Below are 72,089 nucleotides of genomic sequence, written 5' to 3' on the forward strand. Positions count from 1 at the left end.
CGTTTAGCAACGTCCCGCTTAACAGACAGTTGGTAGCCTGCATAACAGATAAGCTAAACTGCTAGCCATCACGCTATCGAAGTTGGTACCAGATGAGTTTTGCAATGGAACCCTCTTTGTCTGGAGAAATAAATGAATGTTTCCAGAGCTGTAGGAGCTGTATCTACTACGGTTTGTTTCTGGACAAACTGCGACAATTGTTTGATTGCCGAGGATTATAAACTTTAGGTGGCTTCCTTGATCACGCAGGTCGTCAGCCTACATAAAAAAACTAGGGAAACCGCAGAGTGGAATGTTTACATGTTCTACACAGGTGACTGGATGTTGTTTGCGCTTGTTGGATGCATCTCTGCCTTGTTGTTTGTCACTGTCCGATTGGCCGGTGTTGCCGGAGCTCCCCCATCTAATAGCTGAGTCAAAGGAGCACAGCAAGAGGAGCAAGGCATTCAACGATGGTCGCATGTCACGAGCCGTGGATACCGAAGACAGTGGTCTCCCGCAAAGCAGTCTACATTCTCTAGGAGAGGCCCGGAGAGGATAAAAACAACGATTAGTTTCGATATTCTGGAGCCTGATCTTCCTGCACCTTCGTCGCTGGGGGTGCCTGTGTCTGCAGCCTCAGTGCCTACTATTACGATTTCAAAGTCGTCATCGCCAACTTTCCATCTCTGCTCTGGATCAAGTGGGGCTTCTCTATCTGTCGGAGGCCTGCACCTGGCACCGAGAGCAACAGGCTCAAGTTATCCTGCCTTTTGCCCGTCCATAAAGGGTTCTCCGAATCCTGTGAAGCGTGGGAACGGGTGGATTTCCTCATCCTTCTCGCCAGCCGTAATCTCCGGCAATATGTACATTTAAAAAACAAGACAATTTTGCCGTCTGGTTTGCTTAAAAAAGGAATTTGAAATTATTTGTACTTTTACTTTTGATAGTTAAGTACATGTAAAACCAAATACTTTTAGACTTTTACTCAAGTAGTATTTTACTGGGTGAGTTCCACTTTTACTTGAGTCATTTTCTTTTAAGGTATCTTTACTTTAACTCAAGTATGACAATTGGGTACTTTTTCCACCACTGCTCATGGTAAGAAATGTGACCGTTCCTGGTGCAAAAACAATGTCCAATCCCGAAGCTCGAGTAAACTACATTACTAAGCCTCTCACGAATGTATTACTTCAGGACTTGGAAAACGATTTTATCGTAGTCCATGAGGGTTTTAATGACATTATGAAGGGCAGCTCTGAACAGATGAGACTGGATTTTAAAGAGCTGGTTGACTCTCTGCTAGACACTAACAAAAGACCCATCATATCTGTCCCTGTGCCCTCTCTGAATCGTGGAATTGAATGCTTTAGCAGGATTCTTTCTCTTCACAACTGGCTACGTGATTATTGCAGCTCAATGGTGTGACTTTTGTTGACAATTTTGATTCCTTTTGGAAACAAAAAACATTTTATAAGTAGGATGGGATCTACCCAAATCCACTGTGTGCAGCTCACCCTGCACTAACATAAGTAACATGAGCATATATACTTCTGCTAAGCTTTCCAGTAAAGCAATGAAAGGAAGTAAGCATCCCAGAAAAAAAGTGCTCAAAATAGCCCATGTAGCTTAAGAAACAAAGTTCATTAAATCAATAATTTGCTAGTTACATATGACATTCATATTGTGACTATCTGTGAATCTCACTTTTGATGATACAGTGGTAGCAGTACAAGGTTATTACATTTACAGAAAATATAGAAATGCCAATAGTGAAGGTGTTGCTGTTTATATTCAGAAGCACATTCCTGTAAAGATTAGAGAGGATCTCATGTTAAATACTGTTGAAGTAATATGGCTACAGGTTCATCTGCCTCACATAAAGACCATTCTGGTGGGAATCTGCTATAGACCATCAAGTGCTAACAGTCAGTATCTGGATAACGTGTGAAATGCTTAATCATTTATGTGATATCAATAGAGAGATATATTTTCTGGGTGATTTAAATATATCTATATATGCGGATGACTCAACACTATACATGTCAGCTACTACAGCGACTGAAATGACTGTAACACTTAACAAAGAGCTGCAGTTAGTTTCAGAGTGGGTGGCAAGGAATAAGTAAGTCCTAAACATTTCTAAAACTTAAAGCAATGTATCCTTCACTAAATCCTAAACCTCAACTAAATCTTGTAATAAATAATGTGGAAATTGAGCAAGTTGAGGTGACTAAACTGCTTGGAGTAACCCTGGGCTGTAAACTGTCATGGTCAAAACATATTGATACAACAGTAGCTAAGATGGGGAGAAGTCTGGCCATAAAAAAGTGCTGCTTCTTAACAACACTATCAACAAGACAGGTCCTACAGGCCCTGGTTTCTACCTTCTTAACAACACTATCAACAAGGCAGGTCCTACAGGCCCTGGTCTCTACCTTCTTAACAACACTATCAACAAGGCAGGTCCTTCAGGCCCTGGTTTCTACCTTCTTAACAACACTATCAACAAGGCAGGTCCTACAGGCCCTGGTTTCTACCTTCTTAACAACACTATCAACAAGGCAGGTCCTACAGGCCCTAGTCTCTACCTTCTTAACAACACTATCAACAAGGCAGGTCCTACAGGCCCTAGTTTCTACCTTCTTAACAACACTATCAACAAGGCAGGTCCTACAGGCTCTAGTTTCTACCTTCTTAACAACACTATCAACAAGGCAGGTCCTACAGGCCCTAGTTTCTACCTTCTTAACAACACTATCAACAAGGCAGGTCCTACAGGCCCTAGTTTCTACCTTCTTAACAACACTATCAACAAGGCAGGTCCTACAGGCCCTAGTTTCTACCTTCTTAACAACACTATCAACAAGGCAGGTCCTACAGGCCCTGGTTTCTACCTTCTTAACAACACTATCAACAAGGCAGGTCCTACAGGCCCTGGTTTCTACCTTCTTAACAACACTATCAACAAGGCAGGTTCTACAGGCCCTAGTTTCTACCTTCTTAACAACACTATCAACAAGGCAGGTCCTACAGGCCCTAGTTTCTACCTTCTTAACAACACTATCAACAAGGCAGGTCCTACAGGCCCTAGTTTTGTTGTACCTGTACTTCTGTTCAGTCGTGTGGTCAGGTGCCATTAAAAGGGACTTATCGAACACCCATGACTACCCCACAAGACATGCCACATGAGGTCTCATCACAGTCCCCAAGTCCAGAACAGACTATGGGGGGAGGCGCACAGTACTACATAGAGCCATGACTACATGGAACTCTATTCCACATCAGGTAACTGACGCAAACAGTATAATCATATTTTAAAAGCAGATAGAAAATACACCTTATGGAACAGCGGGGACTTTGAAGCAACACAAACATAGGCACAGACACATGCATACACACATGCATGCATACACACGATAACATACTCACTATACACACACATGGATTTGTTCTGTAGATATGTGGTAGTGGTGGAGTAGGGGCCTGAGGGCACACAGTGTGTTGTGAAATATGTGAATGTACTGTATAAATTGCCTTAATTTGGCCGGAGCCCAGGAAGAGTAGTTGCTGCCTTGGCACCAGCTACTGGGATCCATAATAAATACAAATAAAATACACTAAAACATCTCAGATTGGAAACACACACACACACACACACACACACACACACACACACACACACACACACACACACACACACACACACACACACACACACACACACACACACTGACCCTCTGACAAAGTCCAGAGAGAACTTCGCCAACCTGCTGCAGAGGTGTTGAGTTGACATGCCCTGCAGTGAGAAATAATAACACGAGCATGTTGTTGACATGCCCTGCAGAGAGAAATAATAACACGAGCATGTTGTTGACATGCCGTCTGACACAGTGTTGATCATCTCACCTCTATCTCCATTAAGTCAAACAGCCCAAAGCAGATCTCTAAGCTTGCAGTAACAGTTCAATTCTCCCACCTTGCTTAATGTCTTAATGTTTTTTATTATATGGAAAATAAGAAAACATGAAATGCCTAATGTCTTGTGAGAATCCCTCACCAGCTCTGTGGTGTTTCAAAGCCCTTTCTTACAGTGTGACGTGGTGAGATGTGAAAGAAGGAGGAATGGGAGTCTTCAGAGTGACTTTTGAGACTGACACCTGTCAAACACCCTCATATTGCACAGAGCTAGTCTGAATGGGAGTGTCTCTCTTTCTCCCCCCCCCCCCCCCCCCCCCCCTCTCTCTCTCTCTCAATTCAATTCAATTCAAAGGGGCTTTATTGGCATGGGAAATGATGATGTTTACGTTGCCAAAGCAAGTGAAATTGACAGGAAATAAACAAGGGAATGAAGATGTTTACGTTGCCAAAGCAAGTGAAATTGACAGGAAATAAACAAGGGAAATAAACAATAATAAACATATGAACAGTAAACATTACACTCATAATAATATTATTGTGTATGTAGAGTATTGAAGTATGAAAGAAAAAATAAATAAACAGATAAATATACTGTAGGTTGTATTTACAATGGTGTTTATGCTTCACTGTTTGCCATTTTCTTGTGGCAACAGGTCACACATCTTGCTACTGTGATGGATCACTTTGGTATCACACCCAGTAGATATGGGAGTTTATCAAGATTGGATTTGTCTTCTAATTCTTTGTGTATCTGTGTAATCTAAGGGAAATAAGTGTCTCTGATAAGGTCATACATTTGGCAGAAGGTTAGGAAGTGCAGCTCAGTTTCCACCTCATTTTGTGGGCAGTGTGCACATAACCTGTCATCTCTTGAGAGCCAGGTCTGCCAATGGCGGCCTTTCTCAATAGCAAGGCAATGCTCACTGAGTCTGTACATAGTCAAGGATTTTCTTAATTTTGGGTCAGTCACGGTGGTCAGGTATTCTGCCACTGTTTACTCTCTGTTTAGGGCCAGTCCCAGTGGTCAGGTGTTCTGCCACTGTTTACTCTCTGTGTAGGGCCAAATAGCATTCTAGTTTACTTATTTTTTTTGTTAATTCTTTTCAATGTGTCAAGAATTTATATTTTTGTTTTCTCATGATTTGTTTGGGTCTAATTGAATTGAGAATAGGGGACTACTCTCCAGGTTCATCTCTGTAGGTCATGGCTTTAAAAAAAAAAAAAATTAAACAAAAAAGTCAGTTAAGAACAAATTCTTATTTACAATGACGGCCTACACCGGCCAAACCCAGACGATGCTGGGCTAATTATACGCCGCCCCATGGGACTCCCAATCACAGCCGGGTTATGATACAGCTTTGTTATGGAAGGTTTGGGAATCACTTTGTTAGCTGGTTGTAGAATTTTCTGGATTATTAGTGGGTATCGGACAAATTCTGCTCTACATGCATTATTTGGAGATTTACGTTGTTCACTGAGGATATTTGGTGTTTGTCCCATTTTGTGATTTATTTTGTGATTTCTTGGACCTCACAATCATAAAGGGCGATGGATTCTATATCTGATTCAAGTATTTAAAGCAAGATCCTAATTGTGATGTCAAATTGATGTTCCTTTTGATGTTCCCTCTCTCTCTTTCCCTGTCACTCTCATCCCTGTCTCTCTCGCCAATCGCTCCCTCTCTCTCTCTCTCTCTCGCTCTCTCTGTCTCCCGTCACTCTAATCCCAATCTCTTCTCCCCTTCGCTCCCTCTCCCTCTTTCTTTGTTTCTTTCATTATTTCTTTCATTATTTCTTTCTTTTTCTCTCTCTCTCTCTCTCTCTCTCTCTCTCTCTCTCTCTCTCTCTCTCTCTCTCTCTCTCTCTCTCTCTCTCTCTCTCTCACCCTCTCTCTCTCTCTCTCTACTCTCTCTCTTTCTGTCTCCCTCTCTCCGTCTCACAGCCCTCTCTTTTGTCTCTGTGTTATGAAGTAGCCTATAGTCCTCATTTGGTGCCCCAGTAGTGCTGAGCTCAGCATGCTGGTTGTGTACACACTGCAGCCTCAGCACTATGAACGCAATAGAATGATAGAAAGAGGGGAAGAAGAGAGGAGGAGAGAGTGATAGAAGTGTAGAGAGAAGAGAGAGATAAAAGAGGAGAGAGTGATAAAAGAGATGAGAGTGATAGAAGAGATGAGAGTGATAGAAGAGGAAAGAGAGATGGAAGAGGAGAGAGATAGAAGAGGAGAGAGAGATGGAAGAGGAGAGAGAGATAAAAGAGGAGAGAGTGATAGAAGAGATGAGAGTGATAGAAGAGGAAAGAGAGATAGAAGAGATGAGAGTGATAGAAGAGGAGAGAGAGATAGAAGAGGAGAGAGAGATAGAAGAGGAGAGAGAGATAGAAGAGGAGATTGAGATAGAAGAGGGGAGAGTGATAGAAGAGGAGAGAGAGATAGAAGAGGAGAGAGAGATAGAAGAGGAGAGAGAGATAGAAGAGGAGAGAGAGATAGAAGAGGAGAGAGAGATAGAAGAGGAGAGAGAGATAAAAGAGGAGAGAGTGATAGAAGAGATGAGAGTGATAGAAGAGGAAAGAGAGATAGAAGAGGAGAGAGAGATAGAAGAGGATAGAGAGATAGAAGAGAAGAGAGAGATAGAAGAGGAAATAGAGATAGAAGAGGAGAGAGAGATAAAAGAGGAGAGAGTGATAGAAGAGATGAGAGTGATAGAAGAGGAGAGAGTGTGTGTGTGTGTGTGTGTGTGTGTGTGTGTGTGTGTGTGTGTGTGTGTGTGTGTGTGTGTGCGTGTGTGTGTGTAATATAGTGGGGATGGATGTGCTGTAATGTGGTGGGGATGGATAGATGTGTGTGTGGTAACGTGGTGGGGATGGATGTGTGTATGAGAGGAGTTTAGTGTCTGTGTGTAACAGGAGGAGTTCTGCTGGACATGTGGCCCTTGGTGTGACTCTTAAACCAGACACACAGCTGGGAGAGGGAGAGGGAGAGGGAGAGGGAGAGGGAGAGGGAGAGGGAGAGGGAGAGGGAGAGGGAGAGGGAGAGGGAAGGAGAGAGGGAGAGGGAAGGGAAGGGAAGGGAAGGGAAGGGAAGGGAAGGGAAGGGAGAGGGAGAGGGAGAGGGAGAGGGAAGGAGAGGGAGAGGGAGATGGAGAGGGAACTGGAGAGGGAGAGGGAGAGGGAGAGGGAGAGGGAGAGGGAGAGGGAGAGGGAGGAGAGGGAGGAGAGGGAGGAGAGGGAGAGGGAGAGGGAGAGGGAGAGGGAGAGGGAGAGGGAGAGAGGACTAAGAGACAGAGAGGTCAGTGACCATGGAGCCCAGAACATAGGAGCAGCTTACATCATCAATATCAGATCCATTTAACATTATTTTCCTTCTGTCCTCCCCTTACCGTAATGTCCAAACTACAAATTGAGACACAAACATTAAAGAAACAACTGTTGAGCTTAAACTGTTCAGTTGAGTTGGGTTATGGATTGAGCTGTTATTACAGTATAACAAATTAGGATATTGATTTGAAGAGATTTGCAATCAGTTTTATTTTATAGTGTTTGGCATGTTTTTGACCAAAATCATATTTGGAATGAATTCCATGAATTGCCATACCTGTGGATGAAAGAAAATAACAATCTGTTACTGTAAGTAACTATAAGTATTTTATCTCAGGACACAACACTGAGAGGAGTTAAAGGAGAGTGTTCCCAACCAAATCTCTTCCCCTTACCTCATTACCCTTCTCTGTACCCCCTGACCCCCCTGCCCCTAGATAATTATCCTGGGCAAAACTCAATTCCCTCCAACCCTCTCTCTCTCTCTCTCTCTCTCTCTCTCTCTCTCTCTCTCTCTCTCTCTCTCTCTCTCTCTCTCTCTCTCTCTCTCTCTCTCTCTCTCGCTCTCTCTATCTCTCTCTCTCTCAAACATGATTGGTCAACTCCCCCCTCTCATTCTCTCTCCCTGCTTAAATACTTTTAACATAAAGAGGGAGGGAGGGAGGGGTGGGGGAGGGGAATTGTGTGTGTGCACTCTGTTGTCACTGGCAGGCAGAGCTAGAAAGAGAGAGAGAGGAGGGAGAGGAGGGAGAGAGGGAGGGAGAGGGATAGTTGAGTTGTGTCCCATACATGGAGACAAAAAAGGCAGCGGTGAACACAATGTCTGCTCTCTGCTCTCTGCTCTCTGCTCTCTGCTCTCTGCCCAACAGGATTATCTAACTGCTGCGTTCAGATAGAAAGAGAATCTGCAGGCATGAATAGGTAAGAACAGCTTCTCTCTCCTCTGTCTTCAGTGTTGGAGTGTTGTGACCGCAGCGCTGTGCTGTGTTTCTACTGTAGCGTGGTAGGAGGTGGCTGCTGCCTGTCTGTGTCTGTTTGACTTGGCTCTATCTCTGTGGGTGTGAAGGAAGTACAGGAAGCGTGGACTTGTCTTTGGCCGCTGGCCACCATGTACATTCCCAAGCTCAACATCTCCTGTTCTGTCTGTCTGTCTGTCCATCTGTTTAGCCCCTGTGGGGTTCTCTGTCAATCTCTCTTTCTATAATTCTTTCTCATCGTCTGCACTATTTAATATTTCTAGAAGTGTATAAATAGCTCTGTTTATTTCAAAGCGATTTAGAAATTAGTGTACTGATAAAAGTGAATTTAGAGATGTCTGTGTGTGTCAGGAGAAGGTACATGAGTTCAACCCACTCCAGACAGAAGTCTTGTGCAGTCCATTGTTCAGGGACAGCCGTGCGCTGAGTTTACTGCATAATATTCACTTCCATATGATCAGACCGCTTTATAGAGAGTGTCACGCTTTTTATCGCATTGATGAAACATGCTAAAAATCCACATTACAGATTTAGGATATTCATGGAATGAAGTTGTTTTTAAAAAATGAGTTACCTTTAAAAATATATATATATTATCATTATCTTCCAGTTCTGTATGTAACGGAAAATTGCACATGTTCATTCTGACTTTCAGCATTAGTTTTTCAATATTCAGCCTAATACTCTTCTAGCTGGTCTGAAACAGGATGTGGAATTTATCCATTATGTTTTGTGGACCAAGTATTTTAAATATGTGCATCTTTATAGACATGAATGTTTGCCATTTTTATGTAAGATTTGTTCAATTCTCTGTGAACTGATAGTCCTGTTGGAGAGGCTATAGTTATATTAGATCAACAAATATAGAAAACGCAGCAGGATTACAATACATTTCATCTGAGTACATGATTTCCCTAGAAACGCTTGACTTATCTTCCCTGGAAAGCTGAGCAAAACAAAAATGTCATGTCCTTGTTTTGAAATTTCCTTTAATTTGTATCAAGAGTATATCTGAAAACTGGAAAATAAGTCAGTCAGAATGCTGTGGGTCAAACGTTGTTGTTGTAGGAAACATTGTTTCCCATTATTTTGACTACTTCTACTGCCTTATTGTGTTACAGTAAGTCTCATGAGAATGCAGTCTTTACAGCCCTAGCTAACACACAGAGCAACAGAGCAGTCTTTACAGCCCTAGCTAACACACAGAGCAACAGAGCAGTCTTTACAGCCCTAGCTAACACACAGAGCAACAGAGCAGTCTTTACAGCCCTAGCTAACGCACAGAGCAGCAGAGTAGTCTTTACTGCCCTAGCTAACACACAGAGCAACAGAGCATGTCTTTACAGCCCTAGCTAACACACATAGCAACAGAGCAGTCTTTACAGCCCTAGCTAACGCACAGAGCAACAGAGCAGTCTTTACAGCCCTAGCTAAAACACAGAGCAACAGAGCAGTCTTTACAGCCCTAGCTAACACACAGAGCAACATAGCATGTCTTTACAGCCCTAGCTAACACACAGAGCAACAGAGCAGTCTTTACAGCCCTAGCTAACACACAGAGCAACAGAGCAGTCTTTACAGCCCTAGCTAACACACAGAGCAACAGAGCAGTCTTTACAGCACTAGCTAACACACAGAGCAACAGAGCATGTCTTTACAGCCCTAGCTAACACACAGAGCAACAGAGCAGTCTTTACAGCCCTAACTAACACACAGAGCAACAGAGCATGTCTTTACAGCCCTAGCTAACGCACAGAGCAACATAGCAGTCTTTACAGCCCTAGCTAACGCACAAAGCATGTCTTTACAGCCCTAGCTAACACACATAGCATGTCTTTACAGCCCTAGCTAACACACAGAGCAACAGAGCAGTCTTTACAGCCCTAGCTAACACACAGAGCATGTCTTTACAGCCCTAGCTAACACACAGAGCATGTCTTTACAGCCCTAGCTAACACACAGAGCATGTCTTTACAGCCCTAGCTAACACACAGGGCAACAGAGCATGTCTTTACAGCCCTAGCTAACACACAGGGCAACAGAGCATGTCTTTACAGCCAACGCACAGAGCACTAGTCTCAGCCAACGCACAGAGCCCTGGTCTGAGCCAACGCACAGAGCACTGATCTCAGCTAACACACAGAAAGCAGTGGTCTCAGCCAACACACAGAGCACTGGTCTCAGCGAACGCACAGAAAGCAGTGGTCTCAGCCAACACACAGAGCACTGATCTCAGCTAACACACAAAAAGCAGTGGTCTCAGCTAACGCCAGAAAGCACTGGTCTCAGCTAACGCACAGAAAGCACTGGTCTCAGCTAACGCACAGAAAGCAGTGGTCTCAGCCAATGCACAGAAAGCACTGGTCTCAGCCAACACACAGAAAGCAGTGGTCTCAGCCAACACACAGAAAGCAGTGGTCTCAGCCAACACACAGAAAGCAGTGGTCTCAGCCAATGCACAGAAAGCACTGGTATCAGCCAACACACATAAAGCGGTGGTCTCAGCCAACACACAGAAAGCACTGGTCTCAGCCAACACGCAGAAAGCACTGGTCTCAGCCAACACACAGAAAGCAGTGGTCTCAGCCAACACACATAAAGCACTGGTCTCAGCCAACACACAGAAAGCACTGTTCTCAGCCAACACACAGAAAGCACTGGTCTCAGCCAACACACAGAAAGCACTGGTCTCAGCCAACACACAGAAAGCACTGGTCTCAGCCAACACACAGAAAGCAGTGTTCTTTTGGTTGTTTTGGGGAGGTAGTCAGATTTAGAAGGCCCTCTTTAAAGCCCTGCTCTCTGACCACAGCCTTACTGTGTCCATTCCTGTCTGCCTCAGGCTAATGAATATATGTGGTCAAATATATTGGCACCCTTGCACTTTACAATTGAGTGCAATGGAGCAGAATGCTCATTTTCCTATTTAAAGAAAATGGGTGAATGCCAATTCTTACCCTGTGGCCACCTGCAACGTTGACAGGTGAGATAAACGACACAGTAAATGAGAATTATTGTGTCCTACAAAATGTATTTGAATTGTGAATAACTTAGTCCAGGACACATGTGACTTGGAAATGAAAATTCAACATTTTGGTTTAGATTCTTCTTCTTCTTTGTCCTATGAAGTTGCAAATCAAACAAATGCACACATAAACAACAAAAGTATTTTCAATTTCAACTTATTTTAGAAGAAATAGTAATTTATGCAATGGTGCCAATATATTTGACAGTTTTTGTACCGCTGTGTGTGAGCGAACGTGTGTGTGACTCAGTCTGGTAGACAGTAGGTGTTAATGTGGACGTGTGTGTGACTCAGTCTGGGAGACAGTAGGTGTTAATGTGGACGTGTGTGTGACTCAGTCTGGGAGACAGTAGGTGTTAATGTGGACGTGTGTGTGACTCAGTCTGGGAGACAGTAGGTGTTAATGTGGACGTGTGTGTGACTCAGTCTGGGAGACAGTAGGTGTTAATGTGGACGTGTGTGTGACTCAGTCTGGGAGACAGCAGGTGTTAATGTGGACGTGTGTGTGACTCAGTCTGGGAGACAGTAGGTCTTAATGTGGACGTGTGTGTGACTCAGTCTGGGAGACAGTAGGTGTTAATGTGGACGTGTGTGTGACTCAGTCTGGGAGACAGCAGGTGTTAATGTGGACGTGTGTGTGACTCAGTCTGGGAGACAGTAGGTGTTAATGTGGACGTGTGTGTGACTCAGTCTGGGAGACAGCAGGTGTTAATGTGGACGTGTGTGTGACTCAGTCTGGGAGACAGTAGGTGTTAATGTGGACGTGTGTGTGTTTGTTAAACTTGTGGGCTGCTGTTTTTTCATTTATGTTGTGTGTTTAGAGTGTGTGAAATGGTTAGTTGATGCCTGTGTATTGGAGTGTGTGTGGTTAGTTGATGCCTGTGTATTGGAGTGTGAAACGGTTAGTTGATGCCTGTGTATTGGAGTGTGTGAAATGGTTAGTTGATGCCTGTGTATTGGAGTGTGTGTGGTTAGTTGATGCCTGTGTATTGGCGTGTGTTTGTGTGTACGTGTGCGTGCAAAGCAGTTCGACAGATACAACGACACAGAGTTACACATGGAGTAAAACAAACATACAGTCAATAATACAGTAGAAACAAGTCTATATGCAATGTGAGCAAATGAGGTGAGAAGGGAGGTAAAGGCAAAAAAAAGGCCATGGTGGCAAAGTAAATACAATATAGCAAGTAAAACACTGGAATGGTAGATTGTCAGTAGAATAATGTGCAAAGTAGAAATAAAAATAATGGGGGTGCAAAGGAACAAAATAAATAAATACAGTAGGGGACGAGGTAGTTGTTTATAGATGGGCTATGTACAGGTGCAGTAATCTGTGAGCTGCTCTGACAGCTGGTGCTTAAAGCTAGTGAGGGAGATAAGTGTTTCCAGTTTCAGAGATTTTTGTAGTTTGTTCCAGTTATTGGCAGCAGAGAACTGGAAGAAGAGGCGGCCAAAGGAAGAATTGGTTTTGGTGGTGACTAGAGAGATTTACCTGATGGAGTGCGTGCTACAGGTGGGTGCTGCTATGGTGACCAGCGAGCTGAGATAAGGGGGGACTTTACCTAGCAGGGTCTTGTAGATGACCTGGAGCCAGTGGGTTTGGCGACGAGTATGAAGCGAGGACCAGCCAACGAGAGCGTACAGGTCGCAGTGGTGGGTAGTATATGGGGCTTTGGTGACAAAACGGATGGCACTGTGATAGACTGCATCCAATTTATTGAGTAGGGTATTGGAGGCTATTTTGTAAATGACATCGACGAAGTCGAGGATTGGTAGGATGGTCAGTTTTACAAGGTTTGGCAGCATGAGTGAAGGATGCTTTGTAGCGAAACAGGAAGCCAATTCTAGATTTAACGTTGGATTGGAGATGTTTGATGTGAGTCTGGAAGGAGAGTTTACAGTCTAACCAGACATCTAGGTATTTGTAGTTGTCCACATATTCTAAGTCAGAACCGTCCAGAGTAGTGATGTTGGACGGGTGGGCAGGTGCAGGCAACGATTGGTTGAAGAGCATGCATTTAGTTTTAATTGTATTTAAGAGCAATTGAAGGCCACAGAAGGAGAGTTGTATGGCATTGAAGCTCACCTGGAGGGTTGTTAACACAGTGTCCAAAGAAGGGCCAGAAGTATACAGAATGGTGTCATCTGCGTAGAGGGGGATCAGATACTCACCAGCAGCAAGAGCGACATCATTGATGTTTACAGAGAAGAGAGTCGGTCCAAGAATTGAACCCTGTGGCACCCCCATAGAGACTGCCAGAGGCCCGGACAACAGGCCCTCCGATTTGACACACTGAACTCTATCAGAGAAGTAGTTGGTGAACCAGGCGAGGCAATCATTTGAGAAACCAAGGCTGTCGAGTCTGCCGATGAGGATGTGGTGATTGACAGAGTCGAAAGCTTTGGCCAGGTCAATGAATACGGCTGCACAGTATTGTTTCTTATCGATGGCGGTTATGATATTGTTTCGGACCTTGAGCGTGGCTGAGGTGCACCCATGACCAGTTCTGAAACCAGATTGCATAGCGGAGAAGGTATGGTGGGATTCAAAATGGTCAGTAATCTGTTTGTTGACTTGGCTTTCGAAGACCTTAGAAAGGCAGGGTAGGATAGATATAGGTCTGTAGCAGTTTGTTTCAAGACCGCAGCTGCTTTCCAATCTTTGGGAATCTCAGACGACACGAATGAGAGGTTATACATGTAATATACATTTGTGTGAGTGTGTGTGTTTACCTGTGGAATGATCTCAAATACTCTCCAAAGTTGAATGTTCTGGGGCTTCTAGGGCAGTTTGGATGGATGGTTGATTACGGTTTTACTGAGGAATGGGTATATTTATCATAATCGTGTTTTATAAGTTACATTTCTTAAATTGCTTGTAAATATTGTAGGTGTTTATCGATTTGGATTTGTAAATGTTGTGAATTGTATGATTGTGGGCAGGGCTTTCCCTGTTTAAATAAAACAAGGCAACAGTAAATGTGTCATCCCCGTGGATGAGCCCCCCCCCCCCCCCCCCCCCCCCCCCCCCCCGCCTTGGCCCAGTGCTGTTTGAGAGATGTCGTGTGTGACTAACATTCAAACTAACATATGGAATGACGTACACAGATCCACAGTCCCGCCTCGATAAAAACATTTTGTCCCAAGATATTGTGGATCTGTAACTGTCTCTCATCTCCTTGTACAGGGTAAGAAGAGTGTTGTAGCCTGTTAGTACTGGCAGCCCCTAACAGTGATGGACAACAGGCAGACAGATGTTAACCTGGACCTGGCTGGTTACTGCTCTCCTCTGACAGAACTACTCTCCTCCTAACTGAGACCAGCTCCACAGAATGTTGAGCCCCGTTGCCCCCTATAGTAAGTACCTACACACACCCCTATATCACAGAATGCTGAGCCCCATTGCCCCCTATAGTAAGTACCATACCCTCACCCCTATATCACAGAATGCTGAGCCCCATTGCCCCCTATAGTAAGTACCTACACACACCCCTATATCACAGAATGCTGAGCCCCATTGCCCCCTATAGTAATATACAGTAAGTACCATACACTCACCCCTATATCACAGAATGCTGAGCCCCATTGCCCCCTATAGTAAGTACCATACACCCACCCCTATATCACAGAATGGTGAGCCCCATTGCCCCCTATAGTAAGTACCATACACCCACCCCTATATCACAGAATGGTGTGCCCCATTGCCCCCTATAGTAAGTACCATACACTCACCACTATATCACAGAATGGTGAGCCCCATTGCCCCCTATAGTAAGTACCATACACTCACCACTATATCACAGAATGCTGAGCCCCATTGCCCCCTATAGTAAGTACCATACACTCACCCCTATATCACAGAATGCTGAGCCCCATTGCCCCCTATAGTAAGTACCATACACTCACCACTATATCACAGAATGCTGAACCTCATTGCCCCCTATACTAATATACAGTAAGTAGCATACACTCACCCCTATATCACAGAATGCTGAGCCCCATTGCCCCCTATAGTAATATACAGTAAGTACCATACACTCTGTATATATATATATATGTAGTGTAGTGTAGTGTACACGTTGTATCTACGTGTAGTGTAGTGTACACTGTATATATGTGTAGTGTAGTGTACACTATGTATCTACGTGTAGTGTAGTGTAGTGTACACTCTGTATATATGTGTAGTGTAGTGTACACTCTGTATCTGCATGTAATGTAGTGTACACTCTGTATCTACGTGTAATGTAGTGTAATGTACACTCTGTATCTACGTGTAGTGTAGTGTAGTGTAGTGTACACTCTGTATCTACGTGTAGTGTGGTGTAGTGTACACTCTGTATCTACGTGTAGTGTAGTGTAGTGTACACTATGTACTATGTGTAGTGTAGTGTACACTATGTATCTACGTGTAGTGTAGTGTACACTATGTATCTACGTGTAGTGTAGTGTAGGGTAGTGTAGTGTACACTGTATCTATGTGTAGTGCAGTGAACTAGAAGTGGAAGAGATGGAAAGAGGAAGAGAGGAAGGGATGGAAAGATGAAGAGAGGAAGAGATGGAAAGAGGAAGAGAGGGAGAGATGGAAAGAGGAAGAGAAGGAGAGATGGAAAGAGGATGAGAGGGAGAGAGGAGGAGAGGGAGAGATGGAAAGAGGAAGGGAGGAATAGATGGAAAGAGGAAGAGAAGGAGAGATGGAAAGAGGAAGAGAGGAAGAGATGGAAAGAGGAAGAGAGGGAGAGAGGAAGAGATGGAAAGAGGAAGAGAGGGAGAGATGGAAAGATGAAGAGAGGGAGAGAGGAAGAGATGGAAAGAGGGAGACAGGAAGAGATGGAAAGAGGAAGAGAGGGAGAGATGGAAAGAGGAAGAGAGGGAGAGAGGAAGAGATTGAAAGAGGAAGAGAGGAAGAGATGGAAAGAGGAAGAGAGGGAGAGATGGAAAGAGAAAGGGAGGGAGAGAGGATGAGAGGGAGAGAGGAAGAGATGGAAAGAGGAAGAGAGGAAGAGATGGAAAGAGGAAGAGAGGGAGAGAGGAAGAGAGGAAGAGAGGAAGAGATGGAAAGAGGAAGAGAGGGAGAGAGGAAGAGATGGAAAGAGGAAGAGAGGAAGAGATGGAAAGAGGAAAAGAGGGAGAGATGGAAAGAGGAAGAGAGGGAGAGGAAGAGAGGGAGAGAGGAAGAGATGGAAAGAGGAAAAGAGGAAGAGATGGAAAGAGGAAGAGAGGGAGAGATGGAGAGCGGACGAGAGGAAGAGATGGAAAGAGGAAAAGAGGAAGAGATGGAAAGAGGAAGAGAGGGAAAGAGGAAGAGAGGGAGAGAGGAAGAGATGGAAAGAGGAAGAGAGGAAGAGATGAAGAGAGAAAGAGATGGAAAGAGGAAGAGAGGGAGAGAGGAAGAGATGGAAAGAGGAAGACAGGGAGAGATGGAAAGAGGAAGACAGGGAGAGAGGAAGAGAGGGAGAGAAGAAGAGAGGGAGAGAGGGGGAGACGGAGAAAAAGAGGAGGTTGGAAGGTTGATGACTTTAGCGGCAGGAACCCTGTTGTTTCTAAACCCTCATTTCACAGGCAGCCACTGTTCTGGTTCAGAGTTCAGGCTACCACTGTTCTGGTTCAGAGTTCAGGCTACCACTGTTCTGGTTGAGAGTCCAGGCTACCACTGCTCTGGTTCAGAGTTCAGGCAACCACTGTTCTGGTTCAGAGTTCAGGCTACCACTGTTCTGGTTCAGAGTTCAGGCTACCACTGCTCTGGTTCAGTGTTCAGGCTACCACTGTTCTGGTTCAGAGTTCAGGCTACCACTGCTCTGGTTCAGAGTTTAGGCTACCACTGTCCTGGTTCAGAGTTCAGGCTACCACTGTCCTGGTTCAGAGTTCTGGCTACCACTGTCCTGGTTCAGAGTTCAGGCTACCACTGCTCTGGTTCAGAGTTTAGGCTACCACTGCCCTGGTTCAGAGTTCAGGCTACCACTGCCCTGGTTCAGAGTTCAGGCTACCACTGCTCTGGTTCAGAGTTTAGGCTACCACTGTCCTGGTTCAGAGTTCAGGCTACCACTGTTCTGGTTCAGAGTTCAGGCTACCACTGCTCTGGTTCAGAGTTCAGGCTACCACTGTCCTGGTTCAGAGTTCAGGCTACCACTGCTCTGGTTCAGAGTTCAGGCTACCACTGTCCTGGTTCAGAGTTCAGGCTACCACTGCTCTGGTTCAGAGTTTAGGCTACCACTGTCCTGGTTCAGAGTTCAGGCTACCACTGTTCTGGTTCAGAGTTCAGGCTACCACTGTCCTGGTTCAGAGTTCAGGCTACCACTGCTCTGGTTCAGAGTTCAGGCTACCACTGTTCTGGTTCAGAGTTCAGGCTACCACTGCTCTGGTTCAGAGTTCAGGCTACCACTGTTCTGGCTCAGAGTTCAGGCTACCACTGTTCTGGTTCAGAGTTCTGGCTACCACTGCCCTGGTTCAGAGTTCAGGCTACCACTGCTCTGGTTCAGAGTTCAGGCTACCACTGTTCTGGTTCAGAGTTCAGGCTACCACTGCTCTGGTTCAGAGTTCAGGCTACCACTGCTCTGGTTCAGAGTTCAGGCTACCACTGTTCTGGTTCAGAGTTCAGGCTACCACTGTTCTGGTTGAGAGTCCAGGCTACCACTGCTCTGGTTCAGAGTTCAGGCAACCACTGTTCTGGTTCAGAGTTCAGGCTACCACTGTTCTGGTTCAGAGTTCAGGCTACCACTGCTCTGGTTCAGAGTTCAGACTACCACTGTTCTGGTTCAGAGTTCTGGCTACCACTGCCCTGGTTCAGAGTTCAGGCTACCACTGTTCTGGTTCAGAGTTCAGGCTACCACTGCTCTGGTTCAGAGTTCAGGCTACCACTGTCCTGGTTCAGAGTTCAGGCTACCACTGTTCTGGTTCAGAGTTCAGGCTACCACTGCTCTGGTTCAGAGTTCAGGCTACCACTGCCCTGGTTCAGAGTTCAGGCTACCACTGTTCTGGTTCAGAGTTCAGGCTACCACTGTTCTGGTTCAGAGTTCAGGCTACCACTGCTCTGGTTCAGAGTTCAGGTTACCACTGCTCTGGTTCAGAGTTCAGGCTACCACTGTTCTGGTTCAGAGTTCAGGCTACCACTGCTCTGGTTCAGAGTTCAGGCTACCACTGCTCTGGTTCAGAGTTCAGGCTACCACTGTTCTGGTTCAGAGTTCAGGCTACCACTGTCCTGGTTCAGAGTTCAGGCTACCACTGTTCTGGTTCAGAGTTCAGGCTACCACTGCTCTGGTTCAGAGTTCAGGCTACCACTGTTCTGGTTCAGAGTTCAGGCTACCACTGTTCTGGTTCAGAGCTGTTGTGAACTGATAGAACTGTTGTGAACTGATAGAACTGCTGTGAACTGATAGAACTGTTGTGAACTGTTGTGAACTGTTGGAGCTGTTGTGAACTGATAGAACTGTTGTGAACTGATGGAACTGTTGTGAACTGATGGAACTGTTGTGAACTGATGGAACTGTTGTGAACTGATAGAACTGTTGTGAACTGATAGAACTGTTTTGAACTGATAGAACTGTTGTGAACTGACTTCCATCAGGCAGACCATACATACTGACCGACCAATCAACACTCTCCTCTGCTCTCTTCAGAACACGTAGACCCAAGAATGTCACAAACCACGGGCGGAATGTTTAGAATACCCTTGGATGCCAAAAAAGACTCCGGAACATTGCTTTCCTTTACAGGACTCATTCAACGCACCAAATACTGGGCTTTGTCTGAAATGGTCTCGGCTAGCTCTACCTGTACACACACACTACAGGGTTTCTTGTACTTTAGCTATAGCTTGAGGTTGTTTCATTATAATAACTGCTGTGTTGTGTACTGCTGTGTGGTGAGTGGTGTGAAGGGTTGGTAACAGATTGCTAGCGTGTCTCTTTCTGGACAGTGAGATGGTAGGAGAGTACACACAGTGGAGTTAGTCACCGTGCTGATGGTATCTGAGACCACTGACACAGAGCGAGTGGTGTCTCTCTCTCCCTACCTCTCTCTCTCTCTCACTACCTCTCTCTCTCCCTACCTCTCTCTCTCTCTCTCTCCATACCTCTCTCTCTCTCTCTCCCTACCTCTCTCTCTCTCTCCCTACCTCTCTCTCTCTCCCTACCTCTCTCTTACTCTCTCCCTACCTCTCTCTCTCTCTCTCCCTACCTCTCTCTCTCTCTCCCTACCTCTCTCTCTCTCTCTCCATACCTCTCTCTTACTCTCTCCCTACCTCTCTCTCTCTCTCTCTCCATACCTCTCTCTCTCTCTCTCTCTCTCTCTCTCTCTCCCTACCTCTCTCTCTCTCCCTACCTCTCTCTTACTCTCTCCCTACCTCTCTCTCTCTCTCTCCCTACCTCTCTCTCTCTCTCCCTACCTCTCTCTCTCTCTCTCCATACCTCTCTTTCTCTCCCTACTTCTCTCTCTCGCTCTCCCTACCTCTCTCTCTCTCTCTCTCCCTACCCCTCTCTCCATCTCTCTCTCTCCCTACCTCTCTCTCTCTCTCTCCCTCTCTCTCTCTCTCCCTACCTCTCTCTCTCCCTCTCTCTCTCTCCCTACCTCTCTCTCCATCTCTCTCTCTCCCTACCTCTCCCCATCTCTCTCTCCCTCTCTCTCTCCCTACCTCTCCCCTTCTCTCTCCCTCTCTCTCTCCCTACCTCTCCCCCTCTCCCCCCTCTCTCTCTTTCTCTCTCTCTCTCCCTACCTCTCATTCTCTCTCTCGCTACCTCTCTCTCTCTCTCACTACCTCTCCCCCTCTCTCTCACTACCTCTCTCTCTCTCACTACCTCTCCCCCTCTCTCTCCCCCTCTCTCTCTCTCCCTACCTCTCCCACTCTCTCTCCCTCTCTCTCTCCCTACCTCTCCCCTTCTCTCCCCCGTCTCTCTCTCCTTACCTCTCCCCCTCTCTCTCCCCCTCTCTCTCTCTCCCTACCTCTCCCCCTCTCTCTGTCCCCCTCTCTGTCTCTCTCTCTCTCTCCCTACCTCTCCCCTCTCTTTCTCCATCTATCTCTCTCTCTCCCTACCTCTCCCCCCTCTCTCTCTCTCTCTCCCTCTCTCTCCCTACATCTCCCCCTCTCCTTCTCCCCCCCCCTCTCCCTCTCTCTCCCTCTCTCTCCCTACATTCCCCCCTCTCTCCCTCTCTCTCCCTACCTCTCCCCCTCTCCCCCCCTCTCTCCCTCTCTCTCCCTCTCTCTCCCTACCTCTCCCCCCTCTCTCTCTCTCAGCGTTCATTGTGAGACTCCTGGTTTTGTTATTTTATTAACCCTTTCTTCATGATTCTTCTGGACACAAATCATGCGAAGAGGAGGGTTAATGTATGTGGTGTACATGTGAACAATCTCACCTACATGTCAGAACTTTCTTTGTGGGGAAGACTAAACATTCCTACTTTCTTATGTTACTTCTGACTTCTAGCACTGGTATTTCAGCTTAGTCACACACACACACACACACACACACACACACACACACACACACACACACACACACACACACACACACACACACACACACACACACAAATACACACACACATACACACACACACACACACACACACACACACACACACACACACACACACACACACACACACACACACACACACACACACACACACACACAGCTGAGATACACTCTTTCCTCATAGACCTTCTATTCACCTCATCTGTTCCCTCATGTCCCCTCTGTGTGTTCGTCCGGCCGTTGTTCCTACCCTCTGGCTCCTGGCTCTTTATCTCTCGTCCAGAAGACCCCAAGTTGGGTCTGCCAGCTAGGGCCGGACCTGAATGAAACCTGAGAGAGATTCCAGGGGCCATGGATACTCCTGGAGGGATTTGGTGCAAAGAATCTGTAATCTGCACTTCAAACAGGCTCCTAAATCAGTCCCAGGCCGATAGCCCAGGAGTGCCATAACCCTTGTTGCTGGGGGCCCCCACTGCTGGTGGAGGGATACCTTTTCTTTTCAACACACCGACATACATATGCCTGCCTGGCCTGACATTGAGTAGAGTGGGGCAGCTCCAAGCCTTCAGCTCCAGCAGATTTTGTAACTCTCCTTTCTGTGAACCCACTCTCTGTCTATCTTTCCTCTCTCGTTTTCTTGTTTCGTTATTCTCTTGTTCTCTCTGTCTCGTTCTCTCTCTCTCTCATTCTCCTTCTCTCTTTTTTTCTATCCTCTCTGTAAATTACTGACTCATGAGGGCCGAGCTGACTTGACTCATAAGGGCCGAGCTGACTTGACTTATGAGGGCCGAGCTGACTTGACTTATGAGGGCCGAGCTGACTTGACTCATGAGGGCCGAGCTGACTTGACTCATGAGGGCCAAGCTAACTTGACTCATGAGGGCCGAGCTGACTTGACTCATGAGGGCCGAGCAGTCTTGACTCATGAGGGCCGGGCTGACTTGACTCATGAGGGCCGAGCTGACTTGACTCATGAGGGCCGAGCTGACTTGACTCATGAGGGCCGGGCTGACTTGACTCATGAGGGCCGAGCTGACTTGACTCATGAGGGCCGAGCTGACTTGACTCATGAGGGCCGGGCTGACTTGACTCATGAGGGCCGGGCTGACTTGACTCATGAGGGCCGAGCTGACTTGACTCATGAGGGCCGAGCGGACTTGACTCATGAGGACCGAGCTGACTTGACTCATGGGGACCGGGCTGACTTGACTCATGAGGGCCTAGCTGACTTGACTCATGGGGACCGGGCTGACTTGACTCATGAGGACCGAGCTGACTTGACTCATGAGAGCCGGGCTGACTTGACTCATGAGGGCCAGGCTAACTTTTACAAGGCTATGTTACAGCATGGCTCCCACATATATCTGCCAAGAATCTCTGTTTCTCATTGCGCCCTAGGTTGGTCTCTCTATAAAGAGAGAGAGTCGAAGAGAGTCAAACTGGTCGACAGTTTAGGCATGTTAAAAAAGGAAAGCACTTGCGTGTTCTGTGTGTGCACAGTTTTCCCTGGTTTTTCAGAGCAGGTGTTTTTCTTCTATAGGGAGAGGACCAGGTTGGAGAGGAGGGGTATGAGGGGTACAGAGGTGGCAGCATGGAGATAGAGATGGTGAGGGGTACAGAGGTGGCAGCATGGAGATAGAGATGGTGAGGGGTACAGAGGTGGCAGCATGGAGATAGAGATGGTGAGGGGTACAGAGGTGGCAGCATGGAGATAGAGATGGTGAGGGGTACAGAGGTGGCAGCATGGAGATAGAGATGGTGAGGGGTACAGAGGTGGCAGCATGGAGATAGAGATGGTGAGGGGTACAGAGGTGGCAGCATGGAGATAGAGATGGTGAGGGGTACAGAGGTGGCAGCATGGAGATAGAGATGGTGAGGGGTACAGAGGTGGCAGCATGGAGATAGAGATGGTGAGGGGTACAGAGGTGGCAGCATGGAGATAGAGATGATGAGGGGTACAGAGGTGGCAGCATGGAGATAGAGATGGTGAGGGGTACAGAGGTGGCAGCATGGCAGCATGGAGATGGAGATGGTGAGGGGTACAGCGGGTGGTTTGTACGGAGCATGGTTCTAGGGGTACAGTGGGTGGTTTGTACGGAGCATGGTTCTAGGGGTACAGCGGGTGGTTTGTACAGAGCATGGTTCTAGGGGTACAGCGGGTGGGTTGTATGGAGCATGGTTCTAGGGGTACAGTGGGTGGTTTTTACGGAGCATGGTTCTAGGGGTACAGCGGGTGGTTTGTACGGAGCATGGTTCTAGGGGTACAGTGGGTGGTTTGTACGGAGCATGGTTCTAGGGGTACAGCGCGTGGGTTGTACGGAGCATGGTTCTAGGGGTACAGCGGGTGGTTTGTACGGAGCATGGTTCTAGGGGTACAGCGGGTGGTTTGTACGGAGCATGGTTCTAGGGGTACAGTGGGTGGTTTGTACGGAGCATGGTTCTAGGGGTACAGCGGGTGGTTTGTACGGAGCATGGTTCTAGGGGTACAGTGGGCGGTTTGTACGGAGCATGGTTCTAGGGGTACAGCGGGTGGTTTGTACGGAGCATGGTTCTAGGGGTACAGTGGGTGGTTTGTACGGAGCATGATTCTAGGGGTACAGTGGTTGGTTTGTATGGGGCATGGTTCTAGGGGTACAGTGGTTGGTTTGTATGGAGCATGGTTCTAGGGGTACAGCGAGTGGGTTGTACAGAGAGCTGGTGTCCATGTAGTCAGAGCAACAACACATCCCAGAGTTGGTGTCCATGTAGTCAGAGCAACAACACATCCCAGAGTTGGTGTCCATGTAGTCAGAGCAACAACACATCCCAGAGTTGGTGTCCATGTAGTCAGAGAAACAACACATCCCAGAGTTGGTGTCCATGTAGTCAGAGCAGCAACACATCCCATAGTTGGTGTCCATGTAGTCAGAGCAACAACACATCCCAGAGTTGGTGTCCATGTAGTCAGAGCAAAGGGAAGGGACAGAGAGAGGACAGATTATAAAGAGGGGGAGAGAGAGAGAGAGAGAGAGAGAGAGAGAGAGAGAGAGAGAGATAGAGAGAGAGAGAGAGAGAGAGAGAGAGAGATTATAAAGAGAGAGAGAGATTATAAAGAGTGAGAGAGAGAGAGAGAGAGAGAGAGAAAGAGAGAGAGAGAGAGAGAGATTATAAAGAGGGGGAGAGAGAGATTGGAAGGAAACGATGGAGCAGAGCTGTAGAGGAGAGGGAAAGATAGAGACTGTAGGGGAAAGAGATGATTGGGAATAAGGGAGGAGGAGGAGAAGGAGGAAGGAGACAGATGGAAGGGGTGAGTTGTCATCACAGAGCCTTCAGACAGCTGTTCTTTGATATATTAGTGGAAACACACACACACACACACATATATAGGGACCCTGTTTTTGTTAAAGGGGAGGGGGGATAAGTGGCTGACCATTTGTGGACGTGCGTTAGGTTAGTGTAGCAGGGTAGCAGGGTAGCAGGCACGGGGGATGGGAACAGTTGTTTCCAAAACTATGAGCACGAAGCACAGTGACACATCTAAGATATTTACTTCAGAGGAGTTTGAGTGTTTTAGAGAGCGTTGAAAAGGAGACGACCGACGATCTTACATGGGATTCGCTTTTGCTGCACACAATATCAGCAGTATTTCTCAGTGTTTGTCAATTAATCAACATTTAAACAAAAACCAGTACGTAGTTAAGTGCTTTTCCCTTAAAAACAAACTGCTGTAGGAACATTCATTAAGAACACATTCTTATTTTCAATGACGACCTGGGAACAATGGGTTAACTGCCTTGTTCAGGAGCAAAACGACAGATTATTACCTGGTCAGCTCAGGGATTCAATCTAGCAACCTTTTGGTTACTGGCCCAACGCTCTAAACACTAGGCTACCTACCGCCCCGGCAGAAATGAGGGGAATAAGTTAGTTGGTACATCAAAGAAAGATACTGTCCATGTAATACCGGGGCACTGGGGACGGAGGGACATGTCTGAAATGGCATTTTTGTCCCCATCAGTTTAATCATTGGAATGTTTAATCATTGGAATGTTTAATCATTGGAATGTTTAATCATTGGAATGTGATACAGAACAAGGCAGCGGTGTTCTTTAGGACCATGCGGACATCTCCGAGCGGTCGGGTAGGCTGTTTGGAGTGATACTCCGACTGGATAAACCAAAGTTGCGCTCCTGATTAAATAAACAGCTCTTCAACCCACATCTGAGTTTGTAGGGAGAGAGGCTTCATGCACTCTGCAAACATTTGATTACGAGTGTTTGGTAGGTTAGGCGGGGGTGGAGGAGGGCGTAGCTAGTTTACGGGGTTTGGTGAGTTAGGTGTGTGTGGTGGACGACATAGCTAGTTTACAGGGTTTGGTAGGTAAGCTGGGGTTGGTGCAGGACATAGCTAGTCTATAGGATTTTAATGGGTTGGGTGGGGGTGGTAAAGGAAGTAGCTAGTTTACAGGGTTTGGTAGGTAAGGTGGGGGTGGAGGGTCTCTCTCCCTGAATATAGGCTGACTGGATTGATCCAGGGAGAGCTATTGTTGTTTACAAACTGCTTCTTCTCCTCTCTCCTCTCCTGTCCATCCTCTCCTCTCCCCTCCTTTCTACCCCATCCCCTCCTTTCCTCTGCGGCCAGCGGAGATGATAGGTGGAAGTGGAGAGGAGGGAGAAGAGGAGAGGGGGAAGAGCCCCACGGGAGCAGTGTAACAGCATCGGGACACTCCAGCACTAGGTTCCCTGCCAAGCTCCAGTTTCAATCTCTACCTCAGAGAAAACCAGCTCCAGTCTACCATCACGACTCTAAAGCTCCCAGTTTCACTTAGTCAACCCGAAAAGCCATTGTGCCCTGGGGAAATGAGGAATACCAGATCAGTGAATGGCCCTGTGATTAGAGCACATGTAACAAACCATGGCAAAATATTTTGCAACAGCAAATGTTTTGCAACAAAGTTCAGGTAGTCCCTCATTTTGTCCCTCATTTTGGTGTGTTTTTGTCCGTTTGGTGTCTAGTGAATACGACCCTGACCCACCTAGATGACACTCCTCAGCTCTTAAAACCCTCTCCTCTTTGCCTCCCCAAATAAAGCTAATATCAGTTGAGGAGGCTCCTCTACCCTACAAAAGGAGGCAGCAACTCACACACAACTACACACTCACTCACTCACTCACTCGCGCACACACACACACACACGCACACACGCACACACGCACACACACACACACACACACACACACACACACACACACACACACACACAGGTCCTTCAATAAATCCCTTGCAGGAACAAAGGCTGTCAGAGGGCTAGCTGCTGCTGAATAGATTAGTAAGATTTCCATAATTAGACCTCAGGCAGCTTGGGATCCTCTAGGCTTTGTCTCAGAGCCAACAGGATGGTCCGAGTGGTGGACGACACACACACGCACGCACGCACGCATGCACGCACACACACACGCACACACACACACACACACACACGCACGCATGCATGCACGCACACACGCACGCACGCACGCACACACACACACACACACAAGGCAGGGCCGAGGGACCAGAGAGGATGTCTGGTGGACGAGCAGCTCTCACAATGACTGGAAAGACTCAGAGACAGTATTACTAAAACGGTCAGTATGGAACATCTGTTTCTTCCCTCTCTAAGGGGGCTGAGAGAGGACACACACACACACACACAAACGTAGGCAAATATGCAAACACCCAGAAGTTCCTTATCAGCCATCCTGCACAGGGTGCACTGCCATGTGAAGATGTAGTAAAGATATTGAGGAAGGACTTTCTTTTTACAAAATATTACGAACACCTTCCTACTATTGAGTTGCTTTCAACTTTACAAGGTGTCTAAAGCATTCCACAGGGATGCTGATCCATGTTGACCCCAATGCTTCCCACAGTTGTGTCACGTTGGCTGGATGTCCTTTGGATGGTGGACCATTGTTGACACACATGGGAAACTGTTGAGCGAGAAAAACCCAGCAGCGTTGCAGTTCTTGACACCCTCAAACCAGTGCGCCTGACACCTACTATCATACCCCATTCAAAGGCGCTTAAATCTTTTTTCTTGCCCGTTCACCCACTGACTGGCACACAATTCATGTCTCAATTGTCCCAAGGCAAAATCCTTCTTTAACCTTTTTCCTCCCCTTCATCTTGGTGATTCTGGGACAAGGAGAGCTCTCCTTTAAGGAGTTAATGGGAGCCTATTGGGTGCTAGCTCAAAAAACAAACATACGTTTTGTCAACAGGAAGTAAAAACATTATCAAATCTTTTACGAGATGTGGGATAATGAACTTGCCATCTGTAGTATCGTATTGCTTTGGAATCGTAACACCAATACATACTTACGAGGAAAAAAGGCACGTTTCTCGACATATACACTGACTTTGAGAAGCGAGTGCGTGATGATTAGCTTAGCAACCACGTGACGCAGCATGACAACGTGAACGCGATTAGTCGACAGTCTGCTGGGTGGGACGTTATGCGTTCCTTCATTCATTGAATTCCTATCTAATTTCTATAATATCTCTGGCAACGGCATCATGCAATGCACCCTGGACTAAAGAGGCAGACAAATAGGAAGCATGTCCTAGACCCTCTGTAAAATAAAAAAATTCTCAAGGTAGGAATTTCGCAAAAATATGAACTATGGCTAATTCAAGAGAAAACGTCCTCCTGAGTTATGATCACGGCCAGTATTGAAATCTGACATGTATGATAGATGTTTTCACCATCTAAAAGTCATATTCCTATTAACTTCCAGTGTAGTGAGAGAGACTTTATCTCGGTGCTACGTCACACCGGCCGTATTTCTGCCTGCTTGAATGCCAATAACTCAGATACTCATGAAAACGTGAAATATCACTCGGAGATGCACAAAAACAATATAACATTCAAAACGGGTGAACCTTCCCTTTAACTGCAGTGGGCTAAATTAGGTTCACACAGAGTGTTTCTTGGTAGTCTTAAACAAATCTACTTTGAAACAAAAGTATACACCTCACACACATGGTTATGGCTTTAAAAAAATAAGACACGTGTACCATGTCAGATATAGAGTTAAAATGTATTACATTTACAGTTTGCATCCCAATATTACACTTTATATACATCACAGAAGACTGAAATATAACAAAACCATTTGACATAGAAACACTGGATTTTCTGCAGTTTTTTTAAATTAATTATTAATTATATAAATAACATTCCACCCATGAGGCCACTAGGTCATTTGTCTGCCGGACTGGGCTGCATACTCTTCCATTCACACAGTAAAGCAGATATCTTCATTCAGTAAGGATCCAAAACAACTGAGACTGAGATAATCTCAGTAGTTGTTACTGCCTATAACCTTTCTAAACTGGTTTTTATTTTACCAATAATCTTGTGTGATTATGAACAGTTCACTGAGAGGTCTCTGTGTCTGAAATACTACATAACTAAAACCCACTAGTCCATTTACATTGTCCTGATTTCCGCCTGTTGATCTTAGCATCCTCCCTCCATGTGCCCACCTCCACGCTGTATTCATCTGGGACTAGCAGACATGTAGATTAAAGCCTGTTCAGGTTATTGTGGAGGGAATAGAGACGCTGCTGCTCTACAGAACTAAATCTAATTACATAATCAGACAGAGAGAGAGCAACTAGAGGACAACTCCCTCCCTTTGTCCACTGCAGGTTTATGAGTTGCCCTGGGCTCCCATCCATCTCTGTCACACACTGGCTCCATTATTGAGCCTTAGGCGGCTAACAAACTGCCTACTGCTGCCTGGTCTAGTCTTGCTGCCTGGTTTAGTCCTGCTGCTTGGTTTAGTCCTGCTGCCTGGTTTAGTCTTGCTGCCTGGTCTAGTCTTGCTGCCTGGTTTAGTCCTGCTGTCTGGTTTAGTCCTGCTGCCTGTTCTAGTCCTGCTGCCTGGTTTAGTCCTGCTGCCTGGTTTAGTCGTGCTGCCTGGTCTAGTCCTGCTGCCTGGTCTAGTCCTGCTGCCTGGTCTAGTCCTGCTGCCTGGTCTAGTCCTGCTGCCTGGTTTAGTCCTGCTGCCTGGTCTAGTCCTGCTGCCTGGTCTAGTCCTGCTGCCTGGTTTAGTCCTGCTGCCTGGTTTAGTCCTGCTGCCTGTTCTAGTCCTGCTGCCTGGTCTAGTCCTGCTGCCTGGTTTAGTCCTGCTGCCTAGTCTAGTCCTGCTGCCTGGTTTAGTCCTGCTGCCTGCTACAGATGGGAATGACCTGAGTATTTTTTTTCTCTCTCGCTTAGTCTCTTTCTCTCTCTTTGTCTCTCTCTTACTCTTTCTCTTTCTTTCTTTTTACCTCTCTCACTTCCTCTTGTCACTTCCTGTTGAACGTGAGACGAGGAAGAGTTTGGTTTGTTGGTTTGGAAAGTTTTGAAAATCGTTTGAAAAAGTTTGGTTATAGCTAGCTCCCTTTTGAGTTTGGATCCAGCGACACGGTTGGCATCAGTTGCTGGGACGCTACAATTTGTCCAGTGATCCTGCTGACCAAGGCCGGGTCTGAGGAGCTGTTTGGTATAGCAGCTAGCCTAGCTGCTAGCTAGCTGCCTATCAAGCTACCAGGGTTTTCCTGAGGGCTTGAAGGCAGCCCGCGGGAGGTTAGCCTATGTAGCTGGGACAGGGGATTGTCTCGGGCTTGGGGCTGTCTAGACGCTTGATATTTTGTTGTTGTTGTTGTTGTTTTCAATATTCCCTGCGACCTGCCCTGTCTGAAACTGCGTGGAGTAAAAGCATAACCTACTGTTGTTACCATGACAAACACCAAAGCCGGTGGGAGTACTGTTGAGGACAGTGGTGTCTCTCGATCACAGGTGAAGGATCTTTTATACGAACAAAAATAGTTCTGCAAGCAGTTGTTACAACAAAAACAAAATAGCTTCAAGTGTTTTGTCCAAATACTGGTGGAGTCAACTAATAAAAGAATGGACGACCTAACCAGAGAGGTCCAGAACCTGAAGAACAGTTTGCAGTTCTCCCAAGATCAGCTCGATGAGTTTAAACAGGAGAACAGCAAGGTGACAGAAATCATTGAGAGAGGACATCAGTTCTGTATGTGAATCCATGATAACAATGACAAAGAAATCAGATTATCTCGAGGGACAATCAAGGCGGAACAACATGGTTGTGGACGGAATTGCAAAATCTCCACATGAGACCTGGATGGAGTCTGAGGACAAAGTGAGGGAAAGTATCTCGGAGAAACTGAAGATGGACCACAGGAAGATTCCAATAGTGGTCAAGTTCCTGAGGTTCAAGGACAAGGTAGCTGTGGGGACATTGCTTACATCCGCTATGGCAGGCTCATTTTCCAGCCTCCTTCTCAAAAGCCTGGAAGGGATAAGAGAGCCAAGCCTGTGGGTTCGTAGCTTCAACCTCGTAGCACACACACACGTACACACACCAACTGATTAATGGACTGCTGAATGTATATTGTTTTCTCTTGCTTTGTCTGCTCTTTTCCATATTATGTCTATCGCTGATCAGCTACCCAGGAAAGGGCTGATAATAGCTCATATTATTATATGTAGCCTTAGAAATAAGGTTCATGAAATCAATAACATCATATATTAGCATCAGATAACATTCATATATTAGCATCAGATAACATTCATATATTAGCATCAGATAACATTCATATATTAGCCATTTCTGTGACACACTTAGGTAATTAATTTGATGATACAGCAGTATAAATACAAGGATATAACATCTACAGAAGAGACAGGAATGCTTATGGTGGTGGTGTTGCTGTATACAGTATATTCAGAGCCATATCTCTGTAATGCTTAGAGAAGATCTTATGTCAAGTGTTATTGGAGTGTTGTGGTTGCAGGTTCACCTGGCACACCTAAAGCCTTTTCTTTTGGGGTGTTGCTATAGTCCACCAAGTGTGTCAGTATCAGTATCTAAATAATATGTGTGAAATGCTTGATAGTGTATGTGATGTAAACAGAGAGGTATACTTTCTTGGGGACCTGAATATTGACTGGTTTTCATCAAGCTGTCCGCTCAAGAGGAAGCTTCTCACTGTAACCAGTGCCTGTAATCTGGTTCAGGTTATTAATCAATTTACCAGGAGGTTTACAAACACTACAGGAACAAGATCATCCACATGTATTGATCACATGTTTACTAATACTGTAGAACGTTGTTCTAAAGCTGTATCTGTACCCATTGGATGCAGTGATCACATTACAGTGGCTAGATCCAGGAAAGCCAAAGTTCCAACAGCTGGGCCTAAAATAGTATATAAGAAATCATACAAAAGATTTAGATGTGACTCTTATGTGGATGATGTTACAAATATTTGTTGGTCTGATGTGATTAATAAGGAGCATCCAGGCGCTGCACTTGGTGAATTTATGAACTTGCTTCTTCCAATTATTGATAAACATGCACCTGGTAAGAAACTGACTGTTAGAGCTGTTGAGGCTCCATGGATTGATGAGGAACTGAAAAACTGTGCGGCTGAAAGAGATGGGGCAAAAGGAGTGGCTAATAAGTCTGACTGCACATCTGACGGTTTGAATTACTGCAAATTGAGAAATTATGTTACTAAACTCAACAACAAAAAATTATAAACTGTATTATGAAACCAAGATCAATGATATAAAGAATGATGGGGAAAAACCTTGAAGTACTTTCAATGAAATTATGGGCAGAATTTCATCGAATCAGATGGCTTATTCATCACAAAAATAATGTTGCCAATTATTTTAATGATTACTTCATTGGCAAAGTGGGCAAACTTAGGCAGGAAATGCCAACAACAAACAGTGAGCCATTGTACATCGTACATAAAAAATAAATTAAAAAAAGAATACTGAAGGAAAAGCACTGCAAGTTTGAATTTTGTAAAGTTATTGTGGGAGAGGTGGAAAAAGTATTGTTACAAACCTCCTGGCATTGACAACTTAGATGGAAGGCTACTGAGGATGTTAGCTGACTCCATAGCCACTCCTATCTGTTAATCTAAACCTAGAAGAAAATATTTGTCTTCAGGCCTGGAAGGAAGCCAAAGTCATTCTGCTACCCAAGAGTGGTAAAGTGGCCTTTACTGGTTCTAACAGCTCTTAGCAAACTGTTGAAAAAAATTGTGTTTGACCAAAAACAATACAAATTAACAACAGACTTTCAACATGCTTATAGTGAAGAACACTCAACATGTACTGCAATGACATAAATGACTGATGATTGGTTGAAAGAAATGTATAATAAGATTGTGGGAGCTGTGGTGCTAGATTTCAGAGCAGCCATTGACATTTTTGACTATAACCTGTTGTTGAGAAAACGTATGTGTTATGGCTTTTCAAACTGCTATATCGTGGTTCAGAGCTATCTACCTAATAGAACTCAAACAGTTTACTTTAATGGAAGCTTCCCTAATGTCAAACATGTAAAGTGTGGTGTACCGCAGGGCAGCTCTCTAGGCCCTCTACTCTTTTCTATTTTTACCTATGACCTGTCAATGACATTAAACAAAGCATGTGTGTCCATGTATGCTGATGATTCAACCATATCAGCAACCAGAGCTAATGAAGTCACTGAAACCCTTAACAAAGAGTTGTAGTCTGTTTTGGAATGAGTGGCCAGAAATGAACTAGTCATGAATATCTCTAAAACTAAGAGCACTGTGTTTGGTACAAATCATTCCCTAAGTTCTAGTACTCAGCTGACTCTGGTAATGAATGGTGTGGCTGTTGAACAAGTTGAGGAGACTAAATTACTTGGTGTTAGCGTAGATTGTAAACTGTCAATAAATATTGATTCAATGGTTGTAAAGATGAGTAGAGGTCTGTGCATAATAAAGAGACACTCTGCTTTTTTGACACAACACTCCACAAAGGAAGTCCTGCAGGCTCTAGTTTTATCTTATCTTGATTATTGTCCAGTCATATGACCAGGTGCTGCAAAGAAAGTTAAGCTGCAGCTGGTTAGTTAAGCTGCAGTTGGTCCAGAACAGAGTGTCACGTCTTGCTCTTCATTGTAATCAGAGGGATAATATTAATACTAGTTGAGAAAAGACTGACTGCTCCACTTCTTGTTTTTGTTGGCAACATTAATGTGTTGGAAATTCCAAGTTGTTTGTATAGTCAACTAACACACAGCACTGATACAAACAATTACCAGACTTGCTGTTAGGGGTCTTATCACTGTCCCCAGGTTTAGAACTAATTCAAGAAAATGCACAGTATTATACAGGGCCACGAGTGCATGGAATTTCCTTTCATCTTACACAGCGCAAGTGAACAGCAAACCTGTTTTAAAAAAACAAATAAAGCAAAACCTCGTGGCACAATGCCTCTCCCCGATGTGACCTACTTTTTGTGTGTTTGTTTTCAAATCAAATCAAATGTATTTATATAGCCCTTCTTACATCAGCTGATATCTCAAAATGCTGTACAGAAACCCAGCCTAAAACCCCAAACAGCAAGCAATGCAGGTGTAGAAGCGAGGTGGCTAGGAAAAACTCCCTAGAAAGGCCAAAACCTAGGAAGAAACCTGGAGAGGAACCAGGCTTTGAGGGGTGGCCAGTCCTCTTCTGGCTGTGCCGGGTGGAGATTATAACAGAACATGGCCAAGATGTTCAAATGTTCATAAATGACCAGCAGGGTCAAATAATAATAATCACAGTAGTTGTTGAGGGTGCAGCAAGTCAGCACCTCAGGAGTAAATGTCAGTTGGCTTTTCATAGCCGATCATTAAGAGTATCTCTACCGCTCCTGCTGTCTCTAGAGAGTTGAAAACAGCAGGTCTGGAACAGGTAGCACGTCCGGTGAACAGGTCAGGGTTCCATAGCCGCAGGTAGAACAGTTGAAACTGGAGCAGCAGCACGGCCAGGTGGACTGGGGACAGCAAGGACTCGTCATGCCAGGTAGTCCTGAGGCATGGTCCTTGGGCTCTGGTCCTCCGAGAGAGAGAAAGAAAGAGAGAATTAGAGAGAGCATACTTAAGTTCACACAGGACACCGGATAAGACAGGAGAAGTACTCCAGATATAACAGACTGACTCTAGCCCCGCGACACATAATCTACTGCAGCATAAATACTGGAGGCTGAGACAGGAGGGGTCAGGAGACACTGTGGCCCCATCCGATGATACCCCCGGACAGGCCTAAACAGGCAGGATAAAACCCCACCCACTTTGCCAAAGCACAGCCCCCACACCACTGGAGGGATATCTTGACATATTGACATGTACAGTATGTGTAACTGATAGATGCACACACACACACTACATGTTAATATTTTTAGTTGTGTGTAAATTCTAAAGTATTTTCCCTGTAATGTCTTTTTCGTTATACGTTGGCCCCCAGTAAGACTAGCTGTTGCCATTGGTGTCGGCTAATGGGGATCCTAATAAATCCTAATAAATATTTTTCTCACTCTCTCGCTCTCTCTCTCTCATTTTCTCAGTGTTTCTCCTTCTCTCTCTCGCTCTCTCTCTTTTTCTCAGTGTTGCTCCTCATCTCTCTCTCTCTCTCTCTCTCTCTCTCGCTCTTTCTCTCTTTTTGTCAGTGTTTCTCCTTCTCTCTCTCTCTCGCTCTCTCTCTCTCTTTTTCTCAGTGTTTCTCCTCCTCTCTCTCTTTCTGTTTCCCTGTTTCTATTTCTCCCCTCTTCCTTTCTCCCTCTTCCCCCCGATGTTCCTTTTAATGGCGTAGAAGTCCCTCTCCCCCCTATCTGTCTCTCTCCCTCCTCTCTCTCTCCTCCTCCATAGGGTCTATAGGGTCCATATGGTCCATACTATCATCACCATCACCACACCACTACAATCATCACCACACCCCTACTATCATCACCACTACACTACTATCATCACCACTACACTACTATCATCACCACTACACTACTATCATCACCACTACACTACTATCATCACCACTATACTACTATCATCACCACTATACTACTATCATCACCACACCACTACTATCATCACCACTACACTACTATCAACACCACTACACTACTATCATCACCACTACACTACTATCATCACCACACCACTACTATCAACACCACTACACTACTATCATGACCACTACACTACTTTAATCACCACTACACTACTATCATCAACACACCACTACTAACACAGCCAGTACCACTACTAACATAGCCCACATTACTACTAACACAGCCCACACTACTACTAACACAGCATGCACTACTCCTAACACAGCCCACACTACTACTAACAAAGCCTGTACCACTACTAACACAGCCCACACCACTACTAACACAGCACACACTACTACAAACACAGCCCACACTACTACTAACACAGCCCACACCACTACTAACACAGCCCACACCACTACAAACACAGCCCACACCACTACTAACACAGCCCACACTACTACTAACACAGCCCACACTACTACTAACACAGCCCACACTACTACAAACACAGCCCACACCACTACTAACACAGCCCACACTACTACAAACAAAGCCTGTACCACTACTAACACAGCCCACACTACTACAAACAAAGCCTGTACCACTACTAACACAGCCCACACTACTACTAACACAGCCCACACCACTACTAACACAGCCCACACCACTACAAACACAGCCCACACCACTACAAACACAGCCCACACTACTACTAACACAGCCCACACTACTACTAACAGCCCACACTACTACAAACACAGCCCACACCACTACTAACACAGCCCACACTACTACAAACAAAGCCTGTACCACTACTAACACAGCCCACACTACTACAAACAAAGCCTGTACCACTACTAACACAGCCCACACTACTACTAACACAGCCCACACTACTACTAACACAGCCCACACCACTACTAACACAGCCCACACCACTACTAACACAGCCTGCACCAGTGCAATAGAGATTGCGTCATCTGTGGATCTGTTGGGGATGTATGCAAATTGGAGTTGGTTCTAGTTTCCTGGATAACTGTATTGATGTGAGCCGTGACCAGCCTTTCAAAGCAATTCATGACTACAGATGTGAGTGCTCCGGGTATATTTTAGACAGGTTACCTTGGTGTTCTTTGGCACAGGGACTATGGTGGTCTGCTTGAAACATGTTGGTATTACAGGTTGAAAATGTCAGTGAAGACACTTGCCAGTTGGTCAACGCACCAGGAGTACACGTCCTGGTAATCCGTCTGGCCCAGTAGGCAAACGTTTGACAATTCTACCGGTGCGTCTGAGTTTTTAAGCTGCACCTTACAGTATATAACGTGGTGTCTCTCTGTCTGTGTCCTGTCCTCCAGGCCTGTATAAGATGCACTGGAACCCGGAGCATGCCCAGTCCCTCAGTCAGTCCCTCAGCCAGTCCCTCAGCCAGTGGCCTGAGCAGCACCTGGATGTGTCTTCCACCACCTCCTCACCGGCCCACAAGTCTGAGCTTTACGCCGCTGGCCACGCCCACGGCCGAGGTGGCTACGCCTGGGCCAATGATGACATCTCAGCCCTCACCGCCTCCAACCTGCTGAAGAGCTATGCAGAGAAGTACTGTGATGTTCTAGACTCGCCATACGACCGTCCACCGGGGCCCGCTGTAGGGGCCTACCCAGAGCCAGGGGCTTTCGGGGGCCTTATTGGCCTCAAGACTGAGCTGGAACACTGGCCCCTAAGCCACAGTGCAGAGGGGCTCTACCCCGGGTCCCTGGATGGTCTCTCGGGCCCGAAAGCCGGGGCCACATCAGCAGGGCCCCCAGGGGCGAGCAATATGTCAGGGGTCAACAGTAACCTCTCAGAGTCTTGTTATAGTGGTAGCAGCTCCTCCTCTGGCTCTCACTCAGGTGACTACAACCGTCCCAGCTACAACGGTACCTACGTCTCGCCTGGCTACTGCCCCCAGCCCCCTTCAGCACTCCCCCCTGCCTCCCTCCAACACCCCCTCCAGTCCACACCCACCCTGTTGCCCAGCTACTCCCTCTCCACCTCGGTCTACAACTACCCCCCCAGCAGCTACCCCCACCAGCCCGGCCTGGGCCCCACCTACAGCCACCCCTCTGCAGGGTACTTACCCCCGGGGCTGGCCGCCCCCACTCCCCTCCCGTCTCGGCCCACCGTGGTCAGGGGTAGCTACGGCTACCAGGAATCCGGAGGTGGGTTGAAGAGGAAGGCGTTTGAAATGTCATTAGACGAGGAGGAGGATGGCTCTAGATACAGTAAGTATACAGGCTACGACCCAGTGAAGCCCGGAGGAGGGGACTCTCTCTCTCCCTACAGAGTGGGAGATAAAGAAAACAGTGGCTTCACCACGGGCAGCACAGATCCCCAGGCCTTCAAGCCCAGTAAGCCCTCCTCCCAGCCCCTCGTGTCTCCTCCGTACAGGGTGGCTTTAGCAGGGGACTACAGCCCACCAGCAGGGATGACTGGGGAGAACGTAGGAGGAGGAGGAGGGTCAGAGAACCAGGGCTTCACCCAGCAGCAGCACCACTCCTCCCTGGTCCACAACAATAAACTCCCCTCCCTGCATGGCCAGGGCCAGCCTGGGTCTGGACCAGGGGAGTCGGGCAGCCTGAAGAGCCCAGACCCCAGGCTTCTGGATCTAGTCAATGGGGAGTTGCTGGACTGTAGCCCGGCCCTGCTATGGGGGGAGCTGGCTGGGCTGACCCACGTCAAGGCTGCCCTGGAGGAGGAGCTGCTGTGGCCCTGTCTTAGGCCCAGCCCCGCTGTCCGCCCCCCAGCCACTGTTCTGTTATTCGGCCCCCGAGGAGGCGGGAAGACCACCCTAGCACGCTCCATGGCCTCCCAGCTTGGGGCCTCCTTCTATAGGCTCAGCGGGGCCATGTTAGCCTCTAAAGGCAAGGCTGAGGCTGAGGGGATCCTGGAGGCCACACTGCAGGTGGCGGGGTTGAGGCAGCCCTCCGTGGTGCTGCTCAGTGAGGTGGAGGCTATGGAGAAGGAGGAGGGGTTGAGGCAGGTGTTGCTATCTGCCCTGGAGAAGGCCCAGATGGAGTTAGGATCGGCGGGAGGAGCCCCTGGGCTGGTGATCATGGTGTGTGCCACCGGTAGGCCAGATCTGCTCCAGGATGCTGTGCATCGGAGCTTCGCCAAGCGCTACCACGTGGGCCTGCCAGATGCTTTTTACAGAAAGCCGAGTTGAGCGCAACGTGCATCTCCAGTTAGTTAGGATTCCATCCAAAGATCTTGGTTATTCGTGATCCAAGACATAAATCAGCAATGTGTTGTCAAGGTGACATGGTCCAAGGAAATGGATAATCAGGGTCCTGTTCATGAGGCACCAAACAAAATAAAACATACAGAAACAGGGAAGGAACAACCTGGATTTGTCCATTAAGAAAAATGTATTTTCGATTTCCATTGCAAAACAGACTGAATAGGGCCAGGACTACCTGGACTCGTCCAACATAGAACACACATTTTTGTTTTCCATCGCAAAACTTTTTTTAAACGTTTGCCCTAATGAACAGGACCCAGGGTTGATTTGGGAGAACCCCCTGTTGACTGACTGCTACTCTCAGGACTTTATTCATTACAGTCCTCCCCTGTGGTGTTTTAGATTTCATTACCTTATTCATTACCAGTCCTCTCCTGTGGTGTTTTAGATTTCATACCTTATTCATTACCAGTCCTCTCCTGTGGTGTTTTAGATTTCATTACCTTATTCATTACCAGTCCTCTCCTGTGGTGTTTTAGATGTCATTACCTTATTCATTACCAGTCCTCTCCTGTGGTGTTTTAGATTTCATTACCTTATTCATTACCAGTCCTCTCCTGTGGTGTTTTAGATTTCATACCTTATTCATTACCAGTCCTCTCCTGTGGTGTTTTAGATTTCATTACCTTATTCATTACCAGTCCTCTCCTGTGGTGTTTTAGATGTCATTACCTTATTCATTACCAGTCCTCTCCTGTGGTGTTTTAGATTTCATACCTTATTCATTACCAGTCCTCTCCTGTGGTGTTTTAGATTTCATTACCTTATTCATTACCAGTCCTCTCCTGTGGTGTTTTAGATGTCATTACCTTATTCATTACCAGTCCTCTCCTGTGGTGTTTTAGATTTCATTACCTTATTCATTACCAGTCCTCTCCTGTGGTGTTTTAGATTTCATTACCTTATTCATTACCAGTCCTCTCCTGTGGTGTTTTAGATGTCATTACCTTATTCATTACCAGTCCTCTCCTGTGGTGTTTTAGATTTCATTACCTTATTCATTACCAGTCCTCTCCTGTGGTGTTTTAGATTTCATTACCTTATTCATTACCAGTCCTCTCCTGTGGTGTTTTAGATGTCTTTACCTTATTCATTACCAGTCCTCTCCTGTGGTGTTTTAAATGTCATTACCTTATTCATTACCAGTCTACTCCTGTGGTGCTTTAGATTTCATTACCTTATTCATTAACAGTGGTGTTTTAGATGTCATTACCTTATTCATTACCAGTCCACTCCTGTGGTGTTTTAGATTTTATTCATTACCAGTGGTGTTTTAGATGTCATTACCTTATTCATTACCAGTCTACTCCTGTGGTGTTTTAGATGTCATTACCTTATTTATCACCTTATTTAGCATCATTATTGGTCATTTGGGTGTGAAAAAGAGCTTAGGATCTATTTGAATAACTTTTCTTTTTTTTAAACCCCAAAATATCAATAGTAGCTCATCGTCTCTTATCATTATGTGTTATTGACTTAAAACATAGCTTCTCACCAAAATCATGACATCATGACCATTACAAAAATCAAACTTAAAAAAAACTTTGAAATGGAACGTATTGGTCATGATACTGGGCTGTATTTGAGCCCTGAATATTGATTGGCTGAATGCCGTGAGACTGTATGACAAACATTTAATTTTACTGTTCTAATTACATTTGTAACCAGTTTATAATAGCAATAAGGCACCTTTGGAGGTTTGTGGTATGCTATATGGCCAATATACCACAGCGTAGCGTTGTTCCTAAGAACAGCCCTGAGCCGTGGTATATTTGCCAAATACCACACCTCCTCAGGCCTTATTGCTTAAATATACAACGCTATAATTCAAAGACATAAGCATAATGTTCACACATGTATTTGAATGTTGATTTATCACACATTCCTCGTTCACCAGTTCCTGAGAATGTTGCTTTAATACAAAATATAACACACACAGGCACTGCAAGGCAAGATGGCGGAAGCCTTGTTTGAAATGCTCAGGAAAAAATGAATTTACCTCAGAAATTTGAAATAAAGAATGTATGTAATCTTCAGGTCTTGGTGGAGAGAGTAGAGGAGGAGAGAAAGAGGAGAGAAAGAAGAGGAGAGAAAGAGGGGGAGGAAAAAGAGAAGAGCCCTAACAGAGTCCTGTTGCATACACACTGCAGCTGTCTGTGCATATACCTTTGGGGAGAAACTTGAAAATGCTACAAAGAGTAACATTGAATGTAATTCAGGTATTTCACAGGATATTTGACGCCATAAAATCAATGGTTTTATTATTATATATGAATATAAATACATGTTTTTAAATTTGAAAGTCTATTTTTCTTTTGGTGGAAGGCTGGTTGTGTTTATGAAGTGTTATGTTGAACACAGAAAACATTAGATTTTTGTTGGACAAACTGTTTACAAATCAACCCAAAGCATTGTGTTTACATGTACTATTCACAAATGAATGTTATATACACATTTTATTGTAATAGATGCAAATCTTCATTGAAAGATGTAAACAAAAGGTGTACATTTAAATTACACTTATATTTCAAACCTGGACACGGACAAGATATAACAGAAGAAAATAGAAAATGCACCTGAAGATGTTGTCTAATAATAAAAAGAGAGTAGCCTAGTTGTTAGACCATTGGGCCAGTAACCGAAAGGTTGCTGGATTAAATCCCCGAGCTGACAAACAAGGTAAAAATCTGTCGTTCTGCCCCTGAGCAAGGCAGTTAACCCACTGATCCCTGGGTGCTGAAGACGTGTATGTGGATTAAGGCAGCCCCCCGCACCTCTCTGGTTCAGAGGGGTTGGGTTAAATGCGCAAGACACATTTCAGTTGAATGCATTCAGTTGTACAACTGACTAAGTATCCCCCTTTTCCTAATCAGTATTATGCTTTATGTAAAATACAATAACATGTAGACAATCCAGAGGAAAACATATTCACAGTGTTGTATCTCTACCACTCTGTTTAACAACAGTCTGGAAACATGAGGTCATTCAGTTCAGTTCTGTACTGACGTGATGTCATGAATATTGGTCTGTTACCATAGTTATGTAGACTGGAGGCGCGCTGGAGGATGATGTAATGTTCTTACCCCCCCACCCCCAATGCAATCTCATTATGGTAGTATCACCCCCCCCCCCCCCCCCCCCTTATTTTGGAGTGGCATTGCTCTGATTGGATATATCACCACTCTGGCCTCCCAGTGTCCTCAGTACAGCTGGTGTCTTCAGTCATGCCATACAGCCGGGTCAAACACACTGACCCCAAGGTTCAGGCACATATTGATCACTTTGTCTCAAATGGCACCCTATTCCCTTTATAGTACACAACTTTTGACTAGGGCCTTGGTCAAACGTAATGCACTATATAAGGAATAGGGTGCCATTGGCCACATGGTAGGTCTAATAAACTAAAAATACATCTTTAAACCAAGCAGGAGAACTCAGCCTTAGGAGGGTACTGAGAGATGGGTTAAATATGTCATCATTTATATGCAACTACATCAAGATACATAATTGATAATAATCATTACACGCTGTTATAATTAGCTTTCAGATGGAGGTGTTGCATATCTGGCAGGGCCTGAGGCTTGAGGCCAACTGTCGTAGTTTAAAACAGAGGTAATGAGAGTTTAGTTCATGAATAGCAGCCTATATCTATACTATAATTAGTCAATGTGATTCGTTAAACATCTTTCAGCCAGTTCACCAGGCTCAGATTCCCCAAAACGTCCATGTTTGTCTAACATGTAGATTTAGAAGAACATACTTATTTTGTTAATTTTTCTGTCAGTTGTTTAGTTGTTTTTACTTAATGGATTACCTCGCTAAACATATATGCTTGATGGTATCAGTCCGAGTTCATTAGCAGGAACGGCTCAGATCATTAGAAGGTATTGATGATTGGGTGAGGTAGCCCTTTTAAAGTGCAATGAGCTCACAACGTCTGGCTGATTTCTTGGAAAAAGACTTGGTGATAAACTGATTATCACAGAATAGTCACCCAATATGACTAAATAGTCATAGGATAGTCACTAAATAGTCTCAGATTTAACCGAAACACTGAGAGAGAAAGCCCTGTCCTGAATTGATCTGGGATAACGCTATATAATGCCAAAGTTTCAAATGAGATTCTTACAAATGGAGAAAACGTTTCACCAATGCAGCAGCATGTTAGGATCATATCACAGAAGTCCATCACGTCTACAATACACCTGTTTGTAAATCAGTGTTTTGTCTTTATAAAGCCAATGAGGAAAGAAAAAAATACGAAAACAGTTTGTCCAACAAAAAAGCTTTTTTGTTATCTATTACTTATGTTATGTATTTACTACAGTGACTTTGTTTTTGGTTCTTGTACATTTTCTGTGACCATTTCTACCTCATTTTGCAACATATTGTACATGAAGTATTGATTTCATGTCTGTTTCTTTTATGTCTGTTTTCAAACTGATAACAATGTTTTTGAACTGTAATAATGGTCTCCTTCAGAAAAGACGATGTTAAGAGAAGATTATCACACGCTATTAAACAGAAATGTGTCAATATTGAACTGTGGCATTGTGAGTCATTTTTGAATACATTTATTTCAGGACATTACCACACTTTCTTTACGGTTATAAAAGAAGAAGAGGATACAGGCCGGTGGGAGAAACAGTGGGAAGGGTGGATGGAGGAATTGAACTCCGGTCGGGAGATTCATACATGTGCCGGATGATTTATCCCTCAACCATGGCCTTGCATGACATGCGTTTTGGATCAGGTGTTCCCATTTCACATTTCAATTGGATTGTTAAAGAGTTCCAATTCCAGAAAACGCTGGAATGACAACATTCCTCCTTCTTACCTCACTCTACATCCATATAACTGGGCTGACCCCAATGTTAAGGTCAGTGAAGTCACTCCAATTGATGAAAATATAATTTAATGATTCAAAACACTAATTACATTTTCACACATCAGTAACATGGATTTGTAGTTAAGCAGTAGACCTACAAATCAAATCAAGCTTTATTAGTCACATGCGGTGAATACAACAAGTGTAGACTTTACAGTGAAATGCTGAATACAACAAGTGTAGACTTTACCGTGAAATGCTGAATACAACAAGTGTAGACTTTACCGTGAAATGCTGAATACAACAAGTGTAGACTTTACCGTGAAATGTTTACTTACAAGCCCTTAACCAACAGTGCAGTTCAAGAAGAGTTAAGAAAATATTTACCAAGTAGACTAAAATAAAAAGTAATAATAAAAAGTAACAATAACCAGGCTATATACAGGGGGTACCGGTACTGAGTCAATGTGTGGGGGTACAGGTTAGTTGAGGTAATTGTACATGTAGGTAGGGGTGATGTAAAGGTTTTCCTCCTCTTCTGACGGGGAGTATGAAGGATCGGACCACAGCGCAGCGTGATAAGTATTCATGTTATATTTATTGGAACAGAAACACTAAACAAAATAACAAAAAGAGTGAAACGAAAAGGAAACAATCCTGTAAGGTGCAGCAACACAAAACAGGAAAAAACCACCCACAACTCATAGTGGGAAAACAGGCTGCCTAAGTATGGTTCTCAATCAGAGACAACGATAAACAGCTGCCTCTGATTGGGAACCATACCAGGCCATAGAACAACACATAGAATGCCCACCCTAACTCACGCCCTGACCAAACTAAAATAAAGACATAAAAAAGGAACTAAGGTCAGGACCTGACAGGTGAAGTGACTATGCATAGATAATAAACAGCGAGTAGCAGCAGTGTGCAAAAAGGGAGGGGGTCAATGCTAATTGTCCGGTGACGATTTTATTAATTGTTCAGTAGTCTTAAGCTGTTGAGGAGCCTTTTGGTCCAATACTTGGTGCTCCGATACCGCTTGCTGTGCGGTAGCAGAGAAACAGTCTATAACTTGGGTGACTGGAGTCTCTGACAATTTTATGGGCTTTCCTCTGACACCGCCTATTGTACAGGTCCTGGATGGCAGGAAGCTTGGCCCCAGTGATGTACTGGGCCATTCAGACTACCCTCTGTAGATCCTTACAGTCAGATGCCGAGCAATTGTCATACTTGGCGGTGATGCAACCGGTCAGGATGCTCTCGATGGTGCAGCTGTAAAACCTTTTGAGGATCTGGGGACCCATGCCAAATCTTTTCAGTCTCCTGAAGGGGAAAATGTTTTGTCGTGTCCTCTTCACGACTGTCTTGGTATGTTTGGACTATGATTGTTCGTTGGTGATGTGGACACCAAGGAACTTGAAACTCTTAACCCGCTCCACTACAGCCCTGTCGATGTTAATTGTGGCCTGTTCAGCCCGCCTTTTCCTGTAGTCCACGATCAGCCAATTTGTCTTGCTCACATTGAGGGAGAGGTTGTTGTCCTGGCACCACACTGCCAGTTCTCTGTCCTCCTCCCTATAAGCCGTCTCATTGTTGTCAGTGATCAGGCTGTTGTGTCGTCAGCAAACTTAATGATGGTGTTGGAGTCGTGTTTGGCCACGCAGTTGTGTGTGAACAGGGAATACAGGAGGGGACTAAGTACACACCCCTGAGGGACCCCAGTGTTAAGGATCAGCGTGGCAGACTCTTGCCTACTCTTTCCACCTGGGGGTGGCCCATCAGGAAGTCCAGGATCCAGTTGCAGAGGGAGGTGTTTAGTCCCAGAGTCCTTAGCTAAGTGATGAGCTTCGTGGGCACTATGGTGTTGAATGCTGAGCTGTAGTCAATGAACAGCATTCTCACATAGGTGTTCATTTTGTCCAGGTGAGAAAGGGCAGTGTGGAGTGCGATAGAGATTGCGTGATCTGTGGATCTGTTGGGGCGGTATGCGAATTGGAGGGGGTCTAGGGTGTCTGGGAGGATGCTGTTGATGTAAGCCATGACCAGCCTTTCAAAGCACTTCATGGCTACCAACGTGAGTGCCACGGGGCCGTAATCATTTAGGTAGGTTACCTTCGCTTCCTTGGGCACAGGGACTATGGTGGTCTCCTTGAAACATGTAGGTATTACAGACTCGGTCAGGGAGACATTGAAAATGTCAGTGAAGACACTTGACAGTTGGTCCGCGCATCCGTCTGGCCCAGCGGCTTTGTGAATGTTGACCTGTTTAAAGGTTTTGTTCAAATCAGCTACCGAGAGCGTTATCACACAGTCATCCAGAACAGCTGGTGCTCTCGTGCATGCTCAGCGTTGTTTTCCTCAAAGTGAGCATAAAAGGCATTTAGCTTGGGTTTACCTTTGTAATACGTAATAGTTTTCAGACCCTGCCACATCCGACGAGCGTCAGAGCCAGTGTAGTAGGATTCAATCTTAATCCTGTATTGACGCTTTGCTTGTTTGATGGTTCTGACCACTTCTGTATTGAGCGAGTCACTGGTACTTCCTGCTTTAGTTTTTGCGAGTAAGCAGGAATCAGAGGATAGAATTATGGTCAGATATATTGTCTTGGTCAGTTTTTTTATTGGTTCTTGTGTTTTGAGAAAATGTTCATCCTCTCAGTGCTCTAGGGGTTCAGAAAGACAGTAAAGAAAAAAAGCTACATCAAGCTACATGAACAGTGACGCAAGCTGAAGATGGAACAACTATCCAGCAACTAACTGTCAATAGAAGCTTGTTTAAAAATAATGATTTATTATTCAAATAAATCTCAGTTTCTTCCACTGTTCTTCCAAGAGTTGCTGGATATTTTTTTTACATCCTTAGCTCAAAGATCCAGCTGCAGCATCAGGAGCAGCAGTAGCAGACCCAGAGACAGCTGCAACATCAGCAACAGTAGCAGAGACAGCTGCAGCATCAGCAGCAGTAGCAGACCCAGAGACAGCTGCAACATCAGCAGCAGTAGCAGACCCAGAGACAGTTGCAGCATCAGCAGCAGTAGCAGACCCAGAGACAGCTGCAACATCAGCAGCAGCAGTAGCAGACCCAGAGACAGTTGCAACATCAGCAGCAGCAGTAGCAGACCCAGAGACAGCTGCAACATCAGCAGTAGCAGTAGCAGACCCAGAGACAGTTGCAACATCAGCAGCAGCAGTAGCAGACCCAGAGACAGTTGCAACATCAGCAGCAGCATTAGCAGACCCAGAGACAGCTGCAACATCAGCAGCAGTAGCAGACCCAGAGACAGTTGCAGCAGCAGCAGCAGCAGTAGCAGACCCAGAGACAGTTGCAACATCAGCAGCAGTAGCAGACCCAGAGACAGTTGCAGCATCAGCAGCAGCAGTAGCAGACCCAGAGACAGTTGCAACATCAGCAGCAGTAGCAGACCCAGAGACAGTTGCAGCATCAGCAGCAGCAGTAGCAGACCCAGAGACAGTTGCAACATCAGCAGCAGTAGCAGACCCAGAGACAGTTGCAGCATCAGCAGCAGTAGCAGACCCAGAGACAGTTGCAACATCAGCAGCAGCAGATCCAGAGACAGCTACAGGATCACAGAGTATACCTCCAGAGAAACCAGAGCACTGAGCTCATCCATCCCTGTCACACTATGTAAACAACAACGTGTCCCATACTGCCTCAACTCTCCTATTTCTTCACTGACTGAATCATTTAAGAAAACTGACTGATATACAAGTGAATCTGACAAATTCTATTTCCGGTCTGTCATTGACAAAAAATGGTGAATTAAAGTTTCTGGAAGCCATCACTTATTAGTTAGGGTTAGGGTTGTGGTTGAAGATAGGGTTAGGGATAGCAGTAATGTCAACATCTAAACTGAGCTATAAGATGTGTGTGAGTCCTAGTAGAATAGTGTGTGTTTGTGTGCGTGCGTGAGTGCGTGCGTGCGTGCTTGCGTGCGTGAGTGAGTGAGTGCATGCGTGTGTGTGTGTGTGTGGTGTTGACTGTATGATTAATAATAGTCTAATAATGATGTATAGCTGTGTTCTGCCCTCAGCTTTGTGGTTAGTGGCCGTCCTTCAGCCCTCCATCAAGGATAATTGTTTCCCCAGCTGTTAGAAACATAAACACACTTACACAGAACAGACCTAATTGTAACCTTGTAGAGGTTGGTGAGTGGAGAAGGAGTGCTGAAGGTTAAATGCAGACATTTGTTAGTTTAAATAATAATAATTTAGAATCGTTGTTCTTCAAGAGTGGATGAATATTCTCTTCTTCAGTTCTCCTACCATGGCACCATGGTAGGAGAGCGAGGCAGTGATGGCACCATGCTTGTAGAGCGAGGCGGCAACGAAACCTTGGATGGAGAGCGAGGCAGAGATGGCACCATGGTTGTAAAGCGAGGCAGCAACAAAACCCTGGATGGAGAGCGAGGCAGAGATGGCACCATGGTTGGAGAGCGAGGCAGCAACGGAACCTTGGATGGAGAGCGAGGCAGCAACGGAACCTTGGATGGAGAGAAAGGCAGCAACGGAACCTTGGATGGAGAGCAAGGCAGCAACGGAACCTTGGCTGGAGAGCGAGGCAGCAACGGAACCTTGGATGGAGAGCGAGGCAGCGATGGCACCATGGTTGGAGAACGAGGCAGCAACGGAACCTTGGATGGAGAGCGAGGCAGCAACAAAACCTTGTTTGCAGGCAGCAACAGACAGTGTTCCTTGAATGCCGTGAACACCACACAGGAGTATCTAGGAATACCAAGAATGTCTAAGACATTACAAACTAATTGTTTTTGTCCATGAAGGTTATAGGCCTGGTTACAGCTTGTATGACAATGTGGTTAACTTCATCCGATCAAAGAATACCATAGAACACCAAGAATTTGTAAGACAGCATTTAGTAATCCACCCTTTCTACACTTATTACTATAAATCCATGAAGGCTATTGGTCTCAGGTTAACCAGACTACCCGCTGCGCTCACTATTGTTTCACTAACCAGACTATAGGCCTATGACTGGTAATGGATAACGAGATGTGTTTGAAGATCAGGGGAGATCTGTTGTGTTAATGGATCTTCTAATGTGTACAGCAAACAACGTCCAGAAACACGGCCTGTTGTCCCTGGCCACGGTGACGGTGTCAGTCTAAGTGTTAGAATGAGAACTATGACCTTAATATCTATCCTCCCATGGAGTGTTGTTGTTGTCTGCTGATTGGTTCTCGGCCAACAGGAAGCAGGAAGTCAATAATTGTTGTTAATTGGAGGTAATTAGGCGAGTAGAGTTTATAATGAGATAATAAAATATGCTAATGATCCACCATCATATTAACTCATAATACTGACAGAGGAGAGGAGAGGTGAAGTGAGGAGAGGAGAGGTACAATGAGGCCTTGCAACAAGCTCACAAAAACATGAATCATATTTATGTGACAACAACAACCACCACACCAAAACAAGATAACAGTAAACATGACGTCCCCCAAGAATGATGCAGCGCCCCCCATTGGGCCAAATGAGATATTGCATGTGGCTAACAAATGTCTGTTAATTACTATAGCTCCCACCTTGGGCAAATCAGTGTAATTCTTTAAATGCTGGATCTCTATGGCAGGACACATCGTTCACCCAAGTTTTGTCCAAATCGGCCCAGTGCTGATATCGAGTGTGACAAACGTACGAACGAACGTACAGACCTCACCATGATTTCATTAATTAACAAAGGGTAATTTCTTAATTCACATTGTACATGAAAATAAGGTGTAGCCTGCCCCCCCCCTCTCTCTCCTTCTTTCGCTTCACCTCGCCCCCTTCCCTCTCCCTCTCCCTGTTCACCTCTACCCCCTAACCTTTTCCCCCTTCCCTCTCCCTCTCCTTGTTCACCTCTACCCCCTAACCTTTTCCCCCTTCCCTCTCCCTCTCCCTGTTCACCTCTACCCCTAACCTTTCCCCCTTCCCTCTCCCTCTCCCTGTTCACCTCTACCCCTAACCTTTTCCCCCTTCCCTCTCCCTCTCCCTGTTCACCTCTACCCCTAACCTTTTCCCCCTTCCCTCTCCCTCTCCCTGTTCACCTCTACCCCTAACCTTTTCCCCCTTCCCTCTCCCTCTCCCTGTTCACCTCTACCCCTAACCTTTTCCCCCTTCCCTCTCCCTCTCCCTGTTCACCTCTACCCCTAACCTTTTCCCCCTTCCCTCTCCCTCTCCCTGTTCACCTCTACCCCTAAACTTTTCCCCCTTCCCTCTCCCTCTCCCTGTTCACCTCTACCCCTAACCTTTTCCCCCTTCCCTCTCCCTCTCCCTGTTCACCTCTACCCCTAACCTTTTCCCCCTTCCCTCTCCCTCTCCCTGTTCACCTCTACCCCTAACCTTTTCCCCCTTCCCTCTCCCTCTCCCTGTTCACCTCTACCCCTAACCTTTCCCCCCTTCCCTCTCCCTCTCCCTGTTCACCTCTACCCCTAACCTTTTCCCCTCTCCCTCTCCACCTTTCTCTAGCTCAGTGCTGCTTCTTGCACCTCCATTGTCCAGGCTATGCAGAACAGCTATGCAGAACAGCCATGCAGAATAGCCATGCAGAACAGCTATGCAGAACAGCCATGCAAAACAGCCATGCAGAACAGTCATGTAGAACAGCCATGCAGAACAGCTATGTAGAACAGCCATGTAGAACAGCCATGCAGAACAGCTATGTAGAACAGCCATGCAGAACAGCCATGCAGAACAGCTATGTAGAACAGCCATGCAGAACAGCCATGCAGAACAGTCATGTAGAACAGCTATGCAGAACAGCTATGTAGAACAGCCATGCAGAACAGCCATGCAGAACAGCTATGTAGAACAGCCATGCAGAACAGCCATGCAGAACAGTCATGTAGAACAGCTATGCAGAACAGCTATGTAGAACAGCCATGCAGAACAGCCATGCAGAACAGCCATGCAGAACAGCCATGCAGAACAGCCATGCAGAACAGCCATGTAGAACAGCCATGCAGAACAGCATGGCCTGGACAATGTTGACATAAGAGATTGACATCAGAGGAGAGACTTGACACATGGTAAGATAGAGCTGCCAGCTGCTAGCAATCAAGTCTATTTTGAAGTAAGGGATACAGCGACTCCCAGGGCCAAAGCAGTAACCAATCCTGCCCCTACAGCACCACACTACCCCTACAGCACCACACTACCCTTACAGCCCACACACTACCCCTACAGCACCACACTACCCCTACAGCACCACACTACCCCTACAGTCACCACACTACCCCTACAGCCCCCACACTACCCCTACAGCACCACACTACCCCTACAGCACCACACTACCCCTACAGTCACCACACTACCCCTACAGCACCACACTACCCCTACAGCACCACACTACCGCTACAGTCACCACACTACCCCTACAGCCCCCACACTACCCCTACAGCACCACACTACCCCTACAGCACCACACTACCCCTACAGTCACCACACTACCTCTACAGTCACCACACTACCCCCACAGCACCACAATACCCCCACAGCCCCCACACTACCCCCACAGTACCACAATACCCCCACAGCCCCCACACTACCCCCACAGCACCACAATACCCCTACAGTCCCCACACTACCCCTAGAGCCCCCACACTACCTCTACAGTCACCACACTACCCCTAGAGCACCACACTACCCCCACAGCACCACAATACCCCTACAGCCCCCACACTACCCCTAGAGCCCCCACACTACCCCTACAGTCACCACACTACCCCGACAGCCCCCACACTATCCCTACAGCACCACACTACCCCTACAGCACCACACTACCCCTACAGTCACCACACTACCCCTACAGCACCACACTACCCCTACAGCACCACACTACCCCTACAGTCACCACACTACCCCTACAGCACCAAACTACCCCTACAGCACCACACTACCCCTACAGTCACCACACTACCCCTACAGCCCCCACACTACCCCTACAGCACCACACTACCCCTACAGCACCACACTACCCCTACAGTCACCACACTACCCCTACAGCACCACACTACCCCTACAGCACCACACTACCCCTACAGTCACCACACTACCCTTACAGCCCCCACACTACCCCTACAGCACCACACTACCCCTACAGCACCACACTACCCCTACAGTCACCACACTACCCCTACAGTCACCACACTACCCCCACAGCACCACAATACCCCCACAGCCCCCACACTCCCCTCACAGCACCACAATACCCCCACAGCCCCCACACTACCCCCACAGCACCACAATACCCCTACAGTCCCCACACTACCCCTAGAGCCCCCACACTACCTCTACAGTCACCACACTACCCCTAGAGCACCCACACTACCCCCACAGCACCACAATACCCCTACAGCCCCCACACTACCCCTAGAGCCCCCACACTACCCCTACAGTCACCACACTACCCCGACAGCCCCCACACTACCCCTACAGTCACCACACTACCCCTACAGCACCACACTACCCCTACAGCACCACACTACCCCTACAGTCACCACACTACCCCTACAACACCACACTACCCCTACAGTCCCCACACTACCCCTACAGTCAACACACTACCCCTACAGCACCACACTACCCCTACAGCACCACACTACCCCTATAGCACCACACTACCCCTACAGCACCACACTACCTCTACAGTCACCACACTACCCCCACAGCCCCCACACTACCCCCACAGCACCACAATACCCCCCCACAGCCCCCACACTACCCCTACAGTCACCACACTACCCCGACAGCCCCCACACTACCCCTACAGCACCACACTACCTCTACAGTCACCACACTACCCCTACAGTCACCACACTACCCCTACAGCACCACACTACCCCTACAGCACCACACTACCCCTAGAGTCACCACACTACCCCTACAGCACCACACTACCCCTACAGTCCCCACACTACCCCTACAGTCACCACACTACCCCTACAGCACCACACTACCCCTACAGCACCACACTACCCCTACAGCACCACACTACCCCTACAGCACCACACTACCCCTACAGTCACCACACTACCCCCACAGCCCCCACACTACCCCCACAGCACCACAATACCCCCCCACAGCCCCCACACTACCCCGAAAGCCTCCATACTACCCCTACAGCCCCACACTACCCCTACAGCCCCCACACTACCCCTACAGCACCACACTACCCCTACAGCACCACACTACCCCTACAGTCACCACACTACCCCTACAGCACCACACTACCCCTACAGCACCACACTACCACTACAGCACCACACTACCCCTACAGCACCACACTACCCCTACAGCACCACACTACCCCTGCAGTCCCCACATTACCAGTCCAAATACAACTGGGCAGTCCAAATACAACTGGTGTTATAGAATAACAGAGAGCAAGGAGAGGGCAGTCCAAATACAACTGGTGTTATAGAATAACAGAGAGCAAGGAGAGGGCAGTCCAAATACAACTGGTGTTATAGAATAACAGAGAGCAAGGAGAGGGCAGTCCAAATACAACTGGTGTTATAGAATAACAGAGAACAAGGAGAGGGCAGTCCAAATACAACTGGTGTTATAGAATAACAGAGAGCAAGGAGAGGGCAGTCCAAATACAACTGGTGTTATAGAATAACAGAGAGCAAGGAGAGGGCAGTCCAAATACAACTGGTGTTATAGAATAACAGAGAGCAAGGAGAGGGCAGTCCAAATACAACTGGTGTTATAGAATAACAGAGAGCAAGGAGAGGGCAGTCCAAATACAACTGGTGTTATAGAATAACAGAGAGCAAGGAGAGGGCAGTCCAAATACAACTGGTGTTATAGAATAACAGAGAGCAAGGAGAGGGCAGTCCAAATACAACTGGTGTTATAGAATAACAGAGAGCAAGGAGAGGGCAGTCCAAATACAACTGGTGTTATAGAATAACAGAGAGCAAGGAGAGGGCAGTCCAAATACAACTGGTGTTATAGAATAACAGAGAGCAAGGAGAGGGCAGTCAAAATACAACTGGTGTTATAGAATAACAGAGAGCAAGGAGAGGGCAGTCCAAATACAACTGGTGTTATAGAATAACAGAGAGCAAGGAGAGGGCAGTCCAAATACAACTGGTGTTATAGAATAACAGAGAGCAAGGAGAGGGCAGTCCAAATACAACTGGTGTTATAGAATAACAGAGAGCAAGGAGAGGGCAGTCCAAATACAACTGGTGTTATAGAATAACAGAGAGCAAGGAGAGGGCAGTCCAAATACAACTGGTGTTATAGAATAACAGAGAGCAAGGAGAGGGCAGTCCAAATACAACTGGTGTTATAGAATAACAGAGAGCAAGGAGAGGGCAGTCCAAATACAACTGGTGTTATAGAATAACAGAGAGCAAGGAGAGGGCAGTCCAAATACAACTGGTGTTATAGAATAACAGAGAGCAAGGAGAGGGCAGTCCAAATACAACTGGTGTTATAGAATAACAGAGAGCAAGGAGAGGGCAGTCCAAATACAACTGGTGTTATAGAATAACAGAGAGCAAGGAGAGGGCAGTCCAAATACAACTGGTGTTATAGAATAACAGAGAGCAAGGAGAGGGCAGTCCAAATACAACTGGTGTTATAGAATAACAGAGAGCAAGGAGAGGGCAGTCCAAATACAACTGGTGTTATAGAATAACAGAGAGCAAGGAGAGGGCAGTCCAAATACAACTGGTGTTATAGAATAACAGAGAGCAAGGAGAGGGCAGTCCAAATACAACTGGTGTTATAGAATAACAGAGAGCAAGGAGAGGGCAGTCCAAATACAACTGGTGTTATAGAATAACAGAGAGCAAGGAGAGGGCAGTCCAAATACAACTGGTGTTATAGAATAACAGAGAGCAAGGAGAGGGCAGTCCAAATACAACTGGTGTTATAGAATAACAGAGAGCAAGGAGAGGGCAGTCCAAATACAACTGGTGTTATAGAATAACAGAGAGCAAGGAGAGGGCAGTCCAAATACAACTGGTGTTATAGAATAACAGAGAGCAAGGAGAGGGCAGTCCAAATACAACTGGTGTTATAGAATAACAGAGAGCAAGGAGAGGGCAGTCCAAATACAACTGGTGTTATAGAATAACAGAGAGCAAGGAGAGGGCAGTCCAAATACAACTGGTGTTATAGAATAACAGAGAGCAAGGAGAGGGCAGTCCAAATACAACTGGTGTTATAGAATAACAGAGAGCAAGGAGAGGGCAGTCCAAATACAACTGGTGTTATAGAATAACAGAGAGCAAGGAGAGGGCAGTCCAAATACAACTGGTGTTATAGAATAACAGAGAGCAAGGAGAGGGCAGTCCAAATACAACTGGTGTTATAGAATAACAGAGAGCAAGGAGAGGGCAGTCCAAATACAACTGGTGTTATAGAATAACAGAGAGCAAGGAGAGGGCAGTCCAAATACAACTGGTGTTATAGAATAACAGAGAGCAAGGAGAGGGCAGTCCAAATACAACTGGTGTTATAGAATAACAGAGAGCAAGGAGAGGGCAGTCCAAATACAACTGGTGTTATAGAATAACAGAGAGCAAGGAGAGGGCAGTCCAAATACAACTGGTGTTATAGAATAACAGAGAGCAAGGAGAGGGCAGTCCAAATACAACTGGTGTTATAGAATAACAGAGAGCAAGGAGAGGGCAGTCCAAATACAACTGGTGTTATAGAATAACAGAGAGCAAGGAGAGGGCAGTCCAAATACAACTGGTGTTATAGAATAACAGAGAGCAAGGAGAGGGCAGTCCAAATACAACTGGTGTTATAGAATAACAGAGAGCAAGGAGAGGGCAGTCCAAATACAACTGGTGTTATAGAATAACAGAGAGCAAGGAGAGGGCAGTCCAAATACAACTGGTGTTATAGAATAACAGAGAGCAAGGAGAGGGCAGTCCAAATACAACTGGTGTTATAGAATAACAGAGAGCAAGGAGAGGGCAGTCCAAATACAACTGGTGTTATAGAATAACAGAGAGCAAGGAGAGGGCAGTCCAAATACAACTGGTGTTATAGAATAACAGAGAGCAAGGAGAGGGCAGTCCAAATACAACTGGTGTTATAGAATAACAGAGAGCAAGGAGAGGGCACCCTATTGCACCCAGCGTGTAATGAAAGAAAATAGAATCAGAATTGGTAATGCTGTGACTGTGATGTGCTCCTGGAAAATCTATAGAATCAGTTGAAATGAACATAAGGTAGCCTATAGGTATTGACATGTTGGTGAGAGGTGTGTGTGTGTCTTCGATGTAGGTTACTGAAGACTGAAACCTGAACGACAACCTGGCTGGCGGCTACTCTGATAGACTATCTGATGGAATCTTTTGACAGTTGGGAAGTAAAAGTCAGTTGATATCATATTTAGGAACAGTAAACTGCTGTTTTGTTTATTTACAGACACATCGTAGTATTGCTTATGAAAAAAGTCCTCATCAATATTCGAGAGGTCAGATACTGATGCAAGCTTTTATTTCACCTTGACCAGGGGAGGCCTAATTGCATTCAAACCGTTCCCTAGCACTGGAGCCAGCTGGAGGGTAGCACTGCTAGCTGGTGGTGAATCTCTGGAAAAACATGTACTGGGAGAACCAAGCAGACAGGAGGGATGGAAGACATGTACTGGGAGCACCAAGCAGACAGGAGGGATGGAAGACATGTACTGGGAGCACCAAGCAGACAGGAGGGATGGAAGACATGTACTGGGAGCACCAAGCAGACAGGAGGGAAGGAATCATAGTTGCACTTTAATGATGTATAACTGACACACAAGCACACAAAGAAACTCAGTACAGACTCAGCTGCTGGTGCTACAGTGGATGAGACCCAGGGGCAAGGAACACCAAACAAGGGGAGAATGAGGAGGAAGGGAGGAGGAAGAGGATGAGGAAGGGGAGGAGGAGCAGCAGGAGGAGGATGAGGGGAAGTGTTACCTGGGCATTGACAGATACGTCCTATTCATTAGGGTATGCAACAGAAATGTGGGTTTCTTATTGATCAAGTCCAGTTAGTCCTTTATGTTTTCTTCCATTTGGTGCCTAATAAATATATGACCCTGGAGTTTTTGTCTGTTTGTGGTACTTCTCACGCTGTAGGCTATACGGCACACATACACAGAGACAGAGGTGGGTAAACCACAGCCATCTGGGTTGACTCTTATCCCAATTACTGCTGAGGACTGTGTGGCCTGTTGCAGTCATGCGACATGTGACAGGAACCAGGCCTGACCTCATACAACCCTTATCCCCTGACCACTGACATCATCACAGGCCCAACCCTGGGGTTGCAGAGAGGAGACTAATGAGTGACAGATGAAGAGTTCCAGCCTGTGACACAACTGAGAGACCACTAGGAGACCTGGGACTAGATCAGATTCAATCATTTCCGCGCTAGCCAACACCCGCATAGCTGTGGTTTTGGCAGTGTCGGAGGTGCAACTGTCAAATCCTCAAGTGGCTCCCGGTGTTATACCTATTGTGGACACTGCCATTGGCTGCACTGAGTTGCGTTAGTAGAAATCCTGCGCAGCCATGTTACAATTTCAAAAACTGGCATGTGTGATGTAATCTACACCTCGATAAGACTGATGTAATGATTTTCTATTTTCTACACAGCCAACACTTTATCATTCTGAACTTCAAAAGAGGTTGGAGAAGGTGTGGCTTCGTGACATTGACCACAAGAGCAGGTGCTCCCCAACTGGACGTCTCAAACTTTGTTTTGGACACATCCCCCAAAACAAAAGCTATGTGGGTGTCGGCTAGTGCGAGTTAACGCTTGATCTGATTGAAACTAGGTCTTGACCTTTCTAAGGAACTAAATACTGAAAAATTATGAAAATGAATGACCAACAGTGCCAAATAATGTTTTAAGAATACCAGGGCAAATCTTCAAAAGCGCCTGTGTTTGTCAAATGTTCAAATGGGAGTACGTCTCAAATACTCAATAACAATACTCTCTAATTATGTTTAATTGTTATGTTTTTACTGTATCTATCCTATATGTAGAATATGAGTAAATCCTTTGGTCTATATTCGGTGTGTATATTTTGTCTATTGGTTTCAAAACCATTTTTTCTGAAAAGTTTTATGGGAGGGATTTTAGACCATTCCTCCATACATAATCTTTCCAGATCCTTGATATCCTTCGTCTGCCCTTATGGACTGGCCTGTCCAAATCAAACCACAGGTTTTCAATGGAGTTCAAGTTCAGAGACTATTTGTTTGTGGATTATGATGCGTGCTTGAGGTTATTGTCTTGCTAGAATATCCACTTATCAAGCTTCAGCCTCCTTGCAGAGGCACATGTCCATGTACTGAGTAAAGGTCATGATGCTGTTGACCTTAACAAGGGCCCCAGGACCACTGGAAGCAAAATAACCCCATAACATCAAAGATCCACCACCATATTTTACAGTAGGTATGAGCATTTAGTGAGCATTTCTCATTTGCCAAGATAATCCATCCACCTGACAAGTGTGGCATATCAAGAAGCTGATTAAACAGCATGATCATTACACAGGTGCACCTAATATAAAAGGCCACTCTAAAATGTGCAGTTTTGTCACAAAACACAATGCCACAGATGACTCAAGTTTTGAGGGAGCTGGCAATTGGCATGCTGACTGCAGGAATGTCCACCTAAGCTGAGAATTTAAATAATTTCACCACCATAACCAGTTTTTTTGAGAATTTAGCAATACGTCCAACCAGCCTCACAACCAAAAAAACCCTGTATGGCATCGTGTGGGTGAGCGGTTTGCTGAGGTCAGTGTTGTGAACAAATCAAATTTTATTTGTCACATACACATGGTTTGCAGATGTTGATGCGAGTGTAGCGAAATGCTTGTACTTCTAGTTCCGACAATGCAGCAATAACCAACAAGTAATCTAACTAACAATTCCAAAACTACTACCTTATACACACAAGTGTAAAGGGATAAAGAATATGTACATAAAGATATATGAATGAGTGATGGAACAGAGCGGCATAGGCAAGATGCAGTAGATGGTATTGAGTACAGTATATACATATGAGATGAGTATGTAAACAAAGTGGCATAGTTTAAAGTGGCTAGTGATACATGTATTACATAAAGATGCAGTAGATGATATAGAGTACAGTATATACGTATGCATATGAAATAAATAATGTAGGGTATGTAAACATTATATTAGGTAGCATTGTTTAAAGTGGCTAGTGATATATTTTATGTCAATTCCCATTAACAGGTTAAAGTGGCTGGAGTTAAGTCCGTGTGTTGGCAGCAGCCACTCAATGTTAGTGGTGGCTGTTTAATAGTCTGATGGCCCTAGAAGCTGTTTTTCAGTCTCTCTGTCCCAGCTTTGATGCACATGTACTGACCTCGCCTTCTGGATGATAGCGGGGTGAACAGGCAGTGGCTCGGGTGGTTGTTGTCCTTGATGATCTTTATGGCCTTCCTGTGACATCGGGTGGTGTAGGTGTCCTGGAGGGCAGGTAGTTTGCCCCCGGTGATGCGTTGTGCAGACCTCACTACCCTCTGGAGGGTCTTACGGTTGTGGGCGGAGCAGTTGCCGTACCAGGCGGTGATACAGCCCGACAGGATGCTCTCGATTGTGCATCTGTAGAAGTTTGTGAGTGCTTTTGGTGACAAGCCAAATTTCTTCAGCCTCCTGAGGTTGAAGAGGCGCTGCTGCGCCTTCTTCACGATGCTGTCTGTGTGGGTGGACCAATTCAGTTTGTCTGTGATGTGTACGCCGAGGAACTTAACTTACTACCCTCTCCACTACTGTCCCATCGATGTGGATAGGGGGGTGTTCCCTCTGCTGTTTCCTGAAGTCCACAATCATCTCAGAGTGGTGGATTTATGGTATGGGCAAGCATAAGCTATGGACAATGAACACAATTGCATTTTATCGATGGTAATTTGAATGCACAGAGATACCGTGGCGAGATCCTGAGGCCCGTTGTTGTGCCAATAATCCGCCACCATCAACTTGTGTTCCAGCCCGATGTCGCAAGGATCTGTACACAATTCCTGGAAGCTGAAAATGCCCAATTTCTTCCATGGCCTGCATACTCACCAGACATTATACACGTTAAGGATGCTCTGGATCCACGTGTACGACACCGTGTTCCAGTTCTCGCCAATATCCAGCAACTTAGCACAGCCGTTGAAGAGGAGTGGGAAAACATTCCACAAGCCACAATCAACCGCCTGATCAACTCTATGCGAAGACGATGTTGTTGCGCTGCTTGAGACAAATAGTAGTCACATCAGACACTGACTGGTTTTCTGATCCATGCCCCTACCTTTTTTTTAAAGGTATCTGTCATCAACAGATGCATACAGTATATGTATTCCCAGTCATGTGAAATCCATAGATTAGGGCCTAATGAATTTATTTCAATTGACTGATTTCCTTATGTGATCTGTAACAGTAAAATCTTTGAAATTGTTGCATGTTGCGTTTATATTTTTGTTCAGAACATATTAAAGAGATCAGTCCTTTCGGAAGCCCAGATAATTTATTTATAAATCCTATCATTAGAGGGTTCGGTAGTTGTGTTTCCCAATGGACTCCATAGGCCAGAATAGCTGACCTAAGTTGTAAATATAGAAAAGGTAATGTGTGCGTGCCTTTCAAATCTTGGAATGTTCTCAAACCATTACTGTCCAAGATATCGGTAAGGGTACAGATTCCACATTTGGACCATTGGGGGAATGCAAAAGGCCACCCTCCAGACTGCAAGGCATTATTGTGAACCATCAGAATCTCCTCTCCACCCTCTCAGGGTTGGCCATCTCTGCAGACTACTGGATTGCATCCTACCTGGCAGGTTGCGCCTACCAGGTGGCGTGGCAAGATCTGTGTCTGCACCACGTGCTGTCACTACTGGAGTCCCCCAGGGCTCGGTTCTAGGCCCTCTCCTCTTTTCTCTTTACACAAAGTAATTTGGCTCTGTCATATCCTCACATGGCCTCTCCTATCATTGCTATGAGGATGACTCTCAACCACTCTTCTCCTTCCCCCCTTTTGACACCCAGGTGGTGACAAGCATCTCTGCGTGTCTGGCAGACATCTCAGCTTAGATGTCGGCCCACCACCTCAAGCTCAACCTTGACAAGACGGAGCTGCTCTTGCTCGAGGGAAAAGCCTGCCCGCTCAAAGACCTCTCCATCATGGTTAACAACTCCACAGTGTACACCTCCCATAGATCAAAGAAGCTTGGCGTGACCCTGGACCACACCCTGTCATTCTCTGCAAACATCAACGCAGTGACTCGCTCCTGCAAATTCATGCTCTACAACATCTGTAGAGTACAACCTTTTCTCACAGAGGAAGTGGCGCAGGTCCTAATCGAGGCACTTGTCATCTCCCGTCTCGACTACTCCACCTCCCTATTAGCTGGGCTCCCCGCTTGGGCCATCAAACCCCTGAAACTTATCCAGAATGCTGCAGCCCGCCTGGTGTTCAACCTTCCTAAGTTCTCACATGTCACCCCGCTCCTCCGCACACTCCACTGGCTCCCAGTCTAAGCATCATCTTCAAGACCTTGGTGCTTGCCTATGGAGCAGCATGGGGAAGATTTGCTATGCTCTCACAGCGCCCCCTTGTGCAAAGATCTAGCCAGTGCGCACTGGCCAGGTACTTAGTTTGACATGTATTACATTTGAACATATGTCGGGAGAAACTATTATAAGATTTAAAGGTTTCAACTATAATCTTCTCTAAACCAACACACTGATGCTGGTGGAGTCATGTACTGTAACGTGTACACTGGTAGTCGGGAAACAAGTACAGGGAGTGCAACTTTTATAATAAATAGAACATCGTACAAAACAATAAACATGAAAAGCATACAGCCATGAAACAGAAAGAGAAAGAGTCAATAACACCTGAGGAAAGAACCAAGGGGAGTGACAGATATAGGGGAGGTAATCAGGAAGGTGATGGAGTCCAGGTGCGCATAACGATGGTGGCAGGTGTGCGTAATAATGAGTAAACTGGCGACAATGAGCACCAGAGAGGGGGAGCGGGTAGTAAGCGTGACAGGTCAACATAGAGATGGGAAAGTATCTTCGCTATGATGGCTTCTATGACATCATAATGAACGCCATCTTCATTTTAACTGTCTTCACTTCTTATATTTCTTTGAGTCTATTGACAGTTCATAAACAAACTGAAATTGTGCATACCACCTGGAGTTTGTCATCTCAACAGGAATAAAGCCAGGGATGTACTGCCATAATTCTGTTGAATTAATTGTCTGATCCATCCTGGTGACCTGGATGGAATTCTGTGATCCCTCCTTAACCCATTGCAAGTCCCACCAAGTTGACTACTTTAACATTGAGGAAGACCAAACGGTGCTGCCCATGCTAAAAGAGGCTTTGTGGCAAGTGCGTCCTCTATCTATCTCTATCTCTACGTGCCAGGTTCACACCTGCTGTATGTGTGAGTTGTCACTGACAGAAAAGTCTGACTCATTGACCTGTATGGAGAGGTCACCTCAAACAGGTTCCAAAGACTCAATAACTTCCACCATAATGAGGGGGACGGGGAAACGAGAGATAGAGAGGGGGGGGGGGGGGCTCTCCAGAGCATCATGTGGACTACTATAATGAGAAAGAGAGCGAGAGAAAAAGAGAGCGAGAGAGCGATGGTCTGAGGATAGTGTTAAGAGCCCCTTGTGGATCCAACAGTGTGCGAGTTGACCTAGGTGTCACAGGAAGACACCTGGTCTCCTTATAAAGTGACAGGGATGATGACAGATCTCCAGTGGTTTGTGAGAAGAAGCCCCTCTCTCTCAAAGTGTCTTGAAGCTACAGTAGTGTGTGAAGTACTTCTCTCTCCCAGATAGGGTTTTGGGGCCGTGTGTTCACTACAATAGACTTCAGCTCCCAGCGGTTCCTCTTGCTAGAGGAAGACTTCCAAGGACCACTTCTGCTGCTGTACATTCTAAAAGGTCAGGTTTAAAACTCATCCATTGACTGCATGTTTATTTGATCGACTGGGTTTGAATTTGGGTCATCTGCGAACCACAAGACTGTGTTAGCCCACCGGGATAAAGCCTACGCATTCGCTTGGGGAGCCAACACAAGTCTTCAATACTCAGGCTAGGTTAATTTAATTTTCTCATGCTCTTCTCCCTGTTTCTCCAGTGAGGGGACCTGACCAGACCCAGACGCAGGGATGTGTGGTTCAGTGTGGTGTCTGCTGCTTCTGTTGCTCTGTCCTGGTACTGATGAGATGGTGCTGGAGGACAAAGCCTTAGCCAGCCAGTCAGGGTAACACCTTAGGCTACTCTCAATGCTTACCTATCTTATCTATCTTATCTTATCTCAATGCTTATTTATCTTATATTATCTTATCTCAATGCTTACCTATCTTATCTATCTTATCTTATCTCAATGCTTATTAATCTTATATTATCTTATCTCAATGCTTACCTATCTTATCTATCTTATCTTATCTCAATGCTTATTTATCTTATATTATCTTATCTCAATGCTTATCTGTCTTATCTATCTTATCTCAATGATTATCTTATCTTAACTATCTTATCTAGTTAGTTACCTTGCTAAATTGAAATGACTGAATAATAATCCAGGTTTGTTTTCCTGTAACATTCTAACTGGCAGATTCTTTGCAGCATCAGTGTTTGAGTCATTTCAATACAGTCAGTCCAGGGTGTAAATTGAAATTCCAATTTAATAATTGAAATATCCTGATTGAAAAATATTCTGTTTTAAATTCTCCAAAATGGACTCAAGTAATTATTAACATGCACATCATAAGGAGAATTAACACTGTGGCCCCTCATCACGCCTTGTTCCTCCCAGGTGGCGTACATATGAGCTGCAGAGAGGACAGAATGGCATCAACAGCTTCAAAAGGCATTCAGACGGAACGTTCACCAATGACTACACCCACTACCTGGATAAGATCAAGGCTAAAGACTTCATACAGTGGCTGGCCAGCACCAAACGAGAGAAGTAAGGGCACTGACATTTTGTTAGTAGCACACCACAGATAGACATTCCAGTCAGAATCAGAGTATCGTAAAGCAGGCTAGCTGTTGATGATGCAACTGACCTTTCACACTTTTCAAACCACTCTGTCGAGCAGAACCATGCCAAGCTGCACTGATCTGTTTACACATCCACCATAGTTGTTGGAACATTATGGATGTGTTCTAGGTAGGACAATGAAGATCATTTATATCTGAGCCATCACAGTACGTTTCAGGTAGGTAATCCTTGCAATAGTATGGACAGGATATTAAAAAAAGGGGAGGGAGGCAACTGTTATATGTGTGTTGTATCGGTCGGTGTCCACCACTGTGCAGAGGCGATTCAGCTTGAACAACCTGGGTCTCCCCAACACAGAAGGTACCAAAGTAATTTAGTCAAATTAAACCCTTTCATCTCTGCACAAGCTCAACACCAATGTTTTCACATTTTTACCCTGGTTTGAATTAGATTAAAAGTCTTGCTCCGATTTGAAAATACCAGTGTGAACAGAACAATGTTCACTCCAGGGTTAAGATAAATGTTGTTCGAATATATATATATACAGTTGAAGTTGGAAGTTTACATACACCTTAGCAAAATACATTTAAACTCAGTTTTTCACAATTCCTGACATTTAATCCTAGTAAAAATGTACCTGCTAGGGTCACCACTTTATTTTAAGAATGTGACATGTCGGAATAATAGTGGAGAGAATTATTTATTTCAACTTGTATTTCTTTCATCACATTCCCAGTGGGTCAGAAGTATACAAACACTCAATTTGTATTTGGTAGCATTGCCTTTAAATAGTTTAATTTGGGTCAAACATTTCGGTTAGCCTTCCACAAGCTTCCTACAATAAGTTGGGTGAAGTTTGGCCCATTCCTCCTGACAGAGCTGGTGTAACTGAGTCAGGTTTGTAGGCCTCCTTGCTCGAAAAAGCTTTTTCAGTTCTGCCCACACATTTTATATAGAGTTGAGGATAGGGATTTAATGGCCACTCCAATACCTTGACATTGTTGTCCTTAAGCCATTTTGCCACAACTTTGGATGTATGCTTGGCGTCATTGTCCATTTGGAAGACCCATTTGCGACCAAGCTTTAACTTCCTGACTGATGTGTTGAGATGTTGCTTCAATATATCCACATACTTTTCCTCCTCATGATGCCATCTATTTTGTGAAGTGCACCAGTCCATCTTGCAGAAAAGCACCCCCACAACATGATGCTGCCACCCCCGGGCTTCATTGTTGGGATGGTGTTCTTCGGCTTGCAAGCTTCCCCCTTTCTCCTCCAAACATAACGATGTTCATTATGGCCAAACAGTTCTATTTTTGTTTCATCAGACCAGAGGACATTTCTCCAAAAAGTACGATCTTTGTCCCCATGTCCAGTTGCAAACCGTATACTGGCTTTTTTATGGCCGTTTTGGAGCAGTGGTTTCTTCCTTGCTGAGCGGCCTTCAGGTTATGTCGATATAGGACTCGTTTTACTGTGGATATAGATACTTTTGTACCTGTTTCCTCTTCACAAGGTCCTTTGCTGTTGTTCTGGGATTGATTTGCACTTTTCGTACCAAAGTACGTTCATCTCTAGGAGACAGAACGCGTCTCCTTCCTGAGCGGTATGATGGCTGCGTGGTCACATGGTTTTTATACCTCCGTACTATTGTTTACAGATGAACAGATGTACAGATGAACGCGGTACCTTCAGGCGTTTGGAAATTGCTCCCAAGAACGAACCAGACTTGTTTGAGTTTATTTTTTATTTTTACAGGGACAGTGCACATTAATCAACGTTTCAGTAAAAGTGCCGGTTTTAGCCAGCCGGCTAATTTTCAACCGCAGTCCCTGGGCAGGTTATTAAAAACAATTACAATATAGACAATAGCAGCATAGAACAAGCAAGACATAGCAACATAGGACAAGCAAGACATAGCATACAGACAGAGCAACATAGGACAAGCAAGACATAGCATACAGACATAGCAACATAAAACAAAAAGCAGCCAGACAAAATTCATAAAAGCAACAAAGTGTTTCCACACCTCACAAGCTACAGACAACAGACAACATGGAAAGCGGCAACACACAGCTAGGGACCATGTTCACAAATCTGATTGACCTTTAGCCATGTCTTCAAGCATTTTGTGAAAGTGTGATATGTGGTGCAGTTATGTGTGTCTGATGGCAGTGTATTCCAGACATGGGAAGCTCTCACAGAGAATGCAGATTTACTAAAGGTGCTTTTCCTTAGGGGAACTATACAGTCACCTCTCATGGCAGACCTTGTGGATCTGCTGCCATATGTCTGGGTTTTCTGTTTAACAAAAATATTGAGTGGAGGGGGAGCCAGGCCATTAAGGATCTTGAATACAAGACATGCGTCGGTGTATTGCACAAGATTTTCCCAACTCAAGAGCTCATGCTTTCTAAGGATGTGACAATGATGATGGCTATTGGGCTTCCTATCAAGCACTTTGAGAGCCTGTTTGTAGACAGACTGAATAGGTCTTAATGTTGTACAGCAAGCTTGGGCCCAACTAGTCAAGCAGTATGTTAAGTGGGGGAGTATCATAGATTTGAAGTACAGTTTTGCTACCTCTGTAGTCAAACAATTTCGTATAAATCGGAAATTAGCTAGGTTGAATTTGGTTATTTGAATTACCTTTTTCACATGCTTTTTAAAAGAGAGGTTGGAATCAAGTATGATGCCAAGGTACTTAAAATCAGATACCACCTGGAGCTTCTCCCCTGACACATAGACATCTGGCTCAGTAGCATCTGTTGCCCTCTTTGTGAAGAACATGCAAACAGTTTTTTTCACATTGAGATGCAAACACGAGTCACTGAGCCACTTTGTAACCTGGACCATTACAGTAGTGAGTTCTTGTGCAGCTTGTTGTTTGCTCTTTGCATGCACATATATCACTGTATCATCTGCATACATTTGAACTTCAGACCCAGTACAGACAGAAGGCAGATCATTAATGTACAGGCTGAACAGGAGGGGCCCCAGTATTGACCCTTGGGGCACGCCCACATCATAGCTACGAGTGGGCGACAGCTCATTGCTCACTCTGACACACTGACTTCTGCCTTCAAGGTATGATTTCATCCATCTCAAGGCATCAGGGGAAAAGTTGAACTTGGACAATTTTGTGATGGGAATCTCATGGTTAACAGTATCAAAAGCCTTCCTTAGGTCCAGAAACACAGCCCCAACAGCACCCCCTTTGTCCATCTTGGACTTCACATTTTCCAGAAGAAAGCAGTTGGCCGTTTCTGTGGAGTGTTTCGCTCTGAAGCCAAACTGCATGGAGTGTAATGTGAAGGGGCTGTTGTTGAGGTGGGCAATCAGTTGTGGAGGTCTACATTTTTTTCTGAGGTCTTGGCTGATTTCTTTTGATTTTCCAATTATGTCAAGCAAAGAGGCACTGAGTTTGAAGGTAGGCCTTGAAATACATCCACATGGACACCTCCAATTGACTAGAATGATGTCAATTAACCTATCAGAAGCTTCTAAAGCCATTACATCATTTTCTGGAATTTTCCAAGCTGTTTAAAGGTACAGTCAACTTAGTGTATGTAAACTTCTGACCCACTGGAATTGTGATACAGTAAATTATAAGTGAAATAATCTGTCTAAACAATTGTTTGAAAAACTACTTGTGTCGTGCATAAAGTAGATGTCCTAACCAACTTGCCAAAACTATAGTTTGTTAACAAGAAATTTGTGGAGTGGTTGAAAAACGAGTTTTAATGACTCCAACATAAGTGTATGTAAACTTCCGACTTCAACTGTATATGACAATTCGTGATCTTAGAATTAGAAGGTTCTTTCTACCTGCAAAAAGATGACAATAAAGTTCTGATCCCTGATTGGTTAGAATGATGCAAGCACATTTTTTTAGAGTACTTTATAGGTAGAGAACATGATATAGAACAAAGTCAATAACTCTGTTGCAGATTAGACCTTGTATTCTCGAATTGTGTATAATTAATTGTTAATGTTGACTTTTGTTTGTCAAAATTATTGCAAAAGATCTACATTAGTTTTCTGTCGTTTTTTCAGTTGAGCTTTTGGTTATTACATTGTAATTGAAAGAGGTGTTTCCATGTTGACCTGTAGATGCAAGGAGCTTCCCCTCAACCTAGAGGGGGTGTAAGAAGACCCAGACACCACCAGAAGTGCCACAAGGACGTTTCCTAGCTACTTAACATCATATACAGCAGTGGAGGCTGTTGAGCGGAGAACGGCTCATAATAATGGCCGGAACAGAGCAAATGGAATGGAATCAAAGACCTGGAAACCATGTGTTTGATGTATTTGATACCCTTCCACTAATTCTGCTCCAGTCATTACCACAAGCCTCTCCTCCCTAATTAAGGTGCCACCAACCTCCTGTGATGGACAGTATCATAAAACAGGACCTTCTACCAACGAAAAATAAAAAATAAGACAGTTTCCTGTCTTTGGTTTATGTTGTGGTAAATTACACAGAATCCTGGACATTATTTCTGAATTGTATTGTAGGCTGTACACTCTGTGCGAACAGGCTGCTCTGATTTTCTACAGCAAGGAGTTGATCACCTGAAATATGAACATGAAAATAATAACAGAAATGGAGTTTGGAATGCCACAGAACGTAAATCTCAGGTCTAACAACTTACGGTAACTCTTCATTAAAAGCCATGTTACCATTTTGGTTTTCAAATAGGTCCGCAGAATCCGCATCAATCAAATTGGAAGGACAGTTTGGTCAGAGATAGAGAAATCTAAAATGTTTGTATACATCTGTATAAATTAAAATAAGGGTTTATATTGGATGATGATACTGCATTATGAAAATTGAATATGTAAATATTTACTGTGAGAGGTATTTAATTTGGAGCATGAAAGTAGGAACTGAATCTGTATTTATGGAATAAAGTTGAATAATTTCAACAAAGTCTGCTGTATACGGCCATAAGCAAACAGGAAAACATTCATCCATAGGTGACGCTCCTAGTTGCTGGGGACTTCAATGCAGGGAAATTTAAATCCGTTTTACCTAATTTCTACCAGCATGTTAAATGTGCAACCAGAGGGAATAAAAACTCTACTCAACATACTGAGACACGTACGAAGCTTTCCCTCCATTTGGCAAATCTGACCCTAATTCTATCCTCCTGACTTCTGCTTACAAGCAAAAACTAAAGCAGAAAGCACCAGTGACTTGGTCAACAAAAAAGTGGTCAGATGAAGCAGATGCTAAACTAAAGGACTGTTTTGCTAGCACAGACTGGAATATGTTCTGGGATTCCTCCGATGGCATTGAGGAGTACAACACATCAGTCACTGGCTTCATCAATAAGTGCATCAATGACGTCGTCCCCACAGTGAACATACGTACATACCCCAACCAGAAGCCATAGATTACAGGCAATCAAGGAGCGGGACTCTAACCCGGAAGCTTATGAGAAATCCCGCAATACCCTCTGACGAACCATCAAGCAGGCAAAACATCAATACAGGACTAAGATTGAATCGTACTACACTGGCTCCGACGCTCGTCGGATGTGGCAGGGCTTGTAAACTATTACAGACTATAAAGGGAAGCACAGTGACCAGTGACAGGAACCTACCAGGTGAGTTAAATTACTTCTATGCTCGCATCGAGGCAAGTAACACTGAAACATGCATGAGAGTGTGATCATGCTCTCCGTAGCAAATATGAGTACGACCTTTTAACAGGTCAACATCCACAAGGCCGCAGGGCCAGACAGATTACCAGGACTTGTACTGACCAACTGTCAAGTGTCTTCACTGACATTTTCAACCTATTCCTGACTGAGTCTGTAATACCAACATGTTTCAAGCAGACCACCATAGTCCCTGTGCCCAAGAACACTAAGGTAACCTGCCTAAAATGGCTACCGACCCGTAGCACTGATATCTGTAGCCATGAAGTGCTTTGAAACAGCTGGTCACGGCTCACATCAACATCATTATCCCAGAAACCCTAGACCCACTCCAATTTGCATACGGCCCCTACAGACGATGCAATCTCTATTGCACTCAACTGACCTTTCCCACATGGACAAAAGGAACACCTATGTGAGAATGCTATTCATTGACTACAGCTCAGCTTCAACACCATAGTACCGTGAAAGCTCATCAATAAATTAAGGACCCTGGGCCTAAACATCTCCTTCTGCAACTGGATCCTGGACTTCCTGACAGGCCGTCCCCAGGCCTGCCCCATAAGGTAACAACACATTTTTTTAATTTTTTTGATTTTTTTTACCTTTATTTAACCAGGCAAGTCAGTTAAGAACAAATTCTTATTTTCAATGACAGCCTAGGAACGGTGGGTTAACTGCCTTGTTCAGGGGCAGAACGACAGTTTTGTACCTTGTCAGCTCGGGGGTTTGAACTTGCAACCTTCCGGTTACTAGTCCAACACTCTAACCACTAGGCTACCCTGCCGCCATGCTGATCCTCAACACTGGGGCCACTCAGAGCTGCGTGCTCAGTCCCCTCCTGTACTCCTTGTTAACTCATGACTGCATGGCCAGGCATGACTCCAACACCATCATCAAGATTGCCGATGACACATGATCACAGACAACGATGAGACTGTAAGGAGGAGGTCAGAGACCTGGCCTTGTGGTCCCAGGAAAACAACCTCTCCCTCAACGTGATCAAGACAAAGGAGATGAGTGTGGACTACAGGAAAAGGAGGACCAAGCACGCCCCCATTCTCATTGACGGGGCTGAAGTGGAGCAGGTAGAGAGCTTCAAGTTCCTTGGTGCCCACTTCACCAACAAACTATTAGAATAGCAATGTCCCAGTGCTATTCTAATGTCCCAGTGCTATTCTAATGTCCCAGTGCTATAGAAATGTCCTAGTGCTATTCAAATGTCCCAGTGCCATAGGTATGTCCTAGTGCTATTCTAATGTCCCAGTGCTATAGTAATGTCCCAGTGCTATAGTTATGTCCCAGTGCTGTAATAATGTCCCAGTGTTGTGGTAATGTCCCAGTGCTATTCTAATATCCCAGTGCTATTCTAATGTCGCAGTGCTATAGTAATGACCTAGTTATATTCTAATGTCCCAGTGCTATAGTAATGTCATAGTGCTATTCTAATGTCCCAGTGCTATAATAATGTCCTAGTGCTATTCTAATGTCCCAGTGCTATTCTACTGTCCCAGTGCTATTCTAATGTCCCAGTGCTATAGTAATGTCCTAGCGCTATTCCAATGTCCCAATGTTGTGGTAATGTCCCAGTGCTATTCTAATGTCCCAGTGTTGTGGTAATGTCCTAGTGCTATTCTAATGTCCCAGTGCTATTCCAATGTCCCAGTGTTGTGGTAATGTCCCAGTGCTATTCTAATGTCCCAGTGCTATTCTAATGTCCCAGTGCTATTCTAATGTCCCAGTGCTATAATAATGTCCTAGTGCTATTCTAATGTCCCAGTGCTATTCCAATGTCCCAGTGTTGTGGTAATGTCCCAGTGCTATTCTAATGTCCCAGTGCTATTCTAATGTCCCAGTGCTATTCTACTGTCCCAGTGCTATTCTACTGTCCCAGTGCTATTCTACTGTCCCAGTGCTATAGTAATGTCCCAGTGCTAAAGTAAAGTCCCAGTGCTATTCTAATGTCTCAGTGTTATTCTAATGTCCCAGTGCTAATCTAATGTCGCAGTGCTATAGTAATGTCCTAGTTAGATTCTAATGTCCCAGTGCTATTCCAATGTCCCAGTGTTGTGGTAATGTCCCAGTGCTATTGTAATATCCTAGTGCCATTCTAATGTCCCAGTGCTATTGTAATATCCCAGTGCTATTCAAATGTCTCAGTGTTGTGGTAATGTCCCAGTGCTATTCTAATGTCCCAGTGCTGTTCTAATGTCCCAGTGCTATAGTAATGTCCCAGTGCTATAATAATGTCCTAGTGCTATTCTAATGTCCCAGCTTCTATAATATTGTCCTAGTGCTATTCTAATGTCCCAGCTTCTATAATAATGTCCTAGTGCTATTCTAATGTCCCAGTGCTATAGTAATGTCCTAGTGCTATTCTAATGTCCCAGCTTCTATAATAATGTCCTAGTGCTATTCTAATGTCCCAGTGCTATAGTAATGTCCTAGTGCTATTCTAATGTCCCAGTGCTATTCCAATGTCCCAGTGTTGTGGTAATGTCCCAGTGCTATTCTAATGTCCCAGTGCTATTCTAATGTCCCAGTGCTATTCTAATGTCCCAGTGCTATAATAATGTCCTAGTGCTATTCTAATGTCCCAGTGCTATTCCAATGTCCCAGTGTTGTGGTAATGTCCCAGTGCTATTCTAATGTCCCAGTGCTATTCTAATGTCCCAGTGCTATTCTACTGTCCCAGTGCTATTCTACTGTCCCAGTGCTATTCTACTGTCCCAGTGCTATAGTAATGTCCCAGTGCTAAAGTAAAGTCCCAGTGCTATTCTAATGTCTCAGTGTTATTCTAATGTCCCAGTGCTAATCTAATGTCGCAGTGCTATAGTAATGTCCTAGTTAGATTCTAATGTCCCAGTGCTATTCCAATGTCCCAGTGTTGTGGTAATGTCCCAGTGCTATTGTAATATCCTAGTGCCATTCTAATGTCCCAATGCTATTGTAATATCCCAGTGCTATTCTAATGTCTCAGTGTTGTGGTAATGTCCCAGTGCTATTCTAATGTCCCAGTGCTGTTCTAATGTCCCAGTGCTATAGTAATGTCCCAGTGCTATAATAATGTCCTAGTGCTATTCTAATGTCCCAGCTTCTATAATATTGTCCTAGTGCTATTCTAATGTCCCAGCTTCTATAATAATGTCCTAGTGCTATTCTAATGTCCCAGTGCTATAGTAATGTCCTAGTGCTATTCTAATGTCCCAGCTTCTATAATAATGTCCTAGGGCTATTCTAATGTCCCAGTGCTATAGTAATGTCCTAGTGCTATTCTAATGTCCCAGTGCTATTCCAATGTCCCAGTGTTGTGGTAATGTCCCAGTGCTATTCTAATGTCCCAGTGCTATTGTAATGTCCCAGTGCTATTCTAATGTCCCAGTGCTATGCTACTGTCCCGGTGCTAAAGTAATGTCCCAGTGCTATAATAATGTCCTAGTGCTATTCTAATGCCCCAGTGCTATAATAATGTCCTAGTGCAATTCTAATGTCCCAGTGCTATAGTAATGTCCTAGTGCTATTCTAATGTCCCAGTGCTATAGTAATGTCCCAGTGCTATTCCAATGTCCCAGTGTTGTGGTAATGTCCCAGTGCTATTCTAATGTCCCAGTGCTATTGTAATGTCCCAGTGTTATTCTAATGTCCCAGTGCTATAATAATGTCCTAGTGCTATTCTAATGTCCCAGTGCTATTCTAATGTC

At 45.3% G+C, this 72,089-nt stretch overlaps 1 protein-coding gene across 1 annotated transcript; it reads left to right on the forward strand.

Annotated features, from left to right (window-relative positions):
• The first annotated feature begins 7,987 nt into the window (after positions 1–7,987).
• Positions 7,988–37,785, forward strand: LOC139417382 (fidgetin-like protein 2). The gene is made up of 3 exons (XM_071166651.1): positions 7,988–8,135; positions 14,404–14,573; positions 35,942–37,785. The coding sequence occupies exons 2-3, from the start codon at positions 14,549–14,551 to the stop codon at positions 37,783–37,785; spliced, it is 1,869 nt and encodes a 622-aa protein (XP_071022752.1). The 5' UTR covers positions 7,988–8,135; positions 14,404–14,548.
• Positions 37,786–72,089: the final 34,304 nt, after the last annotated feature.

Source organism: Oncorhynchus clarkii, chromosome 9 (assembly GCF_045791955.1).
Source record: "Oncorhynchus clarkii lewisi isolate Uvic-CL-2024 chromosome 9, UVic_Ocla_1.0, whole genome shotgun sequence".
Classification (NCBI taxonomy): domain Eukaryota; kingdom Metazoa; phylum Chordata; class Actinopteri; order Salmoniformes; family Salmonidae; genus Oncorhynchus; species Oncorhynchus clarkii.

What these genes read in the sequence shown, in the direction of transcription:
- LOC139417382 (XM_071166651.1), top strand. Translation starts at nt 14,549, where the DNA reads ATGTTGAGCCCCGTTGCCCCCTATA. An exon ending in GAGCCCCGTTGCCCCCTATA is followed by an intron (nt 14,574 to 35,941) that starts GTAAGTACCTAC and finishes CCTGTCCTCCAG; the next exon opens with GCCTGTATAAGATGCACTGG.